Source organism: Polyodon spathula, chromosome 6 (assembly GCF_017654505.1).
Source record: "Polyodon spathula isolate WHYD16114869_AA chromosome 6, ASM1765450v1, whole genome shotgun sequence".
Taxonomy (NCBI): Eukaryota; Metazoa; Chordata; class Actinopteri; order Acipenseriformes; family Polyodontidae; genus Polyodon; species Polyodon spathula.
In genome coordinates, this window is record NC_054539.1 from 15,877,928 (window position 1) to 15,936,427 (window position 58,500).

The 58,500-nt window shown below is 37.2% G+C and overlaps 3 protein-coding genes across 4 annotated transcripts; all 3 read left to right on the plus strand.

Annotated features, from left to right (window-relative positions):
• Window positions 1–5,006: 5,006 nt before the first annotated feature.
• Window positions 5,007–8,943, plus strand: LOC121316910 (hairy/enhancer-of-split related with YRPW motif protein 2-like). Its single transcript, XM_041252257.1, has 5 exons — window positions 5,007–5,255; window positions 5,847–5,925; window positions 6,115–6,198; window positions 6,559–6,640; window positions 7,113–8,943. The coding sequence occupies exons 1-5, from the start codon at window positions 5,173–5,175 to the stop codon at window positions 7,772–7,774; spliced, it is 990 nt and encodes a 329-aa protein (XP_041108191.1). The 5' UTR covers window positions 5,007–5,172; the 3' UTR covers window positions 7,775–8,943.
• A 6,128-nt stretch (window positions 8,944–15,071) lies between these two features.
• On the plus strand, window positions 15,072–39,312 carry pex7 (peroxisomal biogenesis factor 7). 2 transcript variants are annotated; one of them, XM_041252259.1, is made up of 10 exons: window positions 15,072–15,438; window positions 15,866–15,923; window positions 16,359–16,509; window positions 16,989–17,066; window positions 18,167–18,275; window positions 25,476–25,582; window positions 25,926–26,039; window positions 27,100–27,155; window positions 36,022–36,121; window positions 38,828–39,312. In XM_041252259.1, exons 1-10 carry the CDS (start codon window positions 15,321–15,323, stop codon window positions 38,861–38,863), a joined length of 927 nt encoding a protein of 308 aa, XP_041108193.1. In that variant the 5' UTR covers window positions 15,072–15,320; the 3' UTR covers window positions 38,864–39,312. The 2 variants fall into 2 exon arrangements, with proteins under 2 accessions (XP_041108193.1, XP_041108192.1); XM_041252258.1 differs by having other exon boundaries at window positions 38,757–39,292.
• Window positions 39,313–41,251: 1,939 nt separating this feature from the next.
• LOC121316510 (solute carrier family 35 member D3) lies at window positions 41,252–43,559 on the plus strand. The gene is made up of 2 exons (XM_041251543.1): window positions 41,252–41,855; window positions 42,476–43,559. The coding sequence occupies exons 1-2, from the start codon at window positions 41,420–41,422 to the stop codon at window positions 43,285–43,287; spliced, it is 1,248 nt and encodes a 415-aa protein (XP_041107477.1). The 5' UTR covers window positions 41,252–41,419; the 3' UTR covers window positions 43,288–43,559.
• Window positions 43,560–58,500: the final 14,941 nt, after the last annotated feature.

The following is a 58,500-nucleotide window of genomic DNA, read 5'->3' on the forward strand; positions in this document are numbered from 1 at the left end:
AATATCTTGATCGAACTTTGTTACAAAACAAATATTGTGACTAGAATACTGATCTTATGAAAAATATATATTTTAGTGTGGTACACCTTGCACTTTGAAAAAAAAAGGTTAGAAGAACTGTCAAGTGAAGGGATGCGATTTTTATTTTTTGCAAACCTAATTTTTACTGTTCCATATTTTTCATGTTACTGTTTTTGTAATAGTAAACACACAAAATTGGACAGGTGTTTCAGCATAAAATATAGAATATCTACTAACTGAGCATTCATTAAGTACAAACACAAAGTAGCACCAAATGGCAGAACTAGTTCCAGTGGCATATCTGCACAATGCTATACAGTACATATAATCCCAATATGCAGTTTATTTCTCAAACAATATTGTTTATTGATAGATCTATTGACATATGTATGTTAACAGTTAAACTATTCCTTGCTTGGCTTTGTTTTAAATGTAGTATTGGATGCTCGAGAATGTTTTTCATGTTTTAATACGTGACATTAACAAGCTCAGTTATCACAACGAAACCAGCCGCTACGAGATTTTCGGAAAGAAAACGCTCGCTATAACAGTGTAATGCTTGGTGCTGATAGGTTAAATCAGTAAGCACCCGTCCTCACTTGGCAATGCTTTGTACTAATTGGTTGAAACTCTAAATGTCAGCCCTCACATAGCAATGCTAATTGGTTGAAACAGCGGATTCATGATAATATTACAGGCAATGCAAATCAACCATACACTGCTCAGAGTTAACAGAGAACAGCTGTGAGTTCGGCCGCACCGCCAAGACTCCCACTTCCTGCATACTTAGGCGCCAAAATGTAAATAAATAAATAAATAGATATTGATACGCCAAGTAATTTACCTGCCGCAGACCAATAGAGCCGATGATATAGTGAAAGCTAAGAGATTTCAGTATACAACAGACCTATAAGTTTACCATCAAGCATATATAAAATCATAGAAACTATAATAAGGACAAAAATGGAGGAATATTTATATAGCAACAACATTATAGGAAACAGGCAACATGGCTTTACGAAGGGTAGGCCTTGTTAAATTAATTTACTAGATATTATTTCTGGAGGTGACTACTAGAGTGGACCAGGATAGTGTGTATGACACATCTACTTAGATTTTCAAAAAGCATTTGACAAAGTACCGCAGGAAAAACTCCACCTAAAGGTTAAATCAGCAGGAACAAATGGGAAAGTAACAGCATGAGATTCATAACTGGTTACAAGATAAAAAGCACAGGGTTATAATTAGAGGCAGTAAAACCGGAGTAATTTATTTCTACATTTTTTAAAGTCATTCAGGGACATAATATACCTAAATGTTTATTTTTTTTTAATTATTAGTAAGTACACACGTTTTGATATGAAAGCTGAACATTAATATCAGCATTGAACAACTAAGTTATTTAATGAAAAAAAAAATGTAGCCAACTTTTTCACTGAAGTAAAATAAGGCTTATGATTTTGAAATGCCACTTTCTGATATTATATTTTTGATTAAATTTGTTTTGTCCATTTCACGGTATATTTGTGGCGAAGATCATCCTGCCCATTGCCCTACTAGGCTTTCTCTAATGACCAATTAAGTGTTTATTTTATTGTGGGAACCGTTGTCTCGTCAAACAGCACGTGCCTCCATCTGGGATTAGTGAGTGACCCTCACGGAACCTTTAGGCGATTTTACACATTTAAATGCATAACAATGCATACCACAGACCAGTTCCTTTTTTGATTAGCAAGGTTTAATAATTTCACTTTTTTTTACCCATGACACATAATTGTTCACATATGTCGTAAGTGTAATGATTGCATGCTCTTTATTTTATATGGACTATTATTTCTAAACAGTTTAGATATCACATTTTTATAAAACTAAAAAGAATATCGTTTCTTATATATATATATATAATATATATATATTATATATATATATAATATATATATATATATATATATTATATATAATATAACCTTTTTTAATAAAAAAATATATTTTTTATAAGAAGCGCTATTTATTTTTAGACAAAATGCACAATTAAATCCAATAAAACGACAGAATGTTTAAGTATTAAAGGAACGTGTTTCAAACGTAAAAAAAATACAGTATAAGATTTTTATTGAAACATAATAATTTATTTTGGTGTAAATATATTGCAATATTTATCCCAAAGTTGTATACACATTTTAGAACTATGGTGGATTTCTTTAAATACTAATATGTGCAACTATGTATTGTCTCAGCATTGAGACTTTCACTTTAACTAATGTGGCACACATTAGTTAAAGTGAAAGTCCCAATGCTGAGACAATACATAGTTGCACATATTAGTAGTTAAAGAAATCCACCATAGTTCTAAAATGTCCGGTAAATGTCATAATTAGACACCATCATGACTTCATGATGGTGATACCATCATGACTTTAGGTGTTTCAGTACATGTAAAGTACAATACATGGTATCGGGATAAAAGTTTTGTGTTACATTTACAAACGGTTTTCTAAAAGAATACTGTGTTAGTTTGAACACATTTGCTAAGTGTATACTGCATTATTGCAAATAACGCTGCCACAGATACAGAAGCTGTAATTTAATTAGGTTACACAGGGGCGTGTCAAATGTACAATAATGTATCATGCAACTGTTTTTTAGTAGAACAATAAACAATAACTTTCAATATATTATTTTGGGAATGTAATTGCATCAATTTTTTCTCGTTTAAACGAATATTTGTATTTGTTGGCATAAAAAAAACTGTAATATAGTTAGATAGATCCATAGCTTAATATATAAACATATTTTTAAATGATGTGTCAAGAAAAACAGCCTCATGAAACCGTGCCCTCGTGTAATTATCCCTTGAAAGGTGAACAGTCCTTCCCTTTTAGTCCAAAGAGCTTGTCCTTTGTTTGGAAAGTTTTCTGATCTCCTGGGAACGATGTTTGTTGTTTGGTTTTTTTTCTGAGTGTTTTCTGTTGCGTGTGGACGATAGCTGTCATCGTGCTTTTCCTAAACTACTGGTACGTTTCAAAGGTCACAGGAGGGGTAATGAGGTGTGAAACCTCTCAGTACCTTTATATAACATTTACTACACACCAAGGAAAAACACAACAAAGACACGAAAACAAATAAGCATCGCACAAGATGCGTATAACCATTTATCTTGATGGCACAGCAATGTATGCCAGGTAAACAACCTACCTACACTATGCATACCGTTTTCCCTTAAAACACCCCTTTCTGTCTATTTTTCAACATATTGAGTTTTCATGTGAAATGATGGTTTACAGCATAATGCCTATTATATCAAAACTGGACACTGAGAAACACAAACTTGATTGGATGTGCTCATTTGTTATTCCACATTATCTCTTTTTTTCTTCATGTTTTGTTCAATTTACGAATAAACTTAGTGAGGTATCTTGAAGGATTTTTATTAGTATTATTGCGTGTGGTTTTCATAGCTCTAACAAAATGATCGTGGTGTAGAATTACTTGTATTTTGTTCGCTTGTAAGGCGTTTAGAAACTTTTTATGTTTAATCTTTAAAGGGTTGGATTGTTTTGTCATTTATTTGTGACATTACATCATGTTTATTAAAGAGAGCACAATGCATCTCGCTAAAGCTTTCAGAACCCTAATCGCCTTTTCTGCTAATTAAAGGTAATGACCCAGGTAAATGTATTCACTCGAAGCCTGGGTGTGTGTGTGTGGGGGGGGGGGGGGGGGGGGGGGGGGGGGGGGGGTGGTGGGGGTGTGTGTGTGTGTGTGTGTGTGTGTGTGAAAACCATACTTCTTGCAGACACTGTGTAATTCGGACAGTTTAAATTACAGGGCAAGCAACGATAAAAAGTGTCAGATTTCTGTTCACACGGGTCTGTCCTATACCCCCCGGCATATCCAGGACAAAACCACTTTTATTTGTCACTTCGCTGCGTCTGACCAACCTCAGTTAAACAGCGAAGGCTTCATTTACCTGCACCTTGAAAAGGCAATGCTTACTCTTTAGTGCTTGTGAAGTGTGTGTGCACCTGTTTCGGGTTTGGAGATGCATACATTGACCTCCTTAACGTCTGGGATTAGATTTTAAAAGGAGTCATAACTGTCTTTTAATTACAGTTACAAAAAGATAACATCCAAGTAAAAACAAAAGAAGAAAACAATGATTTATATTATTTTAATGATTATTTTAGTGTTTTTGGAGGCAACTGTTCTCTATCTACGTTACTGAACATGTGTGGAAAATGTACTACATTTCTGAATGCAAGCATTATTTAATAATAATAATAATAATAATAATAATAATAATAATAATAATAATAATAATAATAATAATTTCAGGCGTGTCGATTTTGCTTTTTAAAATAACTTCCAAGGTTGTTTTCAGTATGTATGGAATGGAAGTAAGGAATGGAAGGAGTAAATCTGGAGTTTGGGCAGTTTTGGCATAATAGGCTTCATTCCACGTTTAACATTCAACATTAATAGACGAATGGGCAAAAAACAATAATAAAATATAAACGCTGCAGTTTTAATGTGCTTTAATATACAACCAAGGAAAACCAAGGCATTCCCAAACCTTTGGGGTTTTTTTTGGTATATGGTATAAAAAATATAACATTTAACTGTTTCTCAGCATCAAGTTTCTCTGCTGTTTACCATATATGACTGAAATAAGCACGTGTTACAATCATTGGGGAACAGCACGTTTACTTAAAAGTTTAAACATATTTAATTACAGCTTTATATGGAAAATAATAATGAATTTAGGACAATATAAATTGTGGAAGGTGCGTTTGATATATTTTTCAAGGTAGTGCTTCTGTTTCCCACGCTCCTCAAAAGCCACCAGTGTTTGGCTCCAGCGCTACAAAGGCACAGCCAATGAAAAGCAAAGATTTATTTGGAGCGGGCTGAGTCTAAATGCAATTTAGAGTGCTTTGGGGTGGTCTTGTTTAGGCGGGGCGTAACCGACAGGCTATGGGCGGGGGCTTTCCCCGAATCCGTGATTGAGGCTCGGTTGCTGCGTGGGAAAGAAGCTCACAGAGATTTATGAAATCAGCAGTGAAGTCAGAGGTCTGGATTTAGCGGCACCAGATTATACTCCTTCAGTATTTAATTTTTTTGTTTAAAACTTTTCTTCAGATCGCTGTAACGATGAAGAGACCGTGTGAGGACACTACTTCAGACAGTGACATGGACGAAAACATAGATGTTGGGAGTGAAAATAACTATTCAGGGTGAGTGCTGAGCTTTGCATTTAATTATTATTTACCAAAATAGTTTCCATGGAATACATAGTTTACATCAATTTAAATGACTAGCGTTAACATGTACACTTTTGATAAAACAAAGGTGCCGCATAAAAAGTAACCCTAAGCAACTATAACTTTCTGCCAAGTGCAGAATGCGTTATAACGCTTCATAGCATGCCTGTCACTTCAGTTCCCCCTAAGTAACTGAACTGGAGCTGTTCACCAAACTTCTTCACGGCATCCACACATCATCAAAGCTGGCGACCCAAACAATGTGAATTATTCATTAGCTGTAACTAAATTAACAAGGCGGCTAGTCGCTTCCTTTGCCAAGACTCGAAGACACACTGACAAAAGAAATGTCAGTTGATTCTGGTCATTGTTTTAATTCCGTTCTTGAGATGTGCAAGTGTTTGTTGATCAGTTTCATAAGGCAGTCATCTTTCCCAAGCAAGGTACTCTCTTTGAGACTTAGGATTACGTTTCATTTAATCAATTTAAGAAAACAGATCTTTCAAAAAATGAATTGGAGAAGCACAATTGGTTTACCGACTCAGTTCTTCCTTTTTTTAACAGGCAAAGCAGTAGCTCACGCATTAGATCTAACTCCCCCACAACAACATCCCAAGTTATGGCGAGAAAGAAAAGGAGAGGGGTAAGTGTTTATTCTCAGATACTGGAAGTGTTGTTTTGTTTTTTCCTTCACAGATAAACAGTCAAACGAATAAAGTAGGCTGTATGTTCATTTATTCCTAAAATAATCGTATGCATTTAAATTTGTGTAATTAATAGTTAGACTGTAGAATGTTGACATCTTGGATTTTTCTTATGTTTAAATTTACAGATTATTGAAAAGAGAAGGAGAGATCGTATCAATAACAGTTTATCAGAATTACGTCGATTGGTTCCCACAGCTTTTGAAAAACAGGTTTGTTCACTATTTTTGTATTTTTTCCTATTCATCTGTGCATACTGTACATGCAGTTAAATAGTACATTTTTTGAGGAAAAGGTAATTGTACCCTTATAATAATTTTCATGTCTGTGTAAAAGTATATATCAGATTATGTTTAAAAGGTGCAAAAAACTAAATATTTTTATTTGCAAAATTCTTCTTCTTCTTCTTCTTCTTCTTCTTCTTCTTCTTCTTCTTCTTCTTCTTCTTCTATTTGTTCTACTATAACAGTACAGGCCTTATGCTGTGCAGTGTAACCATGCACAAACATTGAAATGATCAAGTAAATTCCAAATGGTGTTTTTAATTTTCTTTAATTATTTTGTATCCTCAGGGATCTGCCAAATTAGAGAAAGCGGAAATATTACAAATGACGGTAGATCATCTAAAGATGCTTCAGGCAACCGGAGGTAAAGGTAAGGAGTTCACTGACAGGCTTTCTTCTTTTTTTCTTTTTTTTACTTTGTAGTGAAATCTGAGCAAACAGCCCTTTGACAAGATTAAAGGAGTGGAAATCAATGCTAAAGGCAGGATTGAACTCGTGGGAAAGCGCTGCTGGGACAAAAGGAGCACTTGACCTTGGGCTTGTGTTTGCTTTCATAACTCTGTGGGAGTAAAGAAGGCTCATTCACACAGGCAGCCCAGTCAGGGATTTGTTTGGGGTTTTCCGAACAGCACAGAAATGTGCAGAGGGAGACAAAACAAATACAGCTACACATTTTAGCATAAGCGGGGTCTGTTTGGCGTGTACTTATATATTGTATCATAACATGCATTTGAACTTATTTTTCGTTAAATATTAAGTAGGCTCAGCCCAAAAGCAAGAAATGTTTGAGTCACAGCTGCCCAAATATTTATGCTTTTTTTTTTTTTCCTTTTCATCTGCAGGCTTTTTTGATGTTCATTCTCTGGCTATGGACTTCATGAGCATCGGTTTTAGAGAGTGCCTAACAGAAGTCGCCAGGTACCTTAGTTCGGTTGAAGGGCTGGACACAACTGATCCCCTGAGAGTTCGTCTGGTTTCCCATCTCAGCACCTGTGCCTCCCAGCGGGAAGCAGTCACAATGACTTCATCCATGGGGCATCACCACCACCCACTGCACCCTCATCACTGGGCAGCCGCTTTCCATCACCTTCCTGCGGCACTCTTTCAGCAAAGCGGACTTCCTTCTTCGGATAGCGCCAGTAGCAGGATCTCAGAAGTTCAGCCACATGGTTCTGCACTCCTTACAGCTACTTTCGCTCACTCTGACTCGGCCCTCAGAGCCCCGCTAGCTGGCAGTGTCGCGCCCTGCGTCCCACCGCTGTCTACCTCCTTTCTTTCCCTCTCAGCCACCGTTCACGCAGCTGCCGCGGCCGCAGCCTCTGCTTTCCCACTGTCTTTCTCAGGGGCATTCCCAATGCTCTCACCCAGCGCTGCAGTGTCAGTAGCTGCTGCTGCCGTCAGCCCGTCAGCGGCGGTCTCATCAACTTCCGGCTCTCAACAAAGTAGCAATGGCGGCAGCAGTAAGCCTTATCGACCATGGGGGACTGAAGTTGGGGCGTTTTAATATCCGTGCCTAAAAGGAACTTTTCAGCTCAGATGTTGTTTGTTTGAGATCTTCCATCGCCGACCTGTTGATTTTGCAATGGGTGTTTTTAAGATAATTTTCCTTCCAATTTCAAAAGTTATACAAATAAATGTTTTCTTTCACTTTCTTCTTTTTTCAAGTAATGGAACCAACCTGTATATCTTCATTACGTAACATGGGAGAATGTTTACATGCATTATACAAACTGGACAAACTATATATGGCTAATACTAACTATGTTATTAGCAATTGGATTAAAAACATGTTTTTTGAACAACAAGCAATAATTAATTAAATAAATAAACCAACAATACACACTGAAAACCCTTTGTCCTTCTTAAACTTCTGCCAAGAGCGACCCTTTTTTCTGAAGGTACACTTTGTTGTATAATCTGGACTGGACAAGTGCACATGATACTTTGCAGCAACAGAATCAGCATTGAGGGGTGGATTACTGTCACCACACTTTTGAAACTCTTAAAAGAGAAGGCTATGCAGTGAAAATGGTGCACCAGGTGCAGTCGAAAGAAAAAAGTTAAATGGACAGAAAAAAAAATGACAGCAAAAATGACAAACAGCTAGAATCACATCCATTTGGACTCTTGTTATGCAGTTCCCCAGGTTTTGCATTGTACATGCAAGAATTGATCAATCCGTGTTTTGTTATGTTAGAACCCCTACAAAAAAAATCTCAAAAGGCATTGAATGTAAAACATGACAAAAATCTATGTGATCAAATTTGTGCTTTTAAATAATCAGTGGGAAGGTTGGAATTTGGCATTAAACCAAAAAACAAAAACAATCATTTAGCAAGATCCTGATAAATTGCTCTAAGTGCTTCAACTCCCGAACTAAAAATATGTAAATATGTAAATATATCAGAACAGGCTAGAAAGTATATTAAATATAGACACTTGCTTTTATTATGATGCACTTGTATTTCTCTGCTGTGTGGAGAAAACATTGAAAACTTTTTTTTACAAAAATGTAAATTAAACATTAAAAAAGGACTTTGAAATATTTGTTGTTTAAGACACTGCTATAACTTGTTTAGCTTTTTCCCCTTTTGAGCTATCACTTGTAACCCCCTTTTCTATGCATACAAAGGTCTGCAGATATCACTGATTAAAAAAAAAAAACTTTTTGAACTTGTGGGTGCCTAGAATGCCTTTTTTTTAAAGAATAAGCTTATGCGTGGAAGTGTGTTTCTACTGCAGTTTGATAAGTGAAATGGTACGCTAAAAAAAAACATTACACGTTATATTTATTAAGGATACAGTTTGTTTTCTTTTACCACAAAGGGGCACATTTTGAAACAAGTGTTCTGAGGAATATACTGTTGATGTTATTTATTCCACTGTGAAATTTCAGCTTTGTTCTTGCACCATAATGTAACCATATCTTTTATAGTGCAACACACAACACAAAAAAACGTATCTTGACAATTTACAACACTTATCCATGTATCACACAAAGTGTAGGTATTTTTAGGCTAGTTAAGGAGATAAATGTCAGCCTATTACTGGATTCATGATCTTTTTATTTGAAATGTTTAAAAATAATCAAATATCACGATGAAACACAATTTCATGTTTTTTTTTTTTTTTTTTTTTTTCTGCACTTAATCACACGGCCTTACATTTGTGCTGATGACATACTGTAGTTCAAAAGGGATTCATCATGCAGTTGCTTGACAACCTGAATATGCTTTCTTCATTCCGTTCCAGAAGCATGCTTTCTACAGACATCAGTTGATATTTAAAGATGAAACTTGCATAAAACATAAATAAAATGCAGATTCAATTCTAGTGAAATATGGTTCATCAGGAATATGCTCCTCGGTATCACTGTGAGTACCTAAACATACTGCTGGTTTCAAAGTGTAGGCAACACATAAAAGCACAACAACAGTCCCTTCTTCCAAGATGGGCCTTTATGTGGTACTAATCCACTCTCTTTATCCAGGGCTCTGTTAGAAAGATTTACATTAGTAAATCACTGTCAGACCATTAAATTCCTTAAGAGAAAAAGTATCAGCATTACCAAGAGAATGGGGATTACGACACACAGCGGCTGCTGCCCATTGACAATCATGGGAACAGAATTGGGTAATAAATCCGTGGGTTTTCAGGTTTATACCAACTGGTTCTCACGCCGTAGTCATTTCTTTGATGTGCCCGTCATAAAACAAGGGCACCCATGATCATGAAAGAAATGTCGAGGAACTTCATTGCGTTAACCCCAAGCACTGGAGCAATGGTTCTATTCATGTTTTTTTTTTTTGTTTGTTTGTTTAAAATATACACAACCACAACCTTAAGTCTGCTATTAACCATTACTCAACAGAAAAATTGAAACACTCTTAATGTAAATTTAACACATCACTTATTTAAATACACAAAATATAGGATTACAGATACATACTGCAACTAATGCATGCTTTTGTAACGTATTTTAAAAACAGATTTTGCCTTGGCAGCAAAAACTAAGGGCTTATTTATTATTCAAATTTGGATAACTCTTTCAAGTGTACTTCTCCAACACCTTTTTGAGTGCAGTATATTTGAGCAGAAGAACTAGCACTGACTTTTTCTGTTTGTCTTTTTTTTTTTTTATTTTGAGCAGACCTATATATATATATTATATATATATATATATATATATATATATATATATATATATATATATATATATATATATATATATATATATTTAAATGAAGGCTCGGACAATCAGTAACTTTTGTCTCCAGTCATTGATTGCAGGGTATTGACTACGTCTCATAAGAGTAAACATAGTAATGTAAACCAACAGCCCAAATACTGGCAGAGTAACAGACACAACTAACTCTGTGGAGACAAGTGAAGGCCTGTTTGACAAATAAAAAAAGAAGGGAAGGGGGGTGGTTGTAAAAACAGAAACTAGAATTTGAAAGAATAATTCAAACACACCAGTTTGATACCTTTATTGTGGCTGCCAGTGAAGGACTAAAAAAAGACAAAATGCAGTGTGCGGTTCAGTATGATGCAAGCATTATCATGAATATGAATTGCCAGGGTGTGGTCTCTAGTGTACAGCAGGAAGGAATAATACTTGTACACTGTTGAGAACATCAGTGTAGTCTGTCATGTCCCTTCCATGGACTAAAATGAATGTCTCTTTCTACCCCCTGTAGGGGGGACATAGTTCCGGCACCAGGGAGGTTTGTTTGTACATACAGTATGTAACATCATACATCTGTAGATCTATCCAGAGAAGAAGTCATCAAATTGTGACGAAACTTAATATGGACATATCTTGAGTGACCTATTTATTCATGTGTTGTGGCTTGTGAATGGTTGGGCATACTGTAGTTTAGAAGCTAGTCAATTCAGATTCACTGAATGGTGGGGTATATTCTCAAAGTTTCATTAATTACCTCCTGTTTTTTTAAAAGAGATTTTTTTTTTCTTAAACCATTTAATAACAAACTACAATGTCTCTAAAGCAGTCTTGATTTAATTTGTAAAACATTAAGATGGAATTTTCTCCTTTCAAAAAATAAAAGTTCATTAAAAGACTGGTGTAAATCCTTTGACAACATGTACCTTTATATGTACACTTGTTTAAAAAAGAAATGACATATCTACAGTAAGCTCTATTTACATGGTTTGAATTGTGATGACTAGTTCATGAGCAACGCTGATTTCTGGCTTGTTCCTGAAAACGTGGCACGGACATTTGATACGAAAGGTTACTGAACCTACATGTAGATCACGCCATATTCAGCGTCACTCCTATTTATAAAGTCAAACTGTATTCTTCATAAGGTGCAATACCTTTTAACAAGAATTGGATAGTATCATTTACATACATTTTCTGTGTTACATGATTTTTTAAAATTTAATTTTACATAGACACAGCTGAAACTTTTTTTTTTACACAGTTAATTAATTTAATAATAAAATTCAATTTTTTTAATTTTTTTTTTACTTTGAGTGATTTTACTGTAGGTTTTACTTTTTGACATGATAATTCTTTAGGTCAGTGGTGATCACGTGTCTTAAGAGCAGTGAAAAAACAACAACCAGACAATGAAATACTATCTGTGGCATTTACTGAAATAAAAGCTCTACAGCACATTAGTCATAAATCAGGATGCAAATACATTAACTCATTTGGGTGCATCAAACCAAAATGTTGCTCACTAATTGCTCATGGCTCCAGTATATAAAGTTTCCTACTGGAATGCTCTTCTTGGACTAATCCATTACCTACCCACAAATCAGATATGGCTGGCTATTGCACTGCAACATATCAGTTGCTCCAAACAGAAACTCAAGGCAGTCAATATTTCTTCAGATATTACCTTTATGGGGTCCCCGAGTGGCTCACCTAGTAAAAGCACATGCAGGGTGAGTCATACATTCATGCCCTGGCTGTGCAAAGTAGCTGGTGTTCACTGAGGATTCGAAAGCTCTGGCTCCTAGGCAAACCGATCAAGGACTGTTTATCCTCATCGCACTACAGTGAACCTATGAGCTCAAAAGCGGATACCCACAGGTCTGGCCCTTGTCCTCCAGGGGTCAGTAGCGTGCTTACATATGCCCTCAAGTTGCTGGGTGTAAAAGAGGAAGCTGGCCCAGTCATGGTATGAGGGGACCCACTGAACTGAATGGGGAATTGCTGCAGTGAGGGGGAAATTTCAAAATGGGGAGAAAATCAATGGTCAAATAATTGGGCACACTAAATAAAATTTTTAAAAAAAATATATATATATATATATATATATATATATATATATATATATATATATATATATATATATATATAAAATTTATTTTTTCACTTTCAGTTTAATTCTCCTAGAACTAGGTAAATTTGCAGAAAGACTACCCAATAATAATTTCAAAATATTAAATAGCTTAATACTGAGAAATAAATAAAAATAAACATACATACACATAAAATAAATTAGATTAGTTTACTGGTCTGCTGTTTTGAAGGGAGTTCTTTTCTATGTGGAGTTCTCTCTCTTTGTGGTAAAGTTACCACCATAGTTACCTCATAATTACCACAGTGTGAGTACTAACTGAAGTTTCATGTGTCAATGAAGGGCCTTGTTTAGTAGCAAGTGCAATGGCAAGTATAAAACAACCAGGAAACTGCCCAGAATAGTAGCGAACAATTTAACTGCTCCTTCCTGCAACTAACATTTCATGCATGAACTTCAGTATTTTTGGGATGTAAAATCCTTTTTTTTTTTCTTTTCCTAAAAGCTTTACAGTGAGATTTGATACCATACTTCCTAAACTTATTTTCAGTCAAACACATTCAATGTACTATATAATATTACATGTAAAACAATATACATGTTCAGACTAGACAACCTTGACATGAAATTCAAAAGAAGCAAAAATCTGTGTTGTCAAATAGTTTTTCAAACCTGATATAGACACTCACTGTGTGTGTGTGTGTGTGTGTGTGTGTGTGTGTGTGTGTGTGTGTGTGTGTGTGTGTGTGTGTGTGTGTTTAAAATGGGACCAAAAGCGGTACTTGACAACATTTTAAGCAGTGTCTTTCCTTGTTGAATATTCCAGCGGCAATTGTTTAAAGTTTAAAGAAGGCTATTTTTTAAGATTTATTCCCATGTCCCTGTTCAATTGTAAACAGAACCACATTTATACCGCTATTTAGTATTTCACACCAAAATGTCTTTATTTAACACAGGATAGAAGGCATGCAGCATCCTATTCATGGGGACTTGCTTTGACAGTTTGCTGTTTTGAGTGGAGTTCTCTTCTACATGGAGTTCCCTCTCTTTATGGTAAAGTTACCGCCATAGTTACCTCAGTGTAAGTACGTAACTGAAGTTTCAAGTGTCAGTGAAAGGCAGTAGGAAGTGAGAATGACAAACAACTTAAATGACATTGCATTTAATTAGGACCAATAGCTGCAATGTAACCAATAGCTGCAATTACAATGTTATTTGAATGTAAATGCTGTAATTGCAGTTTTAGTGATGTTCAACTGCAACTACATGTTACTTCAGTTCAGCTAAACTGCAATCTCAGTTTACTACAGTCAAATCCAGTTAGGGTGCTTGGAGACAATTTTAGTTTGACTTTAACTAACTCTAAAATAACACTAATTTATCTTCAAATATTGAAACACAGGTATAGAGTAACGCTATACAGCTTTGTAAAGCTGTGATTTGATTCTTTCCAGTAGTCCTAGTTCAGAGTGCAGATTACCTGACAAAACAAAAAAATAGAAATGTAATGAAACAATTGCGACATCTTGTGGAATATATTGGTATTAATTAATTAATTAATTAATTTTAAAGACATTCATTTTCGCATTGAAGCATCACAAAGAGGTCGATTTAGTCCATAACTAGAGAATGGGTGGGCAAGAGACCTTTGAATGGGTGGGCAAGAGAAATTATCATTAATTATTAGAAATAATAATAATAATAATAATAATAATATAATAATAATAATAATAATAATAATAATAATAATTCACGATTCACGACGAACGAGACAAAATGAGTAGACCCAATGTATTGCATATGATAAATATCCGCATATTAGTTGCTTGCTCAATGGTGGTAAATATGCTAAAATACATTACTGACGATGTAGACCTTAAAAATGACACATTAAATTTAAAACTATGTAAAAGACCAAAAAACATCATAACGTGCCAGTTGTTTACATGAGCAAGCAGTGTTCTGCGTACCACTAGTACCAAAAAAATAACAGCGCACATACATTTTTTGTATGGGAGTGAGGTTCCCTTTCCATATGAAATCGCAAAATGAATCACTGAAATTGGTACTATAACTAGAAGACTGAACAGCATTATATTTATTTATTTATTTATTTAGTTCAAATACACTTAAAAAATGTCTGCCGTGTCAGTTACAGGTACAGCGCACTGCAATAATCTTCCAAAGAACTCCTTCGTGTCCTTTCTAAAACGGGTCGCTAATTAGTTTCACAGCCCAGTGCTTATATTAATGAATATATTTTACACATTGAAAACGTGTATGGATATTTATTGTTACAAAAAAACTCTTCGTACAGTAACTGTTCGTAGAAGGAAAATTTGTATTTTGGCAATTTCTATCCTTAAACTTCAGTTTGTCTATAGAAGTCTACTTAACCATCTTGTATGGCTGTTCCCAGGAGATCTACAAAATACGCGGCAACATTCCAGCCAATAAGATATAGAATGAGGCAGACCAATCATAGCGCCTGTTGTCATAGTTGATCTTCCGCTAGTGCAGCGTGACCTGTCACGGAAGTGTTGTTGTTTTGTTTATGCTATATAGGTCGCATAGCAGACACGTTTTAAACTAATAGAAATGGATATAATATTAAAACATAGTAATATATTTGTAAACGAGGCGTTGTGCTGTGTGGTTTGAGTTTACATTGAACTTTCTGTGGGTTATCAATGATTTTTTTTTTTTTAATGAACTACGATAACATTACATGTACAAAAGCCTTTGTAAAAGTGTAATAAATTAGCTGTCGTTATGGCTGAAATTGCTAAAACTTTCAGGGTCCCGGGGCGGCATGGTTACGCTATAGAAATGTCTCCGTATTTAACATCCAGATTGGCTTGTGCTACATCTCAGTATTATGGAATAGCAGGTATTTTTTTATTTTTATTTATTTATGTATTTTTAAACTACAAGACAATTATGGGTATCATATTTTTAAAATATTAGTCGTGTGCTGCTGTTGTTCAGAATACAAAATTCACAGTGTGCAGATAACGCATGATTCATTTAAGTGATTGTATTACCCATTGAGATAACAAACATGTATGTGTTCGCTGACAACCGCCTCTTGTCTCTTATTCCTGTCATAGGAATGTGTAAATAAAATGAAGTGCTTAACCGGAACTACTTATGCTACTCATGTTTATTACCAACAGAGGGAGAAAATGTTGTAGACGTATAGTATACTCAACCTGGGTTTTGGTATCATGTTTTTTTTTTTTTTTTTTTTTTTTTTAAAGTCCCAGTTTAACACTCCAGCACAAGACTAATTATTGTACTATTCTATTTTGATGTAGGCTGTGGAACACTGCTGGTGCTGGAGCAGACTGAAAGTGGCATCAGCCTTGTAAGGAGGTACAACTGAATCTTAAAACGAGTTATGGATTAGTGTTTAGAATTTATTTCCAGTGTTTCAATATATATTAAGTGTTAAATAAAATTTTAAAAAATCATAGCTTGTTTTAATTTTTTTATTTTTTTTTTAACAGTGTAAACTGTAATTGTAACCGTATTGATAAATATTAATTTGGATAGATAGATACAAATCTAACACAAAAACATCAAAAGCTACAGTGCAACTCCTTACCTTGGGCATCCCAAATTCAAATCTGCTTAATAATTAATTTTGCATGTGTGTAAAAAACATCATTGGATCTTCTAAAATCTGAGATGGTCATGCTAAACATTTATTTCAATATTGATGGATTTTGCTGTTCACCTGTTGTAGTTAACTCTCTTGTCCAGTGTCAATTCTGTTTTATAAGTGTTTTTAGCGACTGTCTGTTTCAGTTTTGACTGGAATGATGGGTTGTTTGATGTTACCTGGAGCGAGAACAATGAACACGTGCTGGTCACTGCCAGTGGGGATGGATCTCTGCAGATCTGGGACACAAACAACCCTATGGGCCCATTACAGGTCTTCAAAGAGCACACACACGAGGTAATAACTAAAGAAGTGCATGGCATATGTCGTGAAATAGAAGCACAGTAAAATGTGTTTCTAACTTGGCTCAAAGGGTCTGTCCAGAAAAGTGGTAGACAGGTGGTAAGGGATTCATCTCTCTGGACTGGTAAGGCCATATTTCCAAATCGTTTCCTAAGTCCAATTTTTTGAAAGAGGTAAAACACCTGTTAATTTTATGGAACCACAACCAAACAACTAAGTTATATATTTCAAGTTCACATCAGAAAGTATGCTTTGTAGTCTGTTAAGTCTTTTAATAAGGTTTATAACTTTTTTCTTTTTTAAAGACTTTTCTCGCAAACCCAACTAGGTGCCCTATGTAGTTACTAACACAATTACTATAGTGTGGATTTTACAAACAATAATCTTTTTGCTGTACCATTTCTTGTATAATGTTTTATATATGTGTATTTTCCATGTACACAAAACATTTTTTTATGTTTTCTGTCTTGTAGGTGTACAGTGTTGACTGGAGCCAGACTCGTGCAGAGCAGTTGGTAGTGTCTGGTTCCTGGGACAGCACTGCTAAAGTGGTAAGTTGGGTTCAGATCCAGAGGACTTTCTCATTTCTAAAAGGGCAGCCACTGAAACAAGAATGCTGATGGGTGGGGGGTTAAAAGCTACCAGTTTTATTTCTGTGATTTTTCTTTTCCCCCTTACCTTTACCCGTAAATCATTTTCAGAGGTTCTGATTAATATTTACTCCATAGCTGTGCCGGTACAATCGTAGTTGCTCGCTCATTGTGAGTACAGTACTTCCTGATACCAACAGAATCATCTAATTTGGTGACATTTCAACTAGCTCCTTCGTACAAGTCACCACATCATGTGGTTTCTTTGGAACCAGGAAATACTCAAAAGGAGCCATCGGAATTCTTAACACCTCAGCAGCTCATCCAGAACTTAAAATTTGCAATAAGAAGATATTCAGTAGAAACTACACAAATGTTTCAGCAAAAAGTCAGCAGAGTAGTATTCTGTGTCAGGATATTAAAAACAAAGTCTGGCACATCCGGTAAAGGCACTCCACATGGAGTGCAGAATGCACCCTATAGCCTGGACATCGCCAGTTCGAATCCAGGCTATTCCTAGGTGGCGGCACACAATTGGCCGAGCACCACACGGGAGGGTGGACTTAGATTGGCCAGGGTGTCCACAGCTCACCATGCACAAGCGACCCCTGTGGTCTGGCCGGGTGCGCCTGTAAGCTGCCCAGAGCTACGTTGTCCTCCAATACTGTAGCTCTGAGGTGGCTGCATTTTGGGCCTGCAGTGTGTAAAAGAAGCGGTCGGCTGACGACACACACTTCGGAGGACAGCATGGGTTCGTCTTCGCTGCACCCGAGTCAGCGCAGGGGAGGTAGCGGTGAGCTGAATCTAAAAATAATTGGCTATTCCAAATTGGGGAGAAAATGATTAAAAAAAAAAATTGGTCACTACTCAATTTAAAAAAAAAAAAAAAAAAAAAAAAAAAAAAAACAGTAAACTGAATTTACGTATTTGAAGTATGTTTATCCTGTGTTTGTTCTTTTTATACTATTTTTACTGTCATTTCCCTATACTGTAATTTAAATTGCTATGAAACAGAACATTGTATCTTCAGATATTACAACCTTTGTCTAATTTTTTTTCAGTGGGACCTAGCAGCCAGCAAGTCAATAAGTACTTTCCAGGGTCACGAAGGTGTCATTTATAGCACAATTTGGTCTCCGCATATACCAGGTTGTTTTGCTTCAGCGTCTGGTAAGTGTCTTTATGCAGAAACTTTATTATGTAACAATCTGTATTACTGTAAGTAGTGGGCTATCGTAGATGTGGTGTGTTATATTATTTTATTGCGTGTTGTTGCTTATGAGAACCGCACCGGTCAGGACCCGCTGCCGTTCCGTCTGTGGAATTACTCCCTCACCGCACAAATGCTGGATCTGCTGCTTACTGTGTTGTGCGTTGTATTGCTAATGAGAACCGCATCGGCGTCACCCCGTCTCTGACTCAGGACCCGCCGCCTTTCCGCCTCCGACTCGGGAATGGCTCCCTCACTGCCCACACACCGGATCTGCTGCCAATGAGTTGCGTTGCCACCAGTTCCATCTCTGACTCAAGAATCGCTGGCTGCTCACTCTGCTTCCACGCTTGATTTGCTGCTGCCGAGTCGCATCGCCACATATTCCATCTCTGACTCAAGAATCGCTGGCTGCTCACTCTGCTTCCACGCTTGATTTGCTGCTGCCGAGTCGCATCGCCACATATTCCATCTCAGACTCGGGAATCGCTGGCTGCTCACTCTGCTTCCACGCTTGATTTGCTGCTGCCGAGTCGCATCGCCACATATTCCATCTCAGACTCGGGAATCGCTGGCTGCTCACTCTGCTTCCACGCTTGATTTGCTGCTGCCGAGTCGCATCGCCACATATTCCATCTCTGACTCGGGAATCGCTGGCTGCTCACTCTGCTTCCACGCTTGATTTGCTGCTGCCGAGTCGCATCGCCACATATTCCATCTCTGACTCAAGAATCGCTGGCTGCTCACTCTGCTTCCACGCTTGATTTGCTGCTGCCGAGTCGCATCGCCACATATTCCATCTCAGACTCGGGAATCGCTGGCTGCTTACTCTTTTTACATGCTGGATGCGCTGCTGCCACTCCTTACCACACTGCTCCGTCTCATACTCAGGAAACTCCGGATTCTTGAACTCTGTTTTGCACGCTTGTGTTTAATGGAAAGCTCTTTGTCTTGTTTGTAAAATGCTTTATTTAAATAGTAAAAGGTACACAAAATAATAATCTTCAATACAGGAATCCAAAAGATCCCTGGGTCTGACTTCAGGCACCGAGCTCAGTACAACTTTTTATTATTAGCCCTTGTTCCGCCCCTAGTCCATGTAGCAGGCAACCTATAGAAGGTCAGACATCCTTATCAAAACTCTCTGTTTGGTCAAAATCCTACAGAGCTTGGCTCCACTCAGTCTGGGCTCACGCTGCGACTAGATTGTTGTCAAGTGTACCGCAGTGTGTGTGACTAATGCTTTTGCTTCTTACTTTCAATCTTATTGTACATAATTATAACAAACTAACATTCAATAGTATCTGATTACAACATCAACTTCAGCTGTGTTCAAGGACTACAGATTATAATGCTTATATTTGCATTCTAATGCAGTTTTTTACTGGTTATTGTCAAGTGTGTAAATCCTGCAATATAGTAATAATAAAACATAGCTAATTTATTTACACTGTATATATAAAAATAAACTACTGGAATTGAATCATCTCTGGTACTGCCTAAAGTTACTGGACATATTGCTGTAGTTCAAGGTTCTCTGCCCTGTAGGAGCAGCCTGTTACTTTTAACCCTTAACCTAAACCTATAATTGTATGTATGTATGTATTTATTTATTTATTTGGCTGGCGCCTTTATCCAAGGTGACCTACAGGTGTTACAGGGCAGTAAAGGGTTACAATGCAAGCTTAATATTTAAGTACAGTGTAGTTTTCAGTAAGTGCAAACAATGCTACTAAAATACAACATGAACTAAGATGCAAAATGTTAAGATTACAACAAGATATGTCTACCATGACATAGTGCAATAGTGCAAGGATCCAGTAACGTGTAAGGTGCATAGGTCCGACAAGTCCACTGCATAATAGGAACAGTAGAGCAAGAGCTCTACAAGTGCAGTCTAAACAAGTGGGTCTTGAGGAGGCGGTAGAAGGTGGTGAGAGACGGAGCAGCCCTGAAGTTCTCCAGTAGCTGGTTCCACCACAGAGGGGCTAGGGAAGAGAAGGAGCAGGTGAGGAGTGAAGAGGGAGAATGTGGTGAAGAGACTGGTAGTCAAGAACAAGGGTCTTGAATTGAATGAGAGCAAAGATAGGTAGGCAGTGAAGGGTGTGAAGCAGAGGGGTAGAATGTGAGTCGCGAGGTTGGGAGAATACAAGACAAACAACAGAATTTTGAATCCTGAAGGAGATGGAGGCAGGGAGACCAGCAAGGAGAGAGTTACAGTACAGGAGCTTGGACCAGGAGTTGGGTAGAATAAGTAGTGTTCCTAAAAGAATTGGCAAGTGTGTATCAGGGAAGAGGTGTTGAGAGAAGGAGAGGGAGGCATCAAGAATAACACAGGTTTATAGCAGACAGAGGTGGAGACAGACTTATAGTCAAGGGAGATGAGATGGAGAAATCAGAGGATGGAAAGTAGAGGTCAGATTTAAAGAGGTTGAGTTTGAGGCAGTGAGAATGCGTCGAGAGCCATTCTGAGGTGTAGGAGATGTGCTAGTCAAAGGAGGGAAAGGAGAGGAAGATCTGGGCATCATAATAAAAATGTCATAATTATTATGCAGAACAGGTAAGGAGGGCTCAGGTCGGCAGGGTTATCCTCGGTTCACCGCCCACCATCGACTCCTGTGGCCGGTAGGCCACCTGTAGGTCTGCTCTGGAGTCATTCAGATCTGTGTTGTCTTTTGGTACTATAGACCTGCAGTGTGAAAAAAGATGGCTTGGCAGGGCACGTTTCAGAGGACGCTCATGTCTGTGGAGTTTCGCAAAGTCAGTGCAGGGGTTGCAGTGGTAGACCGAGATCAATACACATAATTTGCGATTCCAAATTGGGGAAAAAATGGAGTAAAAAAAATCCCTTGGTCCTCTTCAAGGACACCAAGGCGCACTACCACAGACGGGACTGGCCACAGCGGACCGAGTTCTCTGTGGGGAGGAACAACGTCAAGTGGGAGCCACTGGTGGACCCCCGGAAGGTGCTGATGCCACCACTGCACATCAAATTGGGCCTTATGAAACAATTTGTCAGAGCTTTAGATAAGGAGTCGGCAGCCTTCAAGTACCTTCAAGACTTCTTCCCTAAGCTGTCTGAGGCAAAGGTCAAAGCTGGTGTCTTCGTGGGACCACAGATAAAGAAGATCCTGGAGTGCAATGAATTCCCCAAGAAGCTCACTAGTAAGGAGAAAGCAGCTTGGAACAGCTTTGTCGCAGTGGTTTGGGACTTCCTGGGCAATCACAAGGCCGAAAACTATGTGGAGCTGGTTGAGACTCTGGTGAAGAACTATGGCACAATGGGCTGTAGGATGTCCCTCAAAGTCCATATCCTTGATGCTCATCTTGATAAATTCAAGGAGGACATGGGAGCGTACTCGGAGGAGCAAGGCGAGCGCTTCCACCAGGATATACTGGGCTTTGAACGCCGCTACCAAGGACATTATAACAAGAACATGATGGGAGACTATATTTGGGGGCTGATTTGTGAAAATGATTTACAGTATAATCGTAAATCTCTAAAAACTACTCGCTTCTAAATCTTTTGTAGTCATTTTTGTATTACTTTAGTATAAATACATGTTAATTTGGATTCATATGTTGTTTTTTTCTGACTTTATGTGAACGAAAAGACAGTTTTCTCATTGGAAATAGGTAGATTTCAAAATATCACTGTCCTGGTCACAAAAGCAAAGTTTGTGGGGAATAATAGCCATTTTCTATACTTTTGAGGCATAAGCAATTAGGAAATAACACTTACTACCCAGGAACAAAAATTGTGTTACATAGTATTATAAATTGACTTGGAATCTACATTTTCATAGACTTGAAAATAAAAGGCTTATGTTTATGTGTCTGTGGAAGGGGTGTGGGTAATTCACTGACCAGGAGACAGACAGGTGTACTTGGAAACACCACACAGGTGCCCAGTTTTATTTTGGACCGGTTCTTACTTTTTCTCCGGCAGAGGGCACTGTTGACCGTGGGCTGCCTATCAACGATGATAGACAGCACCACGGAAATACCACAGCTGGTACACGAACAGCAAGTGCACTTGCAGGTGCTCAAAGAAATAATAATGAAAACAGAAGGCGAAAAGAACAAGGGAAAATAAAACAGTAATAAAACTACAAATAAAAGGTGCTGCACTCGGCAGGGTTATCCCAGTCGCCGCTACCCGCACGACCCGGATCACCGTCCCATTCTATCGGCTATCTAGCCTGCTCTTTTACAATACGCCGGGGTCTGCCCAAGGATTCCCCGCTCTATCTCTCTGTCTCGCTGTGAATCTTTATTTTTCTCCCGGCTGATTCCCGGTCCTGAATCAAAGCTTCCGCACTCTTGGCGCGTCTAAGTGGGCAGACCTGAGGAAACAACAGAGCGTTATTTTATAGGACTAACAATCACCCAAGACCCGCCTCTCAGCCATTCAGAGAGGGGGAAAGTCCACACACCCACTTTCCCACCTCCCCGTGTCACTGCCATGACTCACAGGCGGTTGTTGGGCGACTGCCACCCTCTTCCTGCAGCCCGTGAACACGCCAGCAGAGTCAGCACAGATCTCTCCCTGTTACAGTGTCTTTAATGTTAAATCATTTGTGTCCACATCCCTGTTTTTTGTGGAACTTGTCATCAAACTTTGTGTGGTAGGCTTATAGCTTTCAAGTTATTGTGTACATGCAAGAAAACCCCAATAAGCTTTCTAGGAAAGCAGATTGTTTTATATATTTAAGGTTGTGTAATATTTTGTTGTATGACTCCTATATTAAAAGGACAGTTGTAGCTTTCCTATATAATTTCCTATTACAATTACTGTGTGGTTCTTAGTTTTACTATAGAGTCATACACCAAAACAATCCTATGTAAAAATATCATATTCAGTTTTTTTTTTTTTTTTTTTTTTGTATGGGCTATGATTTACTTTTTAATATTAAGTAAGGTTATGATATTGTTCCCTTCCTTAGCCAACATAAAACAAAAACATGCCTAAATCAATTAATTCTTATCTCAAAAAGTTACTTTCTTTAATTTGTATATATGCAAATTTATCATTTTTTGTTTTTGTTTTGGTTATGTTAAGAATTCTAGTTGGCATTTTCTTCCTAGGCCGCTTGACCTCATGATGAGAAGATAAGATAACAGGATAGGATAGCAGGCACTGGTAGAAGTTTGCAGTATTGCCTAATTATCATAATTAACCCAAATGGGCCTAACAATGAAGTGAAACTGAGAGATACATAAAACAGTCTGAAATTAACTGGATGTAGGTGGTCTTGCAGTGTATGCAGATGGTGGAAATATTGAAGAAAATCCTCTTCAAACCGATGTACAAGTGTAAGAATTTGCCTCACCGTTTTGAAACCTGAACATATGAACAACTTTACACCTGCCTGAAGGTAGGCATAAATTATATGTAAGAACTAGGTTCTGACCATCTTACCTGGTGCAACTCATGTGAAATGAGTAGTGTGTAAAAGCAAACTTAAGACCTACACTAAGCTAAGTTTGAACTTACGCAAAGATGGTGCAACGCAGTGCTAATATTTTTTCTATGCCCATTATGTTTTTTCAGTATAAAACAGTGAAATTACAGTCGTTGCCTCTAACAACAAGTACAATACATATTTGCCATTTTGTAACCGTTCTGTTTAATAAATATTCTTAGGTTTTTTATGTACACCCAACAGGTCTGATGTTCGTGGTTTCATTAGAAATGAAAGGTTTGTTCTGAGGCAGTACCCTGTCTGGTGTTTTGTTATCTGTTATCGAAAAGGGACTGAAAAAGCCTCAGGCTACTAATCTAGTCAACAGTAAGTTACAGCGCTTAGCCACCCGATGTCAGCAGTAGTTTGTCATCCCAGATAAGATGTACAGTACAGAGACCAGTGCAGGACGTGACATGGTCCCCTAAGGGCTGATAAATATATGTAACCCAAAGAAAGAGCAGTCATTTGATGTGGAAAATGTAATTAAAGAAATTACATAAATAATAATAACCTTTTGGCAGGGAAGATTTAATGAGTCTGTGTATGGTAAGTTGAACAATGGTTCAACGTGCTGCTGCTGTGGAGCCAAGCAGGTGTTGACTCGAGAGTTTGTATTCTATGGCACTCTTTGTTCCCAGTGAGGCGGTTTTAATCACAAATTTTGACGCTTTGAATACATTAACACTGTTAAGAGAAAAAACAAAACAAAACAAAGCAAGATCATTGAAACTTATTGTTTTAGTTTCTGTTAAACCATTTCACACTTCAGTTGCTATTGGTGAGTGCTGAGCGTGTGTGACTCAGTACTTACTGGGACTAGAAAGCAGCATCTTCCTTTTGTGCACCTGTACTAAGCTGATTTAAATACAATCATAAATTATCTGAAACTGTTTGCAGTTGTTGGTAAATAATCCAACAGCAGTTTGGAACAATTTAATAAATACAATTTTATTCATAAAGATATGTGTGTGTATATATATATATATATATATATATATATAAATATGAAAACATACTTCAATTACTGCAGAATTAGTACTGTGTATGTTTCATATTAGTTATGCACATTTCATAATGGACACTACATGCCTAGAAGAATTGTTATTTGTTTGTTTCTCTGCTATAGTATCTAGTTTAACTTGCCATGTCATATCTAACAAGGCAGAGTTTGAGCAGACATCACTTGGTTTGGTTATGAGCATTCTGGAGTACAGTTTATCCACAACCAGGCTTTTTGGCTGGGCATCAGCATTGACCCTTTATAAAATCTTCTATTGCTGCCTGCCTAGAGATAACAAAATGCAAAGTATGTTGAAATATAGTATATTTATTACTGCTTAAATTCTCACAGTGCCAATTTCAGTTCATGTCTAGTTCTAATTGTTTTACATTTGAAAAACTGATTGTGTTTATTTGTTTGTGTTTATTTAAGACATATTTCATGATTTCTTCAGCAGTTTGCTTTGTTAAGGTATCATCATTTGTTTATGACCATGACATTAAACTCCACAGTATATTAAAACCATTTTGTATAAAAAAATAATAAATGGCCCGAAGCTAAAAAATATATAATTGAAAGTCAGTACGATGCTTTATGATGCATTCAGTCTTCAGAGGCTGGACCTTCAGAGGTTTGGGTTTATCACTAGAAAAAGAGCCATGTCTATCTCTAAACACAGAATTTCTTTCTAGGGGATAATACTTTAAGAATTTGGGACATGAAGACAAGAGGAACTAAAATAGCAATCCCAGCTCATCAGGCTGAGATACTGACCTGTGATTGGTGTAAATATGATCAGGTAATATTGATAGTGTACACCATTTTATTCCCACAAAGACTCATCTTGTTCCTTTCTAAAAAAAAAAAAAAATCTCGCTGTTACATAACTTGTCTTAAAAGAATTTGACAACAATATTTAAAATAGCTTTTCACATTAAGGTACATCTAGCTAACAAAATAATTCCAGTAAATCTTATCTAATATGCATCACCATCACTCGTAGATTTCACTTTTTATTTTTTTATATGAAAGGCACACATTACGGTGAGTTTGTAAAAAGGGTGAAAACAAGTTCAGACATACTATATAATATACTTTTTAAAAGGAGTTATAAAGTAAAATGTGCCTTTCTCAAATTTCAGAACTTCATTGTTACTGGGGCAGTGGACTGTAGCTTAAGAGTCTGGGACCTGAGAAATGTTCGGCAGCCTGTTTCAGATCTGTCTGGTCATTCTTATGCCATAAGAAGAGTAAAGGTAAGAAAATGTATCTTCATCACCAACACACAGGCCATATTCACAAATATTCAAAGGCAAACGCTTTCATTTATCTTTACGGTACGTGTTATACATATTGCAGTGATATCAGCATGGGATTTTGTGAGAAGACGAAGATCTGTGCAACACGGGTGCCATTTTCCTGATTGCTCTTCAACAGAGCACTATTGCAGGAGTGGGGTTTATGTGGATTGAAACGCAGGGTGTCGTGATGAACAGAAGAACATTTCTGCTTCTCCTCTGTACTACTGAGGGAATAAGTTGATAAAATGCATCCAGTCTAGTTTGGCTGATTGCTCTCAAATCCATTGTTTGTGTGGAAGATAGCTGAACTAAACAGATCACATTTATGGTACCTGTATTCAGTTAAACATATTTTGTAATTATAGTAATGGACATTTAATAAGAAACAGTTCCAACAGAGCATGTGTGCTACCTCGTTAAAGTAATGCAAAGAAAGCAAAAAAAAGGAGAAACTTCAATATATTGACCTCTTCATCATCAGTGCTTTTAGTTGATCACAATTTAGCAGCTGATCACAATTTAGCATAGTTCTTTAAGTCATTATTGCTATTGCTTTGTGTGCTGTATTTTTTAAACAGATTTTTTTTTTTAGATTTTTATATGGGTGAGCATTAAAATATTTGATAAAAAGAAGCTGTGTGGTCCAGAAAAGGGCTTGTAAGCAGGAGGTCCCAGTTCAAATCCCGGCTCACTCATTGATTCACTGTGTTACCTTGAGCAAGTCACTTAACCTCCTTGTGTGCCGTCTTTCGAATGAGATGTTGTTGTAAGTGACCCTGCAGCTGATGCATAGTTCACACACCTTAGTCTCTGTAAGTCGACTAAAAGGCATCTGCTAAATAAACAAATAAAAATAAAGAAAAAGTATTTAAGCTCTTAATGGAGTTCATTAAAAAGTCTCTTAATTATGAAATTCAGTTTTCTTTGTTAAAGTTTTAATATATATTTGTTAAACAATAAGGTAAATACAGCAACAGCCTTTTGTCTACACATTACTTGTTTCTCTTTCTTGCAGTTCTCCCCTTTTCACAGGACTGTTCTTGCCTCTTGTTCCTATGACTTCACTGTGAGGTAGGATGAATTAAAGCCATACTCCCTTACACGGCAAGCCACAATTGCACCCTGATGTTGTCATTTTTTTAGTTTCTTGATTTTAATGAAACAGTTTATCAACATCGATACAAGTCTTTCCAAACTGATTTTTATAGTTTGCATTCTGAAAAGCACATGAATAATTTGCATCGACCACAATGCTGTACTGTAGCACACCCACTGCCTCTTTTACTTTAATTAGGCATTCTGCAAATCTGCACGCTGTTTACACAAGCAAACTGACAATAAAAAAGGACTGCAAACACAACTTCGGCAATAAAACTGATACACAAAATGGGATTATAAAAAAATATATATTATTATGGGGTCGTATCATGTAGGTAGGTAATACTCTCATTTGAAACAACAACATTGCACAGACGTCACTAAAGAAATAAAAGCAGTTGTGAAAATAACTAATGGATTGCACACAATATTTTTCAAAAAAACACCTTTAAATGAAAACACTTTATTCTACTGAATATTTTTTTAAGTCATTTTTAAGTTGAATTTGTCTTTGCAATGGTGTCTTTGCGTAAACGTGATTGTATTAAAGAAAAAAAATCAGGTGTGCTCCTCTTCTGACAATTGTGGGTTGTCTTACTTTGTTAAACAACATGCGGTACAATGTCAATAGTAAAATAAGCATAGCAGTGGAAGGTGATTCATATTTCCCCCACATCTGTGTTTGACATGCTGTCCTTTGTTATAAATTAAATGCTGTACTGCGTCATTCCCTACATTGGCTCGTGCCAAGCCTGAAAGGTTAATCTTGTGGATTATTTGTTCCCAAGTGCTCATATCTGCTATTTTTCCAGTCAATGAAAAAACTACTATTCTCAACATATCCCTCACAAATCCAAGAGGGGAGCTTGAAAATGAATAATGATAAGTGTTTTACTATATGCATAGGGATAAAAGTACTTGCCGACTGTCCTAGGTAATCAGATTTCATTTTAAATGAATGTATGTCGTACATGTTGTTATTCCTAAAATGATCTATGCAGACGGGCGACTGTCGCTAAGCAATTTACCGACAGCAGCGGCCATCATGTTATTAACAGCTTACCTGTATGATAAATGATTTTTATACTGTAGGATGCGATCATGTTCAGGTTATTTAAATTACCTTAATTGTTAATGTTCCTTTGCTTTGCAGGACATACTCAATTAAATGAAAAACACTTATAAATCAATTTATTTAAATTATTTTTTATATATATATTAATTATATATATATATATATTATATATATATATATATTCATATATATGTGATATATATATTCACCTCGGGCTTTGAGGGCTACGCGAACAACCGCGATTCATATAATAATATATAATATATAATATTCCGTTACAAATTCCCGATGGTGTGTGGCTACACTTGCTGGCGAAAGCTTAACAACGCGAAGTGACGTTTAGCGTACCTCGCTTCGCTTGTTGACTTATGTCGTGCTCATGTATTTTTAATACTGTATCATCGATGGTATTTTTTCTTTATGACAACGAAATATACTTTCATGATTAAAACAAAGGAGGTTAGGTCAGTTATGGTGTCATGACACACTACAAAAATCGGTCCAAATGTATTATTTACAGTGACTGTTTATATGTGCTGGTTATTCCGTACGAAAATATGAAAAAGAATGTGGGCGATTCCCGGAAATACTGAAGAAATTAGTTTAATATAATATACTTTTGCTGATTTTCAATTAATACAGTCTTGTCAGTTATTGTGTGAATGAGATTGTTATTATCGGTCAATATTATTAAAACAAAGAAGCGTAATTTTACAGAAATATGAAACCAGTGTGTGGCGCTCCCCGTCACTTTTACTAAAATTAAGGTGAAATAAAGAGAGATAGACATACCATCAATTTTCAAATGTTCTGCTATTTCTTGCCATATAGCGTCCTTCTTTGTATTGTCTTTATAACCATTGACACTGGTATCATAAAGAACATTATTTCTCGACTTTAAAAATTACATTCTCATTGATGTCCATTTTTTTTTATTTCTATGGTAATCTCTATGTAAGCAAGACAGTGAGTCTGACAGACACTAACTTTGACCTTATTTTTGATTGGTCCATTGCGACGCAAGTAGAAATTTATTTCAATATTCGCTCGCTTCGTTTGCGCCGCTCTCTATGGCTGTGGTGTGCATTGCTCCATTTAAATCAATAGGTTTAATTATTTTTTATTCGCTCGCCCGCGTCGTTTTTTTATTCGCTCGCCCGCGTCGTTTTTTTATTCGCTCGCCTGCGTCGTTCGCATCCGATGTGCGTAGCCCTTTAATCACAGTGGCATCAACTGTTTTTTTTTATTGTTTTTTTTTTTTATGGATTATTAATTTATTTATTTATTTATTGGGGGCGGGGGGGTTTGTTAAATACAGCCAGGTAACTTTTTTGACATTGTCGTTTTGATGCTGTTGTCAATTTAGACCCCACCGCACACAGCGTTCAGTAACTCCAAGTTGTCAACAGCATGAATAGCAGGTTGAGCTCGGGACCGATGAAAACTTTATGCTAATGAGGTAATCATTAAGCTTGATCTCAATCGTTTAAAACATGGGCAAAAATCATGGCAAAAAATGTTGGGGCTTAGTGACGTATCTCAGTTATCTGTTACGAACAGCAGCTCAAATGTCATTAAATAGGCGGCTGTGGACGAAATCCGATCATGTACTCCTGTTTTCTCATTTCGACAGGCGTTAACGCATTATGAGTATAGACCTCAGCATGTCTTGTACTCACATAATTGACTATTAATAAGAATACAGCTTATTTGAAGTATCCTTCCTTCTTACAAACCATTCATAATTCTTTAAAACATATATTTTGTTGTCAAGAAGCTGACTTCATCTTGGTGATGCTGGTGCAGAGCTAACATTTTTGGAAAGCATTCTTGAACTGGCTTGTTAATTAAACTCATATATGTGAAGAGTGAACAATGATCTTTTTTAGGGTAAGAATACATTTAGTAAGGTAGCAGTCTTGGCAGGATCAAGCATGCAATAAATCAACATGGGGTTTGAATACTTTGAGTCATTATATATTCAAAACCTTGAATATCTGAAAACACCTCTATTGTCTGTACAGCACCCTGGTAGTCTTTCTTGTGTGCAATCTTATTCTGCCTTGAAAAAGTGCTAACCAGCCATCTGTCTATTAACTATACAGTACAGTTCAGTACTGTGTGTTTTTATAATTTAAGGTAAGGGAGGAAGGTTATCATTTTTTGGGGAAGATTCTTGATTGGGAATGTCATGTTAAAAGTTTTGCAGTACTAGACTATTATTGCGACCCGTACATACGTACAAAACAACAACAGAAGAGAAACTTTTTTTTTTTTTGTATCCTGGTTTCTTTTCATTTTTAAATGTTACCGCAATGAATGTAACAAAAATATCTCCCACACTTTACACTTGCATAATGTCAAAAGGGTAAAGAGGAGTCATGTAATTATGGATTCTTAGTGACATCAAGTCACAGGAGGACACAATATATATATTTTTTCTTTCATTGCTCTATGTGCAATTGGATTCTCGTCATCAAAATGTTACATTGAAATAAAAGCTGTTCACTTCATGTTGCATTCAAGACCTTTTTCTTGACTGCGGGGAATTATTGGTCCATTTTTTCTCCGTGACATTTTATGAAAACAAAAGGTTAGGCTGTACATAAGTATTTAAAAAAAAAAAATCGCTTTTATTTGTAGTTGAAGATTTTCATGTAGTAAAGAACACGTTTTACATCCCTTAGATTTGGTTTAGGATTTGGTTTACTGATGTCGCTGTTTTTAAGACTACAAGACAAAGCTCAATTAACATATTAATGTATTGTATATTTAAATTCTTACGGAGCACAGGTGTAGATTATAGTATTTACCGTATTTTATGATCAATAATGCAGTGTGAAAGCAGAGTACATTTTCTCAAGTTTAATTTTTTTTTTATGGTTAACCTTTTTTGTTCTAAACAAGTGGTGTAAAACAGCATCCAAGTACAACCTTTGGTAGATGGTAGTTGAAAGCATTTTTTCACCACAGTACTGTAGCTTGTGAGAGCACCTTTTACTAAAAGGTAGTCTGCTTTCACCAGGCTTCGCTAATTACCCCATAACACTCGTCTCAACCAGATACTACACTGAGAGCAATAATAGGCTACACGTAAGCAAGAGAAGATGTGCTGATCATAATTGGAGCATATATATATATATATATATATATATATATATATATTCTAATCAGACCAAGCTTTTTTTCCCTTTCAGTTCATACATCATTCCACACCAGTTATAAAATCAAATCTCAGGTGTTCTTTACTCCGTGTCTGCAACACTTCTGTACACTCAGACATAAATATGTCAAGACTAGAGTGCCTTTGAGCACTTATGTGTTTGTCAGTGACTTTGAGTAACATATATTCATAATAGCCCTAGTATTATATTGCAATCCTTCCAACTTTGACAAATACCTACTTCTTACAATATTTTGAAAATATATGCTGCCACTAGTTAAGTCTGGGCTACGGATCAAGAACTTAGATATTTCCAGTGGTAAAACAGTTAATCAAAGTCAGAATGTATTGCGTGCAACACAAGGGAATAATATTGAAATACAAAGCTTCAATTATACCTACTTCAGAATGTCAGGCGCTGGAAAAAAAAACATTTATATAGAACATTCTCCACCTATTAGTAAATTGCCCAGATTCTGATCAGGTTAATTTGACAATGTGATTGTTTAGATCTCTCTACTTGTAAAGGGGGAACCTTTTCTTTGTAATGTGTACCCCTACTTCCTTTCCCCAGTGATACCAATCATCTGTTGCCACCAAAAAAAAAGCTTAAATCACAACATTGCTGAACTTGTGCCAGATTATTTTATTGATCATGACTGCCTGCCTTTTCCTGGAATCCTTCTACTAAATGATCTACTTAAGGAGCTCTTTCATTAAGACTTGATTCATTGTTCTCTATGGAGAGATTTTTTATATTCATGCAAAATGGCTCTGGACCAGCCTAATTGCTTCCTTTCATTTAGTATTCAGAATTCAGGCCAGGTCATATGCTGCAATATATCGTTCAGAATAATTTTCAAAAACCAAAGATATATGTGCTTATTCAGATTTGGTAATATAATAATTGTAATTGCTAATACAGGTTATGAATACGTCCTGGAGTGGTTTTTTTTTTACATCTAACAGACGAGCTGATCAAATTAGTAACCAAGACTTTCATATTTGCTTCCGTGTTTGAGAATTAAAGATTTACCACTAAAATGAATCCTAACTAGAAGGGTGTCTGCCTAATGTGGCAAATAGCACAAATGTGCTTTTGCAAGTGATTGTGTTCACATGTCTGTATTGGTACAATTCCAAGGCCCCTACTAGCTCTTATTCGTAGCAGTCATGTCCTAGGTTAGCACCATTTTAGACCTCTATTTTTGAGGCTTTCTCTCATATTTTACAGTGGACCTCCGATCATACCCCACTGGTGTAGTAGCAACTGATATCCCCCACCTAGCTGTATGAATCTATAGAAGTCTGTTCTTCAGAATTGCCCTGAGTCATCAATGACTTACCCAGTCATGGCTGAAGACCTCCTTATTGTTGATTAGCTTCTGCTGCGGTTGTACATCATGTATATCCCCACAATCTGATACTCTCAATAGCTTATGCTGAATAATGTTAATACCAACTTTCATGTCAGTTAGATAAGGGGTTTTCCAGATGGAAAAGTGTGACATACAGATGACCTGACAGGTACTCTCAGTAACTTAAGCGCAACAATTAGCTAAGCGGGTCTCCAGATACATGGAAGCATATGAAGGGTGATTTAAGTACGTATATATACTCTCTGGATCTAGTGGACCCAGCCTGGCAGCACTTTGCATTTTCCAGTTAGTAAGATTGTTCTCTGAATAACTTTTTGTTGACTTAAACCATTCCATCTCCACCAGAAGTTTCCATTTCCAGGTTGTAATTAATTCTGTTCCCTTCAACAATGACTCTATTAAGAACTCCATGAAATACAAAAAGTTCCTTATGAAGTTACCATACATACAATGTTCAGCTAGGTTTACTCAAGGTAAAATAAATAAATAAATAAAAAGAAGTTGCTCACACTTTTTGTTTTCTCATACGGTACTGCACATAATTAGTCATTATTGTTTGTCCATTGTAAAGATGTTTATAACAGCATGTAATGATCATGCATTATTTAGTGTGTGAGTAGGGTGTTAGTTTCTAATGTTTCTAATGCTGATGCCTCAGTTTTTTGTTTTTTTTTGTTGAAACTCCATTGTTTTAACCGGTGTAAGGCGTTATCGTAATGTCAACAGAAGATTAGCTGGCAGCCTCCTGTTTTAGGAGCAATATGGGGAAAGGCTCTGTTGCTATGGTGTTGGTGTACAGCCAATGTCCTGTTAATTTAGCACTCTAAATAAAGTGAGTGTGCTAAGTAAACAAGATGGGTTGGCTCCTGTTGTTTATTGCCTAATTTGAGGTGTATATTGCTTCACCTGGGATTTTTTTCCATACGGTTAGTACACTGTGTACTGTATTTTGTCCTATCTGTGCAAATAAAGTCTTAGATCTAATCAGATGAATACGTAATCAATAGTATGTGTCATGTTATGGTCCACTAGATGTGTTATTTACCTGGCTCTCTATTACACACTGATCTCTGTTGATTTCCATCTCAGTCTGCCTCTGTGTAGTAGTTCAGCGCATATAAATTCCTGCACCTGGTTTCCGATGTCTGACTTAACTTGGATGCTTAACATGAGAGTTGGCGTTTTAATTATTAACAAAACCTTTTAGTCTTGTATGGGGATAAAAAAACAGTTCCAGACCAGATCTTGAAGGATACAACAACACAGTGTTGAATTGTGACTAACTTTGGATTGTATTCATGTTTTAATTTAAAGAGGTTTAGAGCAAAAGGCCTATTGGGGAAATATATATATATATAATATATTATATATATAGTATATATATATATATATATATATATATATATAATAATATATATTATGTGTGTGTGTATTAAAAAGCCATTAACAAAATTTACACTATTACAGTGAGAAATGGCGAATTAAAGCAAAACTGGTGTTTGTCTTCAAAAAATAACTTGTATATATATGATTTTGCTTTAATTCGCCGTTTCTTACTGTAATAGTGTAAATTTTGATAATGGCTTGTTAATATTTCAGTCTTTCTCAGACTTCTTGGCAGTCTCTTTGCCACATTATTAATGTTATCTGTAGCTTTCATTGGTTGTTAGATTTTAGACAGAAACAGGACAATGTTAATTTTAGCAGTATTTTAACTTTTACTCATATTTTTCCCACCTAAGCTTTGCACTGATGTTTATTGCTGTTCATAGAAAACTATGACCTGTAGCATTTTAGTATATGAAAAGCAAGCAAATGTTATTTGGCAAAATCTGAAGAGTTAAATGTCCAAGACAACTTTCTTTTCTATGGTCTTAATGCGCTTACAGAATTTATACTAGAGACAGTTCTGTATTTATTTAAAGCAGAGTTCCGCGCTGCCTGATTCTATAACCTTCACTACTCTTTTACCTCCATTAACATCCAAAGGACACATTTCATACCAGATTTAGTACCTGTATTAATGTTGATATTTGTGTGATTCACAGAAATATAGGATTATGTGAAATAAGTGTAGTAAGATAAATAATTACATTAATTCATTGCAGGACAGTGACATTTGTTTTTACCACTGGTCATGGTGATGTTATGAATATATTGTCAAACAAGAGAAACTAGAACTTGTACATACCACAGAATATTCTACCTCTGTTAGATGACTGTCATTTACACCAAAAAAGCTTTCAGCGCTGTAGATATGTTTTGCAATAATGTTCGTACACCAAGCTGCAAGTTTTTCTTGCTTGTTTTATATCTTTTTTTTTTTTTTTTTTTTTTTTTTTTTTTTAGTAAATTAACGTGTGTTCTTGTACACATTGCTACACCCCAAATTGTTTTCGGTGTAAACACGTCTTATTTTAAACACCCCACTCTAGCAGCCAGTTAACCCTGATCATACATACACTGCTTCTCCATTGAGTGTGTTTTGTTTTTATCGTGATTGCTTTAGTTGATTGAATGCACACTGTTTTTTTTTTTTTTAAATTTGGGTAGAGTTTTAATTTAGTGCTTTGAACCAGTGATTATCCCCAGAGGAAAGGTCAGGGTTGCTTCATATACTTAGTCCATTTCAATCAGCGGATAGAACAAAAAAAAAACAACTACAGTAGCTGTTTCAACTGCTGTTACTGCAGAGATATCAACTGTGCATTAGGCATGCAGGAGCTAAACAGAGAGCCTTCACTGATTAATGACATTATTACCCACACGTACTATTAAAAACAGCAGCTTTTTAACCACAGAAATTAAAAATTAAAATATCATCTCTATTTAAAGATGAACTATTCTGTCACAGTTGCTTTTACAATATTTTTGTATCTTTGCTATATAGTCAAATCTATAAGAAGTTATATCACTTACTGCATGTTGATTAAAAGGTAAATAAATAAATAAATAAATAACACTCTTATAGAAGCCATCCAGTGCCACCATAAACAGTCTTTTTGGCCACAGCATATGGAAATGTTAGAATGAGTACATTCTTAATGTATTTATATAACCAGGATATTTTCTAGGTAGTGGTTTAATCACATTTGCAAAGTGGATCAGTTTGTTCCAGGGGGCTCTGGCTGTGTCAGGTCTTTTTGTTTATGCCCTTTTAAAAAGCAAATCAAAATGGCCATTCAATTAGTAAAATTGCTTTTTGTTGGTTTGCGTCCACAGGTTCTGGGACTTTTCCAAGACTGAGTCACTTTTGGAGACGGTGGAGCATCACACAGAGTTTGTGTGCGGGCTGGATTTCAGCCTGCATATCCCTAATCAGGTATATGACTTTCTTTGGCTTTGTAACATTTATTGTAGCAAGCATTTTTACAAACATAAATTCAGAGGCTACATTGCTGGCCAGATCTCGGTAACAAGCACCGTCTCAGAAATTATGAGATTGCCTTAGGGTCAGCAAAAAATATAAAGGATAAAGGATCAGACTGCTCAGCACTCTTTAACAGCATTACATTTTTCATTGCTAATACTTTTTCATAATCATGCTTCTGGTACAAGAAATCTAACATGAATATTCTAGGTAGACAGATACCATTTTCTCTGACCATCATTAAATGCCTGATCAATGCTGTCAAAATTTAAAGGGGCCATATATATATATATATATATATATATATATATATATATATATATATATATATACACTAGTGAAAGTAATGGTATGGATTCAGTCCAATGAAATGGAATTCCGCCAAGTCATCAAATATGGAATACCGGCCAATTTGAAAAGATCCGATGAGGATTCCCCAGAGGTCCTGCAAATTATTTGGACAGGTTAGGCTCTTCTCTTTGACTATAGCTGCAGTGACAATGTAGTGGGTTTGGGGTTAGGGTGTTACAAAACAGGAATGCTGCATTGAGTTGCAGCCTATATTGCTCCAAATTTTGGGACAATAAACGTACAACAGGATCCTAATTTTGGAACTATAATAAATAGGCAGCCTCACCCTCGCTTGCTATTTGTTTCCCTCGTGTCATGGAAAAAAGTCTCAATGTTTCTTAATCTTACATACTAAGGCATCAAATAGGTGCTAAAATAAAGACTCCATTATGAAAATCATAATGGATACAATACTTAAAACTAAAAGCTCCATTCTTGAAATACAGTCGCAATACTTTTGCTGTAGTCCTGATGGACATTTATTTCTTACTGTTACTGATTTTGTAGAAATCCAATATAAATAAAAGGAACATGACAAGGTTTTGTTTTAAAATAAAAAGGCAAACATTTTCCATACAGGAGGCAGGTTAATGTACACAACAATAAATTAGCTCTCTCTCTCTCTCTCTCTCTCTGTCTCTCTCTCTCTCTCTCTCTCTCTCTCTCTCTCTCTCTCTTTTCTATATATATATATATATATATATATATATATATATATATATATATATATATATATATATACTTTGTGTCAGTAATTTTTGAAAGACTGCCCATGAAAAGTCCCTCAAGCCTGAGGAAAGAGTATATGGTGATGAATTGTAGACAGCGGCCATAGCTAAGTGAATTAAATCAGGTAATGGGTCCATGCAAGGGCTTTAATGAATTAATTGAGCGGGTCACCCCCCTTCAGTCTGTTGAAGAAACACCTTGCATTTGTAGAATTTATTGGATATAGCACTTCAGTGAATCGTGAGAGAAAACATAGTGGAAAACAAAACTGATAAAATTATCAGTTCAAAATGTGCTACAGTTTGATTTATGTAAATAGATGACTCCATAACTCAGCTCGGATACTTGTTATTTGATAATTGAGGGTAGGAGTTTGATTTACAGCACTTTCTACCCTACTGCCTCTATTGCATGCAACCACATCACTTGGGTCCGGATTTGAAATCAACGTGTGTCCCAAGAATGTAATAATAATAATAATAATAATAATAATAATAATAATCATGTTGTTGTTCCAATGGGTACTTAGCAGGTGTTGATACTCGGCAGTATTTCCTAGCACAGTTAATAGTTTTGCTTGGGGTTTTGTTTAGACCAGAACTTAACTTCATAATATCTACATTTATGGGTAAATTGGACATATGCATGCATAAAATAGAACACAAACTTATAGTTCACAGGCAGCCAATGGCAATCCTCATTGAAACCAATCCTTGAATTTACAGCAAAAGTTTTCTTTTGAAAAAGGAAGTAGCAAACAGTAATGAGTTCATTGAACAATATACCGTAGGCCTGAATTATCATGTCTTTAGACCAACTTGCAATTTGCACCTTATTTTTATGAAAGTCAAATAAAACGTAACGTTACAAAACTAGTTGCAATCATTAATAACTGTTAAACACCCAATACTAAAAGAAACTTAAGAAATTCAGTGACAGGCGTTTTCACAATGAAGACATTAATACAATTGTTCAATGTGTTTGCATGCCAACATATTATTTTTTTGCTTCCGATTGTCTGCGAGTAATTTCCCTGCAGATACTGGATTTTAGTAGTTCCATTATTCACTTCTGAACAACCAATATTGTTCAGTTCAGTGTAGCATTTCATTTCCATTGTCCATGCTGGTGGCTACCCTGCATCATCATCAGTATAATCTCAGTAGCCATTTCTTTTTGTTCTAAAAATGATTATATTGTACAGTAAAGGCATTGTTTCTATTGTTCGTCTGTCAGTGCACTCCCTTATAGTCATAGTGTAGGTGGTCTGAGTTTCTAACATGTCATAACTTATTTTTCCATTAAACAAATATGTTTTTAAACATTGACTTGGTAAAAACAGTAGTTTCTTTATGATACAGGAAGTATAAATAAAATTACAATGGGTAAAATAAAATTGGGATTTGCTTATTGAATAAATCACTGAAACCTAACACTGACAATCATGACTGTCATATTTTGGTACTCCAGGGTCATGCACTGCTGATTTTATGCGGTTTCTTTGCAGGTTGCAGATTGTGCTTGGGACGAGACATTAAAAATATATACCCCTCTCTGCCTTTCATGCCCTTCATAAAGATGTACCTTAGAGGGAAAATCATTCACTTTGATTGAGGAAAAGAAAATGTTTCAGGACTTCAAGGGATTTCCAACATGACCAGTCTTCTTTCTCATTTTGTGGGACTCTGTAAATGAACCACCATTTTTTTTAAACACAGCAGGATATCTCATTTGTCCTTAACTGTAAAGTGTTTGCAACTGGAATTGTTTAACAGTGGGATTAAACTATGTGTATCATGTTTTCTTATTTAAATAAAATTGTAATGATCTCTGCTTAAGAACACTTATTTTAATTGCCCTTGGAAAGTGCTACTTCTTGCCAATGCATGTTAAAGTTACAGATTTACAGTAATTCATAAGTGTAATAAGTTTAAATAAATATTCTCATGAAGTTTATATTGTGTAACCGTTGTGCAAAAGTTAATTTGCTGAATTTCTTTGAAGGTCAAAAAGCATTGTCTATGATATATTGATGTTTGACACTGGTAACAGATATACACAAGAAGGGCATTTACTATGACTACAGTTACAATTATTGCATCCAGAATGGAACATTCTTTTTCTAGATTTGTGATGTCATCATACCGTCATTGTACCATAGTTTTGTTCGGAGTACTAGTTAGTATCCAGGTGTGTGTGTTAATTTCTATATTCTCTTATTAGCACAAGCACTATTATTACCTTGTCATAAGCAGTTGCTTAAATTACAACACTGCAGACAAAATATTTCTTGCTGCACATTGGTACTGTAGTCCACTGTAGCATCAACGATGTACTGCTGTTTCTTTAGGTCCTCATTAGTATTAAATATATTGATTTCAGCATGGATATAACAATTACTGCTAGTACAGTAGTTTTATTCCTTTTGTGTTTATGGAATGCTTAATTAATGCAAAAGAGTGGCCTTTACATCAACTCGTAACTTTAATACAATAACATGTTACCACCATTAACACCATGCTGTGCTGTTGAAAGATGGATTCTTTTTAGGCTATACTGAAGTGGAATTCAGACCAAGCCCCTGTCTAAATAAACTTAGACTAATCAATAAAATATTGTGATAATTCAGAAAGTATTGTGCATAAAGGACAGCATTATTTAAACAGCGGGAATGATGCATAGATTAATTTTACCTACCATGCTACTATATGCATAGGATTACCATAAGTGTTTGAAAGTCATGCTTTTGGTGGTTAGGTTACGGATCCATCCTAAAATATAAATCTACACTTTTCTGTAAATCTGGATATGTAGCACACACTTTCTATAAATAATATTACCTCAAGTTTCATATTTGTGCAAATGGAGTCCTTAAATCTTTATTAATACAACAGAAAAATGTTTTCCCATGGTTATACCGTGCATTTACCATAGCTTAACTTGGTTTGCTGTGCTTATTGCCGTGCCATGCTTTACCGAGCCTTGCTATTTTTTATAATGCTTACCCATGCTTTGCCGCCTTATACTTTGCTATCTCTTTACTATGGTAAACTTTTTGTAAGGGGAGTGCTGACATAGTGCGCTTGGCCAGCAGGTACTTCCTTTGCATACATTGTTAATAAATAATAAAAATTTTTTTAAAAAAATCAGCACTGTTCTCCAAAGAAGATCAGAGGAGCAAAGAAATTGAGAATTTAGACCTGGATTTACAATGTCACCACAAACATTAGCATCTGTGAGCTGCATGGAGCCACTGAAGCGCGATCCGGTTGGTCAAATCACCACCAAGCCACATGTGAGTCTATTCCAAAGTGAGCTTTCCTTTCTGCTGTTGGGAACGCTGGCACCTTCAATGCAAATACATTTAAGTAATCTATTGATTCCCACAGCAATGTAGTATCTTGAATTCACGTTTCTTCTGTATTGTATTATACATTTGAGGAAAATAAATGAGATTTTCACGGTGTGTGTATAGCAAGTACCGGTTTTTGGGTAGCCTGTTAATGTAAATTTATGAATATGTATCCAATTCATCGGCGTTTCTTTTTTTTTCTGTGATTTACTAATGCAAGATCAATATGCGTTATCTATCGACACTTTCCCCCTTTCCCGTGATTTATAATATGTAAATTAAACAAGTGCAGTCTATTAAAGTGAATGAAAACAGCAAGCACGTAAGTTTAAACCTCTTAAACGCTAAGCGTGGTGCAGTGGGGACTGGAATGATTTAGCAAAAGGATCTACGCAAATGGATTTCATATGAGGTCTGCTAAAGATAAAGAAAACCATTGATTTATGTGCACTGAAACCCTTCTCTTTCATAGTGAATCACTGGAATCCGTACTAAAACCACTCTCACACAATTAAGTAAATGTAAAGCGCACATTTACCTCCAGAGTCAAATGCGTCATCATCTCAGGGCTTTTTTTTTTTTTTTTGATGGGGTGGGCGGGGGAGGTAGTAGGAGGCGGGGTGCCACAGTTGCAGTAGGCAATTGCTAATGATTACTCTTATTGGCCTCATTGATTTGTATGTCTCGTGAATACATGTAACTTTTTTAAACAGTTCGCTTGGAGTTAGTTTGTACAGCTTGGAAGCTAAAGCAATACGCTCAGTTGTTCCGTTACTTATATCAATTGGAGTCTGCTAAACTAGATCTTGAAGGGAAACATGCAACTCTGCAAGGGTCGTTTTCTCGGAATTTCAGTCGCTGTCGCTCACGGATTTTTTTCGGGGTCTCTCAATATTTTATTAAAATTTCTGATTACTACTTATCATTTTGACTACCTCACCTTGATCCAGTGTCTAACATGCACCTCTGCGGCACTAATGCTGGAGATTCTGAGAAGGCTAGGAAAAGTAGATGTGCCTCCCTATAGCTTGCATATGGCCAAAGTTTTTGCAAGTGTAACAATTTTATCTACATTACAGTCCTGTTTTACCCTGTGGGCGTTAAGGGGGCTCAGTCTCCCCATGTACGTGGTTTTTAAACGCTGTCTACCTCTGGTTACGTTGATAATTGGTGTCTGCGTTCTGAAAAATGGGATCCCGTCTATTGGAGTTCTAACTGCAGTATTCATCACTACTTGCGGAGCAGCATTGGCAGGTACCAGTTAAACAAAACTTATCTTTATTTTTGAGGGGAAATTGCCTTAATTACCGTATATTGCTTGTTTGCGTATTCAAATTCAGCATATATATATATATATATATATATATATATATATATATATATATATATATATTACACACACACACACACTAACAATACATAATAATAATAATCATAATAATTATTATTATTATTATTATTATTATTATTATTATTATTATTATTATTATTATTACTATTTTTTTAACAAATGTGTTTTAAGAACAATATAATATGTGAAATTTGGATTAGAATTGATTGCCATTTGCAATTTGTTTTTAAAATATAAGGTAGCACAAAGAAACCGTTGAAGAGTGCTAAAATATATAAAGAAAAGATCACGTCAAATCATCACGTGTCAATTTGTATTAAGGGATTTGGTATGTGAATGGATATCAGCAGGAGAGGGGGTAGTTACTGTATGCAGCAATTCCACATCTGATAATAAACAACTGCAGAAAAGTACAACCTTTTTACAAATATAAAGATATGGTAAATCTCCTGTGGATATATACACATATAAAATGTTACTGTTATCCTTGACCGAATATGCATATTGATATTTATTTTCACAGGAGTTGGTGATCTGACAGGAGACACATTTGGTTATGTGACAGGAGTGCTTACAGTCATTGTCCATGCTGCGTACCTTGTGATTATTCAAAAGACAAGTACTGAGACTGAATATGGGCCACTGACAGCCCAGTACGCCATTGCCGTTACATCCTCTCCTTTGCTCTTGATCTGTTCATTTGTTAGCATGGATACCATTAATGCCTGGTCATTTCCGGGATGGACCAACCCTTTTGTGACGTGCACATTTGTTGCCAGTATTATTTTTGGCTGTGCCATGAACTTCACCACCCTCCAATGTACCTACATCAACTCAGCAGTCACCACCAGCTTTGTTGGCGTGTTGAAGAGCATTGTTACTATTACAGTCGGAATGGTTGCCTTCAGTGATGTGGAGCCTACAGCTCTCTTCATTGCAGGTGTGGTGGTCAACACTGTGGGCTCAATCACCTATTGTATTGTGAAGTACTTTGAGACGAAACAGCAAAGTAAGTATGAAGATCTGGAAGAAGCAGCGAAAGATAAAGAGTTGCCCGGCAAGCCTTATAAACCAGATGAGCCAAAAGAAAATGGGCCTGGAGAGATTGTGCCAAATGGAACTCTAGTAGGACCAACTGATGGTTTTCTGGAACCCAGAGAAGTGAATGGCCTGGTGGAGTCCATGGAAATGCAAACACAAGCAAATCCAACTGAGGGAGAACCAAAGGGTCAGTCACTGGGTGACACTTATGCCGGAGTATGGAGGTCAATTAGAAATTTCAAGTTTATGAAAAAAGACACTTTAATTGAAAACGAGGAGTTACAAAGTCCTTGATATTAAATGTAGCATAGTTAATGTAAGCATGTTATTGTTACGAATGATTGAGCTGGTATGTGTTTTTAAAAATCCTTGAATGTCAAAAAGCCAGCTTTTTCTATTTTTTTTTTTTAAATCAGGGCTCTTCACTGACATGACCTTTTGGGTCTTGATTACAATAGCACTCCACCAGTCATGACATTTCTACGATTATTACTGGTATTACGGCCAGGGTGTCCTTGGCTCACCGCGCAAGAGTGACTCCTGTAGTCTGGCCGGGTGTCTGCGGGCTTGCCTGTTAGCTGCCCGGGAGCTGTGTTGTCCTCCGATACTGTAGCTCCTGGGTGGGTGGTGAATTCGCAGTGTGTAAAGAAGTGGTCAGCTGACGGCACATGCTTCGGAGGACAGCATGTGTTCATCTTCGCCGTTCCCAAGTCATCGCAGGGGTGGTAGCGGTGAGCTGAGCCTAAATAATAATTGGGCAAGTCAAATTGGGAGAAAATAACAAAATAATTGGCAATGACTAAATTTATAAAAAAAACAAGAAAAACTCCCTGTAACTCTCTTTAAAAATTTCGTCATAACTGGATATGTTTTTTCTATGGAAAGTGCGAAAGTGTGACACAGTCAGACAGACAGCTTCCATATCCCCTCAGATTATAATGCAATTATTAGGTTTTACATTTGGACAAGCAGCATTCAAAACTGTAAAATGACATGTAAAAAGCATTTATTGGCATGTTTCATCCCGTCATAGCGCTCTGATTTGACTATGTGTAAGACTCACGATTCGTGTTTAATGCACGTTTGATTTTTTAATAGCATTTTTCATAGCAATTGGTGAAAAAAATGCATTTGAACATGTTTGAGTGATGCACTTCTGATAGATAATACATGAAAGAACACAGTCGACATTTAAAAGATGCAGTCATAGGTAAAGCAGCAATTAGTTAAGGACAGAGCATGGTGGTTGCTTCTTGGATTTGGAGTTCTTGTTTTTTTTACATTATTATTATTAATATTATTTATTTATTAGCAGTTGCCCTTATCCAGGACGACTTACAGTTGTCACAAAGTATCACATTACAAAATGTCACGTTACATTTAAGAGCAGGTGATGCAAGTACTGATACAGTTGGGTGCTATATAGTCCAGTATAGTCATGTGTTGTGAGGTTTACAGATGCTGTTTACACAGGTGTGTCTTGAGGAGGCACGGGAGGGGTCGAGGGTGACACCAAGGTTCTTGGTGGATGAGGAGGTAGAGAGGGTAGTGGTTTCAAGAGGAATAGAGCTAGAAAGATGACCGAGAGACAGGTAGAGATACGACAGAGGATGTGGGAGTCAGAGAGGGGAAAGGAGAGGAAGATCTGGGCATCATCAGCATAGAAATGATACGAGAAGCCATGGGAGGAGATGAGGGGACCCAAGGAGCAAGTGTTGAGTGAAAACAGCAGGGGTCCTGAGCCTTGGGGGACTCCTGTAGAAAGAGAGCAAGAGGAGAGGGTGAGCCATGCCAGGACACCCAGTACATGCGATCGGAGAGGTAGGAGGTGCAGACAAGAACGGTGCCGGATAGTCCCAGGTCGACAAGGGAGGACAGGAGAATAGAGTAGTCGACTGTGTCAAAGGCAGCAGAGAGGTCTACGAAAATTAGGACAGAGGAGAGGGAGGAGGCTCAGGCAGGGAGTAGAGAGTTAGTGACAGAGAGAGGAGCAGTTTCAGTCCAGTGGGCGAAAACCGGATTGGAGGGGGTCGCGCAGAGTATGTTTTTACACTCCTGCACGCTAACAAAAGAACATTCATTTAAAAAGACCATGCATTTAAAAAAATGAATAACTCAAGAACAATGTAAAAAAAAAAAATCTGATATTCTGCCATTCATTTACTTTACAAGAACTCAAACTTCACAATCCCCTTATTATTGCACTGAGTATCTTTGGGTCTTTGCTTTTTAGTTTTATATCAGTTTGAAATACAACACATGACATGATTAGGCACCAGGAAAGAGTTGTACAGCATATAGCATCTGCAATTCAAAGTATAAAATACAAGAAAAAAAGGGGATCAGTGATAATAGTACAAAAGCTAATAATTGATAAGAAAATACATCTGAAAACACTGGTAACACTATTAAGCAGCAACTCTGTTGTCTGATTTACTAAAAATGCTATAAGTCTACTGCATAAGTAAACTTATAGTACATTTATATTACATATTTTTTATGAGATTGGTATAACAAAATAAAATGATCTCATTTTTTTAAACATATACACTGCTGTGCAAAAGTCCTAGACATCTTGCATTTTTCTACTCTGATGCATTATGTGCATCAACAATTTACTCAAAGCCTCCACTAGTGTTTTCAACTATTATAACAACCTTGACTTGCATAAAGAAGGAAAAACATTGAGTGAAATGGCATGCATCACTTTATTTTCAAGGTGTGGTATCCAAAGCATAATACAGAGTACAGAGAAACATCATCTGTAATTGACAAACCCAGGACTGGAAGACCCACAAAGCTGTCTAACAATGATGAGCAATACTTGAAGATAATATTCTTAAGGAATGAAAAGAAGACAAGCGTTGTATATATAACAACACAGAAAAACTACACAAATGGGAAGGCTTGTTATGGATTAAGCTGATATATACAGTAAATCTACAATGCACATTTCTGGCATTTATGGCATTCAGAGGGCTAAGCTTTTTATGACTGTCTTTACTTTTACGCTTGATACCTCCATGAACGTATTGCAAGAGAATTGAATATTGATCATTTAAAGGTTGAAATAGAATTGAAGCTGTTTCACATTAACAGACATTTTACACACATATTTGTATTGTGTAATGGGTTGCACGGTATGTAGAAGCTGTTTTATTTGAAAATGTATTGAAGACGTTGAATCATTTGTTTTTTTGTGCTTTATTTTTATGATCTACAAGAAATATTATTTATCATTAAAGCAGCATTGAGAAAAATGTTAAGAATGAGAAGTTCTATATTTTTGTACATAGAATATGTAGTACACTGGTACGACCAACACCAGATCACTGCACAAAATGTCAGTCAACAATGTCATTGCCCTCTCTGTCTATTCAGTCCACTTCACCGTGTTTGGGTACCTGTTACAGGTTAGTTCTGTTAGTGGTGCTGCTATTGTGGGATAAATCTACTGTAATAGCCCTCAATTCCTAGAAATGCTCATACCTGCTTTTTATTGACAGGTTGAGGTCAGTTTTGAATAGCCTTCGCTGAAGCACCCTTTCTACCTCAGCCCTTACCTTGGTTCTTTTAGCCTCAGGTACTTGGTATGGTCTTAACTTCACTTTAACCCCTGATTCAGTTACAATGTCATGCTTTACAGTTGGTGCCGCCTAATCGCGATACTGATAATGAGGATTGCTGCTTAAGTCAACTCTGGGAGACGGTTCTTCCCAATGCTATTTACGTGGTTTAATTGGGACGTCACTTCATTAAATTGGGGTACAGTATTTTCAAATGATGAAATGGAGATCACTACTCAGAGCAAGACAGGTAATTGGGACAGCCGCTTACTTGGGATATTTTTCCTTCCCCCGAGGCGTCTCGATAAAACGGCACATACTGTATTATATTTGTTCTCCCTGGTAATGCTGAAAATACATCGTGGTTTCTTTCAGTCATTTTGCTTACCTCCTAACACTGTAATGAGTCTAATGTCAGACTCACATTGATTTGGAAGGCTGGCAACTTGGTGCAATCAGCCCTGGTCTCCCCTGCAATGAGTACAATTTCTCTATCTTTCTACACTTTTAACAGATTTACATGATACATCTTTCTTTCTGTGGTCGAGTTGTCTAATTTTATAATTTACTACCCCCACTGCTTCAATCACTTCATACAGCCCTTGCCAATGTGCAAATAGTTTATTCTCAGGAGTGGAGATCAAAACCAATACTCTGCGGGCTGAAACACTCTGACTTGTGCTCTTTGGTTGTAATTCTGGGACTGTGCCGCTTGTGCTCTTCCTAAGCGTTTCCTGACAATAGGGGTGATTTTTAAAAATTCTGTTGTTGAGTTCATTTACATAGTCGATTACATTCTTTTCCATATTTGTTTGTCCCTCCCATACTTCTTTATCAATGTCCAGAATACCACAGGACTGTCGGTCATACAACAATTCAAAAGGAGATAACCCAGCAGGGGACTGAGGAACTTCCCTAACAGCAAACATTATGTACGGAAGCAGCAAGTCCCAGTCTTCCCCATCATTCTCAATTACCTTCTTAACATATGTTTTAGAGTTTTGTTAAAACGGTCCACTAAACCATCGGTTTGTGGGTGGTAAACCAAGGTTCTTATAGAATGAATTCTTAAAAGGTTACAGAATTCTTTCATTAGCTTGGCTACAAACTGTGTGCCTTGGTCAGTTAAAATCACCTTTGGGATTCCGACCTGAGTGAAAACTTGCATCAATTCCTTGGCTATAGTTTTTGATGCAGTGTTTCGCAATAGAATCAATTCTGGGTACCTGGTAGCCTAATCCATAATTACCAGCGCATACTTGTGTCCTAACAGGTCCATAGCAATGCACTCCAAAGGCACTTCAATAATAGGAAGAGACACTAAGTGAGCTCTAAATTTAAAATAGCGGTTGGTCTTTTTGGCACTTGGGCAAGATTTACAAAACTGCTTCAATTCTTTATGAATTCCAACCCAAAATAACCTTTATGTTGAGTCGTTTTCTCAATCCCCAAATGAGCCTCGAATAAATGGTGGTGTGCTAAGAACATTACCACAACTTGATATGGTTTTGGTACTAAAAGTTGTTCGAATAGTTGTTTATAATGCATCCATTCATTTGTATTTATTCAATTTTAATATATAAGTATATAATATATATATATATATTATAATATAATATATATATATATATATATATATAAATATATATATATATCATTTATTATAAATAATCAATAACTACAGGGTGCATCGTCTGTATGACAGGAGACATAACATACACCTAGTGTCTAATGACATTCATACTGGCGAGGGTGCTTTCAGGTTTGCCTGATATAAGAATAAGTGCCCATGTCATCTACCAAACTCAAAGTTAAAAGGGGGAACTACCTTTAATGAACCTTTCTTGATTGCTGACAAAATATTTCATTGGTTTCAACACTAGGAAGCTGCAGAATTAAATTATAAGGAGGATCAGTTGCTGGAACACCACTGATCTGAGGAACAGTTGTTATGTTAACATCTGAAAATCAAGTTTAACTGCAAAACAATTCTGCCACAAGTCTTTTTTGCGATAATTATTCCATACTTTCCTGACAGGGTTAAATGCCAGTCAAATAAAGCAGCACAGTATTGTACAATCAAATGCTTTTCTTGGGAAATAAAAGGACAGTAGCTTTCCCAGTGTTTTATGCAGAAATTGGAAAGTTACACATTGGCAAAATAGTAAAGTTTGTAGATAAAAACAGTGTAGTTAAGAGATAAATCAACTGTAGTGTGTTAGTACTGTATATTCAGTAACTGATATGTTTAAATTATTACCAGTAGAGGGTACCAGAAACCACCTGCAATTATTTACAGAACCAATGTTATTGCTGAAAACATTGTACATACACAAAATAATTTACTTTGCTTCCTGTTAATGCTTGTTATTTTAGCCTTGTGTGGTTCAGGAGGCAGAGTGAGGCTCAACCCTAGTAAAATTAATGGGAGCTCCCTATGTACACTTTGGGTTTGCTAACTCCTTCTTCTTACTGCCACCTTTGAATTGGTGTCTCCCTCTGGAGGCCAGCAAAGCTCGGCAGGCCTCACCTCCTCAAAGGCACTGCTTTTTGGACAGAGGAGCTCCCCAGGTGAAACCCTAACATACTCCACACCATATACTCCTTCCTATATGCTGGGTTCCACTGCAAGGTTTTAGAAAAAGTCACAGCACCAATCTTTGTTGACACCGACAGGAATTTCAGGTCAGAGTTCACTTCACACAAAAACCTTAAGTAAATGTAAATTCTTACAAACATTTCTTGTTGTATGTTCTTGGTTGTTGCGGGACTGTTGGACTTTTAAGGCTGAACCTGTGCTTGTCAGAGTGCAAGAGTGCCTTCTCCTGGTTGCAAAGACTGGTTACTACACTGGGCAATGGATGCAGCTTGCACCAGCGTTGACCCCTCTCAAAGCATGGGAAAGAGGGTGGAGTCAGAGGGAGTGGGACTGATCACAGCCACTGATTGGCTAAAAGTCTTTCACATTGTTGTAATATTAATGGATAGCGGGATATAAAAAAGCCAGCCTGCGACTAGCCAAGGTTGGGGATTCCGGTGAGTGGTGAATCATGTTGTGTGCCTGTATGATTACCTGCGGCTGCTGAATAAAGAGCCTGCTGTTTTGAGTTACATATCTGTTTCGTGTCCTGCAAATTTTTATATTATTTTATTTTATAGAACGCAAATGTATTATAATTTTGTGTTTATATAGAATTATTTTTTAACAGTATAGTTACAGGTAAGTCACACTGATAGTAACCGGTACATTTGCATTTTAACTTTTTTAAGTCTTAACATCCCAAATCAACCATCATATGAAGTATGCAACCCTGTAAAGTAAATCAGTAAGTATGTATTTATTTATTTGTTTGTTCTGCGTAATGTTGATGTGCATACATATTTAAACAACACAATTTCTTTGACTATTAGCCAACATTTTAATTTTTTTTTGCTAAACATATTGTAGCTATACTTATATTAAAATAGCCAGATAGTCCATGCATATCAATCTAATGCATCTACATTTAAACTGTTACATGGACAGATTCAGTGTTCTATAAAGTACAATACAAAGTATGTTATATGCTGTTTATTAAAATTGAAATTATACATTTCATTCAACTGTTAAACTGACCCGCATACCCCTCTGTCTGTCACACTCTACATGGTGAACATGATAACTGTATTGATTTTGTGCCAATCTACAACAATCATTTCTATTATTTTACACTTCTAGCCTCCTGTGAAAGTTTCAGAAGACATTTCATTCTAACCTTGCGCTTGTTATGGGGTTATGAGGACCATCTGTATGTGCCTGCATTGGTTCATAATTTGAGTTAATTTCTGCTGTACCTACAAAGGAAAAGAAACTTCTGTAAATATCAAAAGGAAACAAACATTAAAACAAAATCCCCACGACCAAGACAAAGCACAAGCATATGACTCACCAACATATTGCTTGTTAATTCATATTTAGCAAACCTTCATTATAGTTCACATTTCCTGGTGGCTAGGACTGATTACAAATGCATAAACCAGAGCTCCTGTCTAAAAACCTAAACAGCTTGAATGCAGTATTATAGTGCTTTAATACCATTGTTTAGGGTTAAGGACATGATTTGAGCTTTCAGTATGTCTCTGTATTATAATATTCAGTTTCATGGAAAGTTATTATCCCTGAAATCCCCTGCTCAGGGGGTACAGTGGAGACATTCATATGTACACATCTGAAGAACCACTTATCCAAAGTCAGGTCCTTTGATTTTTTTAGACCTCTAGTTAGTCCACATTACTGTAGACATTAGTTCCCAAACACAACAGTGTCCTCATATACACTCATTCACTTTCTTACCTTAAAGGGTACATAAGGACCTTTTTTATTTTATTGTGTTACATGTTCCCATGTGTTGCTACAACTGTTTACGTAAGGCGTGTATACCAGCATGGACCTCTCAGAACATCATCCTCCTGCTTACTGGTAAATCCATCTCAGTTACATATGTGAAACAGTCCAAAGATCCAGCACAATTTACAGTTCCACCAGAAGATCCGGTCCTGGACCTCCATCAGGTGCGTTCAATGTTTTAAAAACCTATCCAGCCCATTACAAACTTTATTCAACCAGTGGTGGCTTGTGACTTTGACAGGTCTCATAACATACTCCAATGACACTGCTGTACTGCAACTTTTCCACCGACGCCTCACAGACCATGGTTACCACTGCAACACCCTCATTGGGTGTCTACGGCAGCTTCCTCAGGCAATGCAAGCCTGTGGCCTCAGTACTAGAATCTTCTGGCTGCTGCTGCTGCACTTTCCAACGTGAGAGCAAGTTCAACTCACCAAATTGTGACAGCTAAATAATGCAGGTTCATCTTGTAGACCCACGTTAACTTATTTATATACATCACTAACTGTTCTAACATGTATCGAATATATTTATTATTCAAAACTAAAAAGAATATGCAAATTGTTTTATACATAGACAAGGATTTTAATCACAATAACCAAATATATTGTACCCTGCTTCACTGAAGCCAATGGTTTCAATTCCAATCATAACCTCTAGATGGCAGCATAATACCACAAGTGCTACATAATTTAAGATGGTTTGCTATCACTGCGAATCTTGCACACTCCAAACTTTCTATCCATTCCTGCAGTTGGTTGTCACTCCGAGGGATTCTTAGTCCCCTCCTGCCTCAAACTTTTGCCTACCTATATTAACTGACATTCTTCAATTCAACTCTTGTGAAGTGAAGCAAATATTTTATTTATTGTAAATTGTGTATTGGGTATAAGGTTATGTTATACAGGATACACAGTTGGTTTGATAATTTTGATTAATATTATTTCTATCTTACTGATTACTGTTAATTTGTTATAACCCACTGAAAATATATCAGCTAGCTGAGATAGGGAGGACTTGTTTACTTGAGACAGCACCCCGTTTCAATCAGTGATTCCCACACGTTTAATGGAATTGGGAGGGCGGCTTTAGGATTAAGTTTGCACACTCCACGAATTAACCACGGTCTACAGAGAAGGTCACATTCATGGACACCTAGCACACTCTTTCGTGTTAAACCAGATTTTGGAATGAGCAGGGCCTCTTGCTCTTCTAAAACCACTGACTTTTCTAAGATGAGCCTTGTTGTGAAGCCTGATGTAATAGACCCACCCACATAAAGTGGATGGCTAAGAAAAGTGTTTTTTTTTTTTTCTTAAGAAAAAGGTCTGTAAGGTATGCAGATATGCTGAAGCAAGCTGTGAGTGAAATTTGCCAGTATCCCTTCATCAGATCCAAACTCATGATAAACCGAGCCTTTCCCTGTCTGTCTATGAGTTTGTCCATGTGGGACACATGGTATACATCGAACTTGGAGATCTCATTCACCTTATGAAAATCCACACAGAAACGAGTGGTGTTGTCCTTCTTAGGAGCTATCACTATAGGACTGCACCACTGGCTCTGGGAAGGCTGAATGACTCCCAGCTAAAGTATTGCCATCACCTCCTTACGGACTGCATCCCGACGACTTTCTGGGATCTCGTTCGGTCTCTCCCTGACCTTGACACCTAGTGGAGTGACAATAGCATGTTCAATGACATTAGTTCTACCTGGTACATCAGAAAAAACATCACCAAACCCTTTCACCAACTCTTGCAGCTCTTGTTTTTGACCAGGAAGTAAGTGTTCCCTGATCAGAATATTAATTACTCTGTGGATTGGTACTAGGCTCAAAATCCTCTTCCGTGTCGTCACTAACTATAAACAGGACCTCCCTTTCTTTCCAGGGTTTTAACAAATTAATATGATAAATTTGGAGTTTATTCCAGTGATCGGATTGTCTAATTTCAAAATTTACTTTACAAATTGCCCAAGTCACCTCATAAGGTCCCTGCCATTTAGCAAATAATTTAGATTCTGATGTGGTAAGTACCAAAAGTACTTTATCTCCAGGCCAAAAGTTCCAAATTCTTATTTTTTTCTTGTAATGTTGCTCCTGACAATGCTGAGCAAGTTTTAAATTCCAAACAACCACCAATCACAGGCGGTCTTTAAAAAGTAGTACATGTTAGACTACATTTCTTACAAGATTGAGGATACCTTGGGGCTGTCTCCCATACAGTAACTCAAAGGAAGAAAACCCTGTTGATCTCTGCTGCACCTCTCTCATTGCAAAAGGAGGTATGGAAGCAGTTTAGCCCAATTTTTCTGCTCTTGCTTGAGAAACCGTTTCATCATCTGTTTTAAGGTCTGATTAAACCATTCCACTAGTCAGTCCATTTGCGAATTATAAGAGAACAGACTTTTTTTTACTTTATTCCCTCCCATTTTTCTGCCCTTTGTTCTCTCTTTATTTTTCCAAGCGGAACTGAGCGTGAACATATTGGCTTGCACCGGGACAGTTCGGCCAATAGAATCTCCCACGGTCCTTGGGTAGACTGGTGCTACATTTTCAATCATTATTTGTTTAAAGTATGGCCAGTCTCAAGACTGGAGGAGGAGCCCTGGATGTGGAGGAAAGAGAGGTGTCTGTAAATATTGTTGTGTGGTGATTTGGTGGTGGTTGGCAGGAATGGGGTTAATCTCCTATCCCTGCCTAAATACATGTGAGAATGTGACTGGAGCTAATTGAGTAATTAATAATTAGGCTTCAGCCACATGTAATAAAAAGGGGGAAATTCCTTTGTTTGTTGGAGGTGTTTTGGGGTGAGTGTTTCTGTGTTGCTAAATTTGTTTTGTGTTACAAAGTTCAATGAAGGCTCTGCCCAACCTGAACAGTTTTTGTTTGACCTTTAATTTTTGGCTCGTGAGCAGTGTTTTGTTTGTCTCTTTTTGATTTATTTGGCCATTGTGCCTTTTTGTTTGGTAATTATTATTTAATTAAAAGTATTTTATTTGCTGCACCTTCTGTCTCTGAGTCTCCTCACTTTAGCTATCCTGCCACAAGTGGTGTTAACCCCCTGGAGACTCAGAGTGGGAGTGCAGGGATTTTTGTTTTCTTTAAAAATAAAAGGTCAAACAAAAACTGTTTAGGCTGGGCAGAGCCTTCATTGAACTTTGTAACACAAAACAAATTTAGCAAAACAGAAACACTCACCCCAAAACACCTCCAACAAACAAATGAATTTCCCCCTTTTTTTATAGCATGTGGGTGGAGCCTAATTATCAATTTCTCAATTAGCTCCAGCCACATTCTCACATGTATTTTGGCAGGGATAGGAAATTAACCCCATCCCTGCCAACCACCACCAAATCACCACACAACAATATTTACAGACAGGGCCCTGCCCTCCCACATTAACCCTGTTTGGCTCTTGCAGATTTTGAATCTCCTATAGTGATAGGCCCCATCAGAAGATGGTATTATGGTGCAAGGTTAATTGATGGAGATAACAGCATTTCGGGCAGATCTTCATCCACCAGTGATACCTTTGATTCAAGCATAGGCTGGACCGTGGTGAAGTTACTGATTTTGCGCACCATATTCGTTTAATTGACGACAGACCATTTAGGCTTTCATACAGGAGAATGTAACCTCCTCATTACGTTTAGACACGTTTTGGACAAGATGGAAGAACAAAACATAATATGGAAGTCATGCAGTGAATTTGCCTTGCCTCTAGTCTTGATGTCAAAAAAGAGTGGATAGTTGAGGGTGTGCACCAATTTCCATTGGCTCAGAACAGTAAAGGATGCACATCCACTTCCCCATCAGGACGACATTTTAGCTGCCCTCGGTGGAAATGCCCTGGATTTGACTTTCAGATTTTATATTGTCCCTCTTCATGAAAAAGATCGGAAGAAGACTGTATTTACTACACCACTAGGCCTCAAGGCTTGTGTTTCAGCCAAGCGTCTTTTATGGAAATGATGCTTGCCATCTTTGGAGACCAGAATTTTCTCAGTTTGTTGTGCTACCTTGACGACCTTCTAGTATCCACCCCAAGTGAAGAAGGGGCTCCAGAGAATGGAGATGATCTTCAGTAAGTTGTGGGAACACAATCTTAAGCTAGCGCCAAGGAAGTACTACTTCTTACGCAGGTCTGTGAAGTTTCTTGGGCATGTTGTTAGCCAAGAAGGTGTGTCAACTAATTCAGAAAAGGTGAGCTCAGTCGCTTCTGTTAAAAAGGAGGATTTGATGGGAGCAGATGGGCAGACACCGTGCCAGAAAAAGAAAAGGTCTTTCCTGGGAATGGCGATATACTGTCAGCACTTCATAGAAGGATGTTCAGCAATTGCGAAACTGCTTTTCCAGCTGACTCGTGGCCATGGAAAGAGAAGAATGATGGATAGAAATAGAAACATTCCAGACTGAGGGATGAGAGAATTATCACCAGCTGACTGGACACCCGTGTGTGATCGAGCATTAGAAGAACTTAAGGCTGCACTGCTGAAAAAGCTTGTGCTGGTGCACCCAGACCTTAATCATCCCTTTATATTGTCGGAGGATGCTTCTTTCGATGGCCTAGGTGTGGTACTATCTCAAGACCCTGAGGAACAGGACAGAGCTCTCCCAATAGCTTTCGCTAGTTGAACCTTGAATCGAGCATAGTCCAAATACCCCGTCCATAGGTTAGAGTTTTTGGCATTAAAGTGGGATGTTTGTAAGAAGTTCAGCCACTGCCTGAAAGGACACCCTGTATCAGCATGGACAGATGATAACCCACTTGCCTATATGCTTACTAAACCTAAACTGAATGCTTGTGAACAGCAGTGGGTGGCGAAACTCGCATCTTATGAATTTGAAACCGGTACCAAAAGCTTAGTGGCTGATGCTTTGAGTCGAAAGCCGTTTGATGAGAGAGAGTATAAGCCATTGCCTCACCAGAGAATCATACAAAAGCCTTTTGAAAGAAGCATCCTAAGTTAGTAAAGGTGGTGTACATAATATGTTTAAGTGCCCCAATTACATCCAAGAGTGCTAGTTGCCTGGTGATGCTTCGTTAAAGAAGGGGGTTTGTTCTGTGAGGAGAGGTGACCTTTCAGCAGTGTTAAAGAGGTATTTGGAGTGGGAGGCCTGTACTTGAGCCTGAGTCACCGCATTGAATCAGGGAGCCCTTTAAGTGATCTTGCCCTGCATTGGTGTGTTACCAACATATTCTAAGAAGGAGCTACAAAACAAATAGCAAGAAGATTAGATCCTTCTGAGAGTTCTGTACTATGTAGAAAAAAAGAGGTGACCAGAACTTGTTTTAGCAGGATTGCAAATTCAGTAAACAGACTAATTTACACTAAAACCAACCAAGACCACATCAGAGTGGTTGCGCCTGTTTTAAAACTGATGAGTACCTGCGACAGGGTCTTCCTCGAGTCACGCGTGTGGGTCGCCGCTGTTCAAGCATACAGAGAGACAGAGGTTGGTGTTGAAACGCCGGCACAGGCGCGCAGGATTTATTAACAACAAACATAAAGTGAAAGTAAAATAAAGGCGGTCATGTGACGTTACCAGCGATGGTAATGCACAGAGGACAAATACAGTAAACCGTACAAAAAGTGCAAAATAAAACACAATACCCCAAACTATAACTCAAAAAGGTCCCGTGAAAACGGCAGGCCTTGCAGCAGCCCCGAGCAATCTCCCGCAGATGCTTTTAAACCGACGGACACTCTGTCGAGACCTGCCCACGTGCTGATTGAGGACCAGCACAGCCAATCACTTGCTGCCCTTCCCTCAACCAAGCATAGCAGGCAGCAAGTCTCAATCGAGCACCCGTCTGTAAACAATAATACAATCAAACTAATCAACTCCAAAACAATACACAATAAACCCATTCCCACATATAAACCACACCAACACTAATTTACCACTGTGCAGGGCAATCGCACTGCCACAGTACCATTTCGGGATATTTAAGAAACAGGTTACCTGTTATTTTGTGTGCATGTATGTTCTTTATGTAAACTTGAAAGTAGGAGCAAAATGTAGGGTTATGAATTTAGTAATGAAATAAGGCCTGTACTGTACTGGTCCATTTATTCAGCACCTGTCAGGCGGGTCAGGTCCAATTTATTTTCACACTGTCACAAAGACGGCCGGAGTGGGGGATGTCAGACCAGAAACAGGGACCCGGAAATAAACAGAGAGAGAGGTGGAGTTTTGTGGAGCTGAGCGAATGGTTTCGTTCAGTATTTAATGAATGAACAGACAGTAAATAAAAGGTTTGTAACAAAACAAAAACACAGGACATGGCACTCGTCGACAAAACAAAAAAGACAAAAACAAAACGGACTATACAGACAAGCATGGTGAGCGGATATTTAACTACTATTACTATTATCACAATTATTACCTCCGTCTCCAATCCCGTTCTCCACTCAACCCCGAGTGGGTGAAAACATGCTGCATTTATGCAGCTGTACCGAGACTCAATTGCTAATCAGTCATTCAACTGGAGTTGCAGTACAACTGCATGTGAATTCATAAAGTGCAATTCCCCCTGCTCACATATTATTACTTTTTACTTGCACGTGAAGTGCTGTGCAATCCTCGTGCCTAAATAAAAATATACATTTTAAACACTCGTGTTACACAGACCTGTTTATATCCCGTGTACCAATGACTATACACCAGCATTAACACCCAACATATAACGCAAAATACACACAGGGGCGGACACTTTGCCACACACACACGGACTGTTTATTTTACACAGTTTATCAACTGTTTAAAAGTATTTTTCACAGTAAAACAGGTTTAAAAGGCACTGCATATCAACAGGACACTCAGTACTGCATCTACAGCCCCGTCCCACCACTTGCTCGTTGTATTTATCACATACCTCTTCACAGTCATGCATACTGATAAATCATCGCCTGATCACTCGTTTTATCACCAAACTCCTCAATAATGCAATCAAAGTCATTATTTTATTTCTATAACATCTCAAAAAGCTCTGCAAATGTCAGTGCTATTCTTCGAGCGCTGGATGTGGAAGTAGCTATATCCTTTGTTTATGTCCGTGTTATCTCTGTGGTGCAGGGGCTACGTGTATTGCTCAGATCCGCCCCCCTTTTTTGTTTTGGCTTCTCTCGACTCCTATCGGTCTCACATGGCTATTGAAAGGAGAAAAAGCAACTAGAGACCTCTGAGTGACGTCTTTTTGATGATGACTCAACTTGGAAGGATGTTAGTTCATCTAAAATTATTTTTATGGTCAGGAGCAATCAGTAACTGGCAAACCCCTACTGTAGTGCTAAACTGTATATGATTGAATTCAGAGGTAGTGGCCAAAGTTAGTGAGATTTACGGGGGGGGGGGGATGTAGCAGAATCAACACAGCAGTGTGCAAATTCAGCAACACATGCAGTTGTTTTAACAGTTATTTTGTTGCATGTTTTGTCTCATTAAAGTTTATTGAGGAAATAACCAAGTGCATGTTGGGAATCAATGCCAGGAAGGATCTAGAGGACAGTTCTTTCTCATCCCAAAATGGCTTCTTCCTGACTTTG

Bases quoted from the DNA above. Each gene is read 5' to 3' on its own strand.
- LOC121316910 (XM_041252257.1), top strand. From the start codon at position 5,173: ATGAAGAGACCGTGTGAGGACACTACTTCAGACAGTGACATGGACGAA. The intron at 5,926-6,114 runs GTAAGTGTTTAT...TTAAATTTACAG, and splicing joins CGAGAAAGAAAAGGAGAGGG to ATTATTGAAAAGAGAAGGAG. The intron at 6,641-7,112 runs GTAAGGAGTTCA...TTTCATCTGCAG, and splicing joins TCAGGCAACCGGAGGTAAAG to GCTTTTTTGATGTTCATTCT.
- LOC121316510 (XM_041251543.1), top strand. From the start codon at position 41,420: ATGCAACTCTGCAAGGGTCGTTTTCTCGGAATTTCAGTCGCTGTCGCT. The intron at 41,856-42,475 runs GTACCAGTTAAA...TTATTTTCACAG, and splicing joins TTGCGGAGCAGCATTGGCAG to GAGTTGGTGATCTGACAGGA.
- pex7 (XM_041252258.1), top strand. From the start codon at position 15,321: ATGGCTGAAATTGCTAAAACTTTCAGGGTCCCGGGGCGGCATGGTTAC. The intron at 25,583-25,925 runs GTAATATTGATA...CTCAAATTTCAG, and splicing joins ATTGGTGTAAATATGATCAG to AACTTCATTGTTACTGGGGC. The intron at 36,122-38,756 runs GTATATGACTTT...GTTTCTTTGCAG, and splicing joins GCCTGCATATCCCTAATCAG to GTTGCAGATTGTGCTTGGGA.